General features: G+C 32.8%; 1 protein-coding gene across 1 annotated transcript; it reads left to right on the top strand.

The window, feature by feature from the left end:
• Positions 1 to 13,398: 13,398 nt before the first annotated feature.
• LOC126884308 (glucose dehydrogenase [FAD, quinone]-like) lies at positions 13,399 to 64,186 on the top strand. The gene is made up of 5 exons (XM_050650245.1): positions 13,399 to 13,604; positions 17,642 to 17,860; positions 17,913 to 18,190; positions 33,134 to 33,488; positions 63,288 to 64,186. Exons 1-5 carry the CDS (start codon positions 13,424 to 13,426, stop codon positions 64,142 to 64,144), a joined length of 1,890 nt encoding a protein of 629 aa, XP_050506202.1. The 5' UTR covers positions 13,399 to 13,423; the 3' UTR covers positions 64,145 to 64,186.
• The last annotated feature ends 6,414 nt before the right edge of the window (positions 64,187 to 70,600 follow it).

Below are 70,600 nucleotides of genomic sequence, written 5' to 3'. Positions count from 1 at the left end.
TTGTTTTGTCAAAAAAAAAAAAATCGGGAAGACCACCCCCTAATTAGCAATTTAAATGAAATTAATCGTTACCGCTTCACAAATATATTTTACTTATGTTGTGTTTATACAACATATATGAACATATATGTTTATACAACATAATATATCAACATGTTTATTTGTTTATACATGTATGATCTCTAAGTTTCATCAATTCAAAGTGCTTATTTTTAAAAAAATTTGGTTTTAAAGTAAAATTTTCAAAAATTTTAATTTTGAAAAATATAATTTTTTTCAAAATAACTTAAAAATTTTTAGAGATACCAAAAATCTCAAAAAACAAAAAAAGATAGCATTGCGTTTCTCAATATCATTTATTTTTTGTTTTTCTGTTAGACAAAAATTGATAAAGATTTGGTGTTTCTAAATTTGCATACATTCGTGATCAGTGACTCGTTTAACCCATTTTAACTACAGCCCTTTCAAAAATAAGGACTTTGAACCGATGAAACTTAGAGATCATTATGTTCAATACGTATGCGAGTAAAAAACTTGTGATCCTCTAAACAATACACACACGCGTCAAGAAACTTGTGAAGTCGTAACGATTAAGTTCATTTGAGATACTAATTAGGGGTGATTTTCCCGATTTTTTTACCAAAAAAAAGGGGAATAACTTTATTTTGAACGTAACTTGTTTACTTTTGATGCTAGAATTTTTTTTATAAAACAAAAATTAAGCTTTTTAAATCACTTTAATTAAATTATAATGAGTTTTCCCCGAAATGTGCTTTATTTTTGGTTATTTCACGTTAAATTATTCCATTTGGAATTTGACGAATATGAACCAAATTTTAATTAGCTATAACTCTGCTTCTACTACGTACAGACACGTGATATTTACAACATTTTTTTTTTATTTTCTACAGGCTATATTTTTGCTATAAATGATTTTTCGACAAAATACTTATTATTTCAGTTATTTGCGAAAAACCGTCTAAAAGCGTGGTTATTTTGTTGAAAAAATGAACATATTCACTGGCAAATAATTCGTAAAGTATTGACTTAGTAAAAAAAAATCTATAGAACAAAAGTTACTTAAAATTAGTCAGTTTATACATTTCCGGACTTACTTTGGACGAATATTTTTTCGCCCCCAAGAGGGGGTGAAAACCACCCCGGGGCAAAAGCACATATCGGCACAATATCACTTTTTTTCTTTGACTTGTTAGCTATGTGTATGCCAAATTGCATGTCAATCCAAGCGGTTCTTTAAAATTTAGAGGTTTTGCAATATTTTACCGTTAAAGAACGTACTATAAAGAAACAATAAAGTTTCAAATTTCTTGCCGATTCCGACTACTTTTCATGTTTGTACATCATATGTTTTATACATATTTTTTTGTATTTTAACCCTACGTTAGGCGCGTGGTCTACAATCGTAGACCACTCTCCTTTAAGTGGTCGCCAATTGCATAAAACTGCACATACGCCCCCATCCCGCTTAGTAGCTGTCACTAATACTTCCAACTTACTCTTCAGTTTGCTAAACGCCGCCGATCTGTTTGCATTATTTTTTTACCATTATTCAAAGAGCACTGGTCTACAACCGTAGACCACGCGACTAAGCGCGTTCCAGTTTTTAGTTGTATATACAGGGTGTTTCATTATTAATTGTCCATATAGTAATTGGAGAAACCTTAGCACAAAATACGAAGATTTAACTCAAAACACTTAAATAAAATGTGGCTCCTTACTGAGTTACAGGGTGTTTTATCTAAAAATTTAAAAATTATTTTTGCTCAGCATTTTAAAACTATTCGACGTATCCTTTTTATACTTGGCAGAAAGGGTGACTACTATATACCCTACTAAATTATGATAAACAAGCGTTTCCAGCTACTACCAGAGTCGTACGACAGGGAATAGTGAATTGTTGACCCTTCTCAAATTCTACGCCACTGGAGGAATTACTATTTTAGTACCATTTTTAGATTTTCCAATACTTTCTGCGTAAATAATATACTTCCCATTGGTAACGATAAAGTCATTAGTTTTCGAGATATTTGAAGTTAAATATAAAACGGCACAGTTACTTTGATTAATTTATGATATGACTTATATGATTAAAATTTAAAAATTATTTGTACCCAGTACTTTAAAACTATTTAGCGTATCCTTATCATACTTGGAAGAAAGTGTAGGTACTGTGCACCTTACTAAATTAAGATAAATAAACGTTTCTAGCTACTGCCAGAGGCGTACTACAGGGGATAGTGGCTGGTTGACCCTTCCCAAATTCTACGCCACTGACGAAATTGCTATTTCAGTGTAATTTTTTGATTTTTCAATAGTTTTTATGTATATACTATATTCTTCATTCGTAACGATAAAATCATTAGTTTTCGAGATATTTAAAAATTAAAAATGAAGCGACAGTACATTAATCAAAATAACAGTGTCGTTTCATTTTTAACTTCAAAGATCTCGAAAACTAATGACTTTATAGTTACGAATAAAGAGTATATTATTTTCATAGAAAGTATTGGAGAATCTAAAAATTGAACTAAAATACCAATTCCGCCAGTGGCGTAGAATTTGGAAAGGGTCAACCATTCACTTTCCCCCGTCGTACGCCTCTGGTAATAGACAGAAATGTTTGTTTAACACAATTTAGTAGTCTGTACAATGACTATACTTGCTGCTAAGTATGAAAAAGGTACGTCGAATTGTTTTAAAATGCTGAGCAAAAATATTTTTTAAATTTTTAGATAAAACACCCTGTAACTCAGGAACCACTTTTTTTAAAGTGTTTTAGGTTAAATCTTCGTATTTTGTGCTAAGGTTTCTCCAGTTGCTATATGGACAATTATTAATGAAACACCCTGTATATAGCTAATATGTAGCCTGCTGTGTATATAAAGCTAATAACATAAATGAAAATCCACTAGGAAGAATTTCCTGTAGCTGGCTGTATACCATTAATTACAAGTAAAATTTAATAAAAAATTTTGGTCCTGGAATAATATACCTTTTACCAGGACCAAAATTTTTTATTAAATTATAAATCAAAATATTTCAAGAAGCGACTTCATTGAAAACTTAGCATGCGAACTAATCAAACAGCAAATTGAACATGGATCAACTATGCCTTCCCTGCTAAGAAAACTTAGACGACGAGCTCGCGTACTGCTCGGAGTTCAAGAAGTCGTACCCTCTTCCCCTAATATTCCAACAAATTACGTGGGACGATGTTGTATTTGTGCATAACTTTGCAATATGTCAACAAGAAGGGCATGCCAAAGATATGACAAATTTGCATTCAAGGATCATTTTGGGGATATTTGCACTGAATGTTTGACGGACTAATATTGTGCCACTTTGACTATTTAATAGTTTTGTTACTTTTTTACGTTTTAGTTCTATTCTTTATTATTTATCCCTATTGGTAATTCTATAAGTTCAAAGATAAAAAATATTTGTGTTTTTTACTAAATTGAGCTTCTTTTTGTGACCATTTTCATTTACTTGCGAATAAAGACCCAAAAAGCATGACCTCGTTTTTAATTTTACCGCTGTCAAAATAAGAAAAGCCAAGGAACAAAACATTTTTAATATCAAAGTGCGAACATAAATAAACATGTTATTAACCACTAATTTGTTAATTTTGTCAAAATCCGGTATTATACGACAAAAAACTATTGGTCTACAATCGTAGACCGCGCGCCTAAGCTTGTCAGCACTAACGATGCGCCTAACGTAGGGTTAATAAACATGACGATATATTTTATTATTTAAAAAGTGTAAGACTAAAAAGTAACAAATAAAAAAATATGAAAAAAATATTTTAAGAAATGCTTTCCTTTAGTTACGAGTGACTAAAATTAAACATATAAAGAAATCAACTAAAAAGCAAAAAATAAAAAAATAAAAAAATCTAACACATTCGTTAAAAGAAAGCGTGGTGCGAAAACCGTTTATTCGATGAAGACGAGCCACGCTTTTCTTTGACGAATGTGTTAGATTTTTTCAATTTTTTTTTATTTTTTGCTTTTTAGTTTATTTTTTTATGTTTAATTTTAGTCACTCGTAACTAAAGAAAAGCGTTTCTTAAAAATACTTTTTTCATATTTTTTTATTGTTAGTAACTTTTATTGCTATCTATTACTATTGCTATATCACCCTGATTTTGTATTTACCTGTACAGGTGTGCTGCGCAGTAATGAACGCAACCTGTATCAGCAACCAGATGGCCGGTACGGTGTTTAGGGAACAATATATTAAAGAATCAGCTGTCTTAAAATCCTTTCTCGAAAACCTTGCTAGCTCTTAGACGACCATTATAGAGCTAACGTAACATTTATTTTTCATAACCCATTCCGTAGTCCATTCACTGACGGTAAAATATTGCAAAACTCTAAATTTTAAAGAACCGCTTATATTGACATGAAATATGGCGGCATACATATAGCTAACATGTCAAAGAAAAAAAGTAATATTGTGTCGATGTGCGCTTTTGCCCTGGGAATGAGTTTCGCCCCTTCTCAGGGGTGAAAAAATTTAGGTTCAAAATAAGTTCGGAAATGGATAAACTGACTAATTCTAAGCAACTTTTCTTCTATAGCGTTATTTCACGAAGTCAATACTTTTTGAGTTATTTGAGAGTGAATATTATGTTCATTTTTCAATAAAAAAAAACACGTTTTTAGACGGAAGTATTTTGCCAAAAAAAACATTGTTAGCAAAAATATAGATAATAAAAAATTGAAAAAATGGTGTATGTATCAGTTCTCTAGACCCAGTAGAAGCAGAGTTGTAGCTAATGAAAAATAGGTTCATATTCGTCAAATTTCAAAATCAAATATAATGATTATAGTGAAATAAGTGAACTGAAATAGTAAAATAATCAAAAAATGAAAAATTTTTGGGGGAAAACTTTTTTAAAGTGTTCAAAAAAGGTTTATTTTTGTTTTTGAAAAAGTTTCTAACATCAAAAGTAAACCAGTTACGCTCAAAATAAAGTTGGTGTCTTTTCATTTGGTTAAAAAATCGTGAAAATCAGTCCCTAATTAGCATAATTAAGTAATGAAATTAATCGTTAACGCTTCACAAGTTGCTTTACTCGTGTATATGTTACAGTTCAAGTTGATTCTCAGTTAGAGTTGACTCCAACTAGTTGGAGTCAACTCCAACTGAAACGAGCAGTAAAAGTTGATTTTAAAAATTTAAATCAACTTTTACTAGTTGGAGTTGACTCTTCCTGGATCGATTCAGTAAATGTTGATTATACGAGAATCTCAAGTGCATTTTTGATGAGTGTGTGTTTCTTTGTTTTGACCGTTTCAACTACTTATTAGTATAGTCTGTAACTTCGCCCCCGTTAGGTAAATTATTGTGTTTCGATTTTTTGCACAAACTTACTCAAAGAAATACATCCGTATAACAATCCTTATAACAAATACACAGGGTGTCACGCGGTACCGCGGTCGAAAAATTGTTTAACCAATTTTTGTTAACCAAATTCACAAAAATAATTTTTATCTACTCTATTTCATATTATTTAAAGCAGCGGTTCTCAATCTGTGGTACATGTACCACCGGTGGTACATATCATTATTTGCGGTGGTACACAAAACACACAAAAACTTAAAATAGTAGTACATAGTAAGTCTTGATTATACAATCTAAAAATATAGAAATATAATAAAAGAAACTTTAGATGGTACATGACTCAAAAAGATTGAGAGCCGCTGATGTAAAGGTTTTATTGTGTGAAAATTGTAAATATAGATAGCAGTACATGAAGGGTTTAAAGTGTGTCTGAAGTAACAATCTATTTTGTATGAATATAATTGCGAAACACTACAGAATTCTACTTTTTGACATAAATTTTATTAATAATAAGATAAATTTTGTTCAATATTTTTAATAATTAAAGTAAATAAATTTTAATTTCACTCAAATAAATAATCGATTGCTGCCATTGACCACTTACATTCAATCTCGGTTAATTTGATTAATAATCGCGGCAGGTAAAGTAACATTCTTCTTTCAATACAACAAAGTGTTACTTTACTGCCGAAAATGAGGGCAAATGAGTACAATAATGAATGATTTTAGTGAAGTCATAAACTAAAAAAAATCAAAGATTAAAGCTACCTCTATAAGATCCTGAAGAAACTTTTGTCATTATTTCATTAATAAGATATTATTTTTAATTATCAACAATGAGCGCTAAGCGTGTATTGAGGCGGCCGCCAATGTGAGTGCGAGTGAGATGCACCATTGGACGGCCGGAATGGTGCATCTCTTTAGCACTCACCATTGACGGCCGCCTAATACGCACTTAGCGCTCATTGATAATAATTATAGATAAAGCTTAGTAATAAAATCGTGACAAAAAATTTCTGCTAGATCTTGTAGAGAGGGCTATAAACTTTGATTTGGTCACTTTCTGACTGTCATAATAATGGATTTTAACCGAGTTATTAAGCCTTGAAAATGGCTATTTTCGAATTTGTCAAATTCTAAATCGCGTATAACTCGACAACAATCAATTTTAGCGAAAAATCGCAAAATACCTTTTTTTGCTCAGCATAACCCAAATGATCTAAATAAAAATTACTCAAAGTGAAAAAATTATTTTTGTGAATTTGTCTAAAAAAATTGTTTAAACAATTTATCGATCAAGGTACTGCCTGGCACCCAGTAGATTTGTTATAAGGACGTCTTTTTTAGTAAGTTTCTGCAAAAAATTCTAATCGGAGTAATTTACCTAACGGGGGCGACGATATAGCCTAGACTAATTTGAACATATTCAGTAACATTTAATTTCTAGAATCGGCTGTTTGTGTGAATCAGAATCAACTTTTACTAAATGGCATTGGGAAGAGTATACTTTTCCTAGTTGGAGTCTACTTTTACTAGTAAATGTTGAATATAAATCTTCATTTTATATTTATAATCAACTTTTACTGAAACCAGCCGTTAGAGTTGACTCCAACTAGTTGGAGTCAACTCCAACTGGATAATCAACTTAAACTGTAACATATATATCGCTTATATACCGATTATTTACGGCACTGGTCTGTAAAGATCATCGATTTCATTGTTAGTAGTAAATTAGTGATTAAGCCAAGCCGCACACCAAAGAAACATGAAACGAAAAACATGAAACATGAAACGAAGAACATGTTTCATGAAAAGGAAACACTGCTAAACAAATCTCAAAGTCCGCCTACCAATGAAACGAGTGTGATTCATGCTCATGACACATTTTTATTTTCGGAGAGTTTCATAAATGGCCGGACATATATTTGTTTAGCAGTGGTTTATTTCCATGAAACGTAATTTACGTTTCATGTTTCTTTGATGTGCGGCCTGCCTTAAAGTGAATTATTTGGAAATAATTGTGCTTTTGACTACAGAGGTAATTATAAATACTTAGTTCATCTCTATAAATATTCGTATGCAGATAGGAATTCTATTAATTGAAATTTGCTCTGCCCAAATTTGCTAACCTCAATTACAAATACTGTCTAGCAGTCCTCTTTTTATCGCCTCATTACTTTTAACTGATAAGTTGCCATTGGCGTTCCGACTTTATTGTTTCTAACAGTGGCGGAGCGTCCTTTGGGACCAGAGGGGCCGGGCCCCACCAAAAAATATGTAATATATGTAAATTTTTAGTTATGATCCTATTATATTATAATATTTTATATAAATATGCATTAAATAATTTATTTGCTCATGCATATAGTTTTTTCTCGTGATATAAAAACAATATATTGCACAATCACGCACCGTACTAAGTATGAGTCATATCTATTATAATTGTCACCATGCGCTACACTGGCCGCATAGAACCGTCCGATGGGCCCGTTTACCCTGGCCCTTGCTCCAAACAGTATTATTTCTTTGACTAGTCGTTGCAGTCACGTAGGTACCGGCTGTATTGCATTGCATGTTCTTCGCTGTCGTCAATAATCCTAGGCAGACCGTATAGGATGTTTAGGGGCCCGTTTTGTGTGGCCCTTCTGTGTAGTTTATATGCTGTTTCGGTGTGATAATGTTAATTTAAAATGAACACAGTAGACTATTTATTACAAAGTCCTTTTTATACGTTAGGGATAGAGGAAAAGAATGAAATTAAACGATTAGGTGTAATAAATAAATAAAATATTGAAAGTAATAAATAAACTTAAATATAAACTAAACGTAAAAATAAAAAAGTCATGCGTTCTTCTTGTGCCCTTCAATTCGTCCAATTTTGAACTTAGACTTCCCCCAGTTTCCTCCATTCGTTTCTGTTTAGTGCTTCTGTTTCCAGTGCGTTCCTCCTATCTTTTTAATGTCAACTCCCCATCTCATCTAGGATCATCCTATTGCTCTCTTTCCTGCCCATGGTCTCCATTGTTGTATCGTGGTATTCCACCTATTGTCCGTTTGTCTGGCGTTATGACCTGCGAAGCTCCATTTTAGCCTGGCTATATGTTGTCCTGCGTTTTTGACTGTTGTTTGATTTCTTACCCAGTTGTTTTACTTTTTGTCTGTCAATTCTACTCCTAACATTGCTCTCTCCATGGCTCTTTGTGTCTTCATTATTTTATCCATGTTTGATTTGGTCAAGGTCCATGTTTGGCATGACTATGTAAGAATTGGAAGTATGGACTGGTCAAACACTCTTGCTTTTAAGTATTGTTGTAATTCGAACAACAACTAAGTCATTAATATGGAGAAAAACTTTTATAGCTATCCATAAAGTCAGGTGGCTTAACCACATAAAATAATAAGAGCATATCCCATTACTTAGGGCATCCAAAGTAACGTTCAGTACAAAGCCTCCCCACTTGTTACGTCCTCCCATATTTGTTCGATGGGGAGAAGTGGTGGTATAGCTTGAGGGTCAGATAGGTACCACTGTTCCATTGGAACACACATATCCCTTGAGGCTGGGGTTGTACGAGTATGTGTGTGTGCGTGTTATTGGGTCAGTTCAGTACAGTACCTGTATATATTTTTTTTGAGCAATGTTTTTCATTATTCATTTTTCTTATTGTAATTTCGTCAAATTTTTATGCGGCCCAGGCCCCACCAACTGAAATTGTCACGAGCCGCCACTGGTTTCTAATATCATCATGCCTACACGGATCGCTTGCAATTATTGCAAACGATTATTTGAGGAACATTTAATGGTTACGTGTTGCGTATGCAAGGATAAATTCAAACATTCGTGTGTACCTCTAACGAGGTACGCACTTTAAATAGCGGGAAAAGGGTATGTGAGAACGCATCCCTACCGAGACGAAAGTCACCGAATGCACACGAGGATCTTGCCCGATTACCTACCAAATTAACATTTTATCAGCGTACTACCCGTTTATAAACATTTTAAGGGTTATTGGTTTAGTCTATTTGAGTAAAATTATTCTATGTTTGTAATTGGAAATTGGAACTTCATAATAGATTTAAAATTTTATTGTTTTTAAGTTGTCTATTAATAAAGCAAAACAAACAAACCTTGTATTATTTTAAAAAATACATTGATCACCACAATTAATAACTAGATAAACAAATGACCTAATTTCAGTAAAATTTTCAAATAAATATGACCAAACTATTTACATTATACTGGAATTCTGATGTAGGTACAATAATTTAAAACTAAAAAGTAGGTATAAACAAAAATAAAAAATTTTAACCAAAGGAAAAATAATATTTTTATATTTAAATAGAAGCAATTAAAACCATACAATTTCATCATTCATTTATCTTTTTTTACATTTGTATATTAATTGTATATTGTGTGAGCATTGTTTTATTTTTTTAATGTCAACGGAATTTAAAAATGACTTTACGATTTGCTTTACGTTACTTTAAGGCAGTTACAAAAACTACCTATTTTAACGTTCATCCTCTACGACACGTTAGTCGCTTTACGTATACGGAGATGCGTTACGTTACGTAGCAACAAAAACTCCCTATTGTGTGTGTACTTTGTACGCACGTAAGAAGTTATGCTTCTATTATATGATTTAAACGAAATTAATATACTTTTTATTTATCTTTTATTTAAATATTAAACTAATTTATACTTACTACTTCTCAAACCTTTTTATTAAAACAGTGCCAAAAATTAAAATAATAAAATAAAACACACACAAACACATTAAACATGCCACAAATAATTTCTGAACATTAATTGTCGAAAATTTTTTTAACTAAATACGTATTTTCTGAAAATAAAATGATATAATAAATATACTTACAATCATAAAATGTATAAAAAAATAAAAAAATAAAAGTTTCTATTGGGATTCGAACCAGCTTATCAGCGCGGTTGGTATTGGCGTTGTATTGGGGTTCATTCGCCTTAAACGCTTCGCCACGGAGACAATGTGTCATTATGTGCGAAGATCGACTAACTAAACGGATTAAACTTTTGACATTTTTGAATTAAATTAAATTATTTTGATTTTGAATTGAAATGATTTAGAATTGAAAAAATACAACAAAACATAGAGTAAGAAAACAATATATTAGGTGAATATTGATAGAAATTTTGATGGTAATCAAATTATGTAAATAAAAGTATTACATACTATGTATTTTGGTAGGTTCAAATAGGTGGGTACCTATGATACATTTACAATTATTACGTACCTGTTGCTTTTAAAAACTATTTAATTCACTACAATTAAAAACTTTTTTGTTTCTGTCCTCACAACAATAAAACTAATATATTATACATTTGTTTACCTTCATATTGAACAATTATTTATTATTGACAGATCATTTCAACACCCAATCACAGCCCGTATAACGACTAATACCATACTGTCGGTGTGCGCATGCGCGCAGATTAATATAAATTCACCCTCACTCTCAATCGCGCCTAAAGAAGTATAACTTCAAAAACCAAATAAATCCCATGATCATCACTGGATGTGAGGGTCACATGCCGAGTATTTCGTTTAAATAAAAGAACACTACTATTATAATATTACTTTGAAACTTATTTTTCACATTATTTCGATGTCAAAGCACGCTTATTATGTCCGTGTATGTACTTTTTAAGAAAATAAATTTTGAATGTTCAAGATCTTGTAGCACAGAGTACAAGCGTTACATTCAATATTAAACTTTACATACATGATTATTTTTATGATACGTCACTAAATGATCAGTGAAATAAGTAATAAAAATGAATAGGTACCTTCCATTGGGGCATACATTGTACAATGTGTAGATAAATAGAAATAAATAGTAATATTATCACCGAAACAAATAATTGTCCAAAATGGCATCGTGCATTATGGCAACACCGATTTGCAAACCAATAAATCATACGGACACCTCTGTTGTCTAGCCGACCAAATTCTTTAATTTCTTAGCCTGCAGTCAGTAGCGGAGCATTGTAATAGTAAAGTTTGATTATATTTTTGCTAATAAATAGAAAGTAATTCGGTGTTTTGAGACCATTTGAAATTAGTGATCAAGATGCATCATCTTCTGTGTTAACAATAAATTATTTACAGATAATTGTAAAAAAGATATTATGGTTTACGTAAACATTAAATGAGTCCAATATTCTTAAAAATCACTAGAATTAACAAGTTTTAATTTGAAATAATTGATTTGTTATTAAATAACAATGTTGTTAAAATTAACAATCCATGTTCTGAGGCCACCCCATCTGAAAAAAATTCTGATTCTGTTTCTTTGAGGATTTCCATTCAAAAATGTCCCCTTTAAACAAATTGGAGGGTGCCGGGCGACATTTTTAGGCAGATATTGTTTAAAACAATTTTTTAGACAAATTCAAAAGATTCAAAAAAGGTATCTTGTCATTTTTCTATGAAAATAGTTTTTGAGTTATAAGCCGACAGTTCCCAAATTCATGATGGAAACACTATAAGGTTCTAGGCCTTTAGTGACTAATCCACAACGTTAAACCCTCAATTAAAACAATCGCACTTCATAGTCGCAGCGTCGAAAGTCATCGACCCCTCTCACATGTATACGGTGACGAATTCACAAGATTCAAAAAATGTATCTTGTCATTTTTCTATGAAAATAGTTTGAGTTATAAGCGACTTAAAACTCTGAAAAATAGGAAAATACGCTTTTGCCAAGCGCCTAAATTAAAGTTTAGACATTTAGTTTCAAGATTATGTAGAATAGTCGGGTCCTGTTTCAATGTATACCGTTGTTTTTAATTGTTAATTATGCGCGACGTTGCGCGGCGCGCCCGTGGCTGCTAAAAGTTGAGTGGGGGTGCATAATTTACAATTAAAGAACAACGGTTTATACTGAAACAAACCGATGTCCCACCAAAATCTTAAAGTGAATGTTTAAACTACAGTTTAGTTACTTGTGAATCTCAAAAATAATAATTTACATATGAGTTTACAACCTCGAAAATGCGTATTTTTACATTTTCCGGAATTTAAATCCTTCTAACTCGAAAACTATTAACTTCTCAGAAAAATGACAAGATAACTTTTTTGTTTAGGATCACCCAGATAAAAGCCAAAAAAAATATTTTCAGTAGCAAAATAGGAGATTGTTGAAATAGAGCGCCGCCGCACCGGCATAAAAATCGGATGGACGCGCATTATTAACAATTAAAAAACAAAGTTCTAAATGGAAGTTAGACCCGACTATTCAGAATCTTAAAAATAAATGTATATACTTCAATTTAAGCACTTGGCAACGTTAAAAATAATAACTTAAATATATGAGTTTTTAACCCTCAAAAATAACAATTTTCGCATTTTTACGATTTTGAATCGCCTATATAACTCGAAAACTATCAACTTTTGAGAAAAATTATTGGATAACTTTCTTTTTTAGAATGACCCAAAAAACCTAAAAATATCTTCCGGGGCAAAAGTGATCTTTTGAATTTGTTTAAAAAAAATTATTTAGTTGATATAAAAAATACATATATACAAAAACCGTGTGTATTTCTTTTTAAATTTAAAACAAAAATTAATAAAACCTAACAATAATAGTATTTTTCACGAATATGCATTTGATGAACTGACCCTTTTTCTACATTTACACGCCAATGGTCGGCATTCTCATCAAAGAGACTAAAAAGCCGACAGTTGGCAAATTCATGCTGGAAACACTTCAATTTATTTAATTAAACCTTGGGAGGCAATTCGTATGTGACCATTTTAGCGACAGGTAAGAAATCCTATTTCGGGAGACATTTCATATGCGGCCATCACAATAACCATATTGTAAAAAATATTATAATTATCTAACTGCTAACAGACAGAATTATTTTTTCCTTATCTTCTTCAAAGTGTATAATTGGTTATCACTGTGAACGATTACATACTAATTATCTGATAATTTACATGTAAATTTTAGGGGGTATATAATATATACCTACCTTTACGAATTTCACTATTATATTAGTTACGGTAAAATGTTTCGAAGTGTATTTTTTTTCTGTATATTTATTTCAGTAAGTTCAAAGGATTATTATACTAAAGAGGATGTTGACGATTACGTGAAACTATTAGAAGATGCAGTTGAATCCAGCAAAACCTATCAACCGGCAACTAGTGCACATGAATATAAAGCTTTGAAATCTGGACCTCCACAAGGTGCGCGTTTATATTGTTTATTTAATATTCCAGTCGGGTTAGACGAATAACAGGCTTAGCTTTCCATGCAGAGCTACCTCAAATTTTATTTTTCTTATCTTTCGGGGGTCAATAGCAGTTTAAATTTAAAATGGCGACTTAATTCCGCCGTTGCGTTAACCGCCAATTTGATTTTAAAGGAGAACCGTTTTTGCTCAATATCTCAGCCATTTTCAACTCAGACACAAAGTGTGAGAACTGAAATTGTTGAAAATCTGATTTTCTATCAGATAGATCAAATCAATGGTTTTATAGGTTTTGATATTTATGTCAAAGTAAATTGAAGTAACTGATTCCTTTAGAACATTAATTAAAAAAATATGAAAAAAATATTTTTAAGAAACGCTTTTCTTTAGTTACGCGTGACTAAAATTAAACATATTATAAAAAAAATCAACCAAAAAGCAAAAAATAAAAACATTTAAAAAATCTAACACATTCATCAAAAAAAGCGTGGCGCGTCTTCGTCGAATAAACGGTTTTCGCACCACGCTTTTCTTTAACGAATGTGTTAGATTTTTTCATTTTTTTTTATTTTTTGCTTTTTAGTTGATTTTTTTTATATGTTTAATTTTAGTCACTCGTAACTAAAGAAAAACGTTTCTTAAAAATATTTTTTTCATATTTTTTTATTTTTTACTTTTAGTCTTACACTTTTCAAACATTAAAACATATCGTCATTTTTATTAAAATATGTGTGAAACATATCTTTATGATATGTACAAACATGAAAAGTAGTCGGAATCGGCAAAAAATTTAAAACTTTATTGTTTATTTATGAGGCAAAACGTAAACAATTAACGTAAAAAGTGAAATTATGTATAGTTCATATAATTAGCTACAATCTGTAACAGTTTCAAGTTCCTTTATTTTAAAAAAACAAGAGAATTTAAGCATTTTCCGTTAAAATCGTTTTTTTTTTTATTTAACAATTAATAAACAAAACAATTTTTTATTCACTATTCGTGTATTGTTACCGCGAATGCATATGTCTGCAAATTTTTAGTCATTTGCATTGAAGAAAAGGCAGTCAAATTAAAGTCCAAAGATTTGACCTAAACGATTGAATTATAGAAAAGTGTTTAATTAATTAATATGACACAACGAATTCTAATGTTAATTGTAGCACGAAACGTCTCTACCGGTGGTTTTTCTAAGACTACGATAAAAACACGAATTTTTTTAATCGAGTTTTGGTTGAAGTTTTGTTTCGTAAAATTTGAAATTTTATTGTTTATTTATGAAGCATAACGTAAACAATTAACGTAAAAATTGAAATTATGTATAGTTCATATCATTAGCTACAATCCGTAAACGTTTCAAGTTTCTACATTTTACAAACGGGAGAATTTAATCATTTTCCATTAAAATCGTTTTTCTTTTATTTAAACATAATTTTTTTTTGATTGACTATTCGTATATTGTATCCGCGAATGCATATGTCTGCAAATTTTCATTCATTTGCATTGAAGTAAAGTCAGTCAAATTAACGTCTAAAGATTTGATGCAAACTATTGAAGAAAAGAAAAGCGTTTAAAAATGGGATAAACACGTTCAAACCCCCAAAAATCCCATAAAAATCAGTTTTTTAGATTTTTGGAGGTTGCGAACTTTACAAAAAAAATCTTAAAAAAATTATAATTATGGTGTTTGATAAACTACATAAAATAAAAAAAACTAGACCTACAGCCATCTTCAAGAAAAGTTATACGCTTTAAAACAAAATTTGAGGTTATGACACTCAACTAATCAAAAATGGACGTGTTTTTAAAAGACTAAACCACGCGTGTGAATTTTTGAAATTTTATAATTGATTGCATCTCACCTAAAAAAAAATAAAAACAAAAATTGAAGATTTTGATGGCGGAAGAAGGGGGAAATGGATTAAAATTACGCTAAGTCTTATTTTTTAATCACATAGAACTTAAAAAAATTGAATTCTGGGAGTAAGGAAAGGTATCTTTTAATTTATTTATCCCATCCATAAGTGGAAAGTTTGATGCGCCACTGTCGACGCATGTGCCACTAAAAAGTGACGGCACAGTGTTCATACGTTTTCTTTGAGGTTTTACTATACAGGGTGAGGCAGATAAAAGTCCTATTAGAAATATCTCGAGAACTAAAGAAAACAGAATCATGAAAATTGGAATAAAGGGGTTTTGAAGAGTGATCTCTTTAATGAAAATATTTTCATCAATTTGCTACTTCCGGTTATACCGGAAGTGGCTTATAACTTCGTTTTTTTTTAATGGAACATCCTGTATATTTTTACATTTTTGGATTCTACTGGGTGTCTTCTTTCTTAAAATATGAGGTTTTGTAATGTTATACAGGGTAGTTTAAAAGATAATTACGCTTTTTCTTAATTGCCTAGCAATATTCACACCCTGTAGAATTGTAGTAGTTTGACATAAAAAAATTGACGATACTACAATATGGACTTGAAAGCTGAACATTAAAGCAAGAACACATAAATAAGCTACAGTCATTTGAAATGTGGTGTTACAGAAGAATGCTTAGAATAGCATGGACACAGAGGAAAACGAACACGGAAGTACTGCGAGAAATGGGTAAAGAATGCGAAATAATAAACACAATAAAAATAAGAAAGTTACAATATCTGGGACACGTAATGAGGGGACCGCGATATGAAATGCTAAGACTGATAATACAGGGAAAGATAAGAGGAAGAAGGAGAGTGTCATGGTTAAAGAATTTAAGGGACTGGATTAGATGCAGTTCTATAGAACTCTTTAGAGCAGGGGTGGATAGAGTAAAGATAGTGATGATGATATCCAACCTCCGATTAGGAGACGGCACTTGAAAAAGAAGAAGACATCAAAAACTATATTTATCTTCAAATGACTTTTAATATAGTCTACTATTGTTAAAAATTGTTAGTATAGCTAAATGTTGAATTATACTATACAGGGTTGGTCGAAACTCGGAAAGAGTATTTTCTGAGTTTTCTTAAATGGAACACCCTATATTTTATTATTGTAATGAAATGATATTTTATGCTACTTTTTTATTTCCTAAGCATTCCCTATACCTAACTGATTTAATTTGTGAGTTATTGTTGATTCAAGCCAAACATTAATTTCAACAAAAAATACGTGAAATTTTATTAGGTTGGCCGTGAAAATATTCAATCACAAATAATTTTTCGGAAATAAATACATATTAATCTAGACTGATCTTTAAAATTGCCAATAATGGTTGAGCTACCAAAATACCTACGTAGTTAACATTCTTGGCGCGATTAACAATTAAGCACAAATTAAAGCATTAAGGTATAGGGAATGCTTAAGAAATAAAAAAGTACCATAAAATGTCTTTTCATTCCAATACTAAAATACAGGGTGTTCCATTTAAGAAAATTCAGAAAATCGTCATTCCGAGTTTCGACCAACCCTGTATACTAAGATTTAACATTTAGCTATACTAATAATTTTTAAAAATAGTAGACTATATTAAAAATCATTCCAACATAAATAAAGTTTTTGATATCCAACTACTACAATTCTACAGGGTGTGAAAATTGCTACGAAATTAATAAAAAAACGTAATTAGCTTTTAAACTACCCTGTATATCATTACAAAACCGCATATTTTAAGAAAGAAGACATCGAGTAGAATCTAAAAATGTAAAAATATACAGGGTGTCCCATTTAAAAAAAACGAAGTTTAAGCAACTTCCGGTATAACAGGAAGTGGCAAATTGATAAAAATATTTTCGTTAAATAGATCACACTTCAAAACCCTTTCATTCCAATTTTCATGATTCTGTTGCCTTTAGTTCTCTAAATATTTCTAATAGGCCAGTTATCTGCCTCACCCTATATAAGTTATAGGTTCTTATCGTGCCTAAAATGATTAGCAAATTTTACCTTTACCGGCTCTTAGTCTATAACGAAGCATTCGATTTTTTTATTTAAATCCAATGAAAACCCTTGTTGATTGTAATTTAATGTGTAATTTAATTTTTTTTTTTTTAGATGCTGGCGATTACGACTTTATTGTAGTTGGATCAGGATCAACTGGATCCTTAGTAGCTAGTCGTCTCTCCGAAAATCCAGACTGGAATGTTTTAGTGCTAGAAGCAGGCAACTTTGGCAATAATATAACCGACGTGACAGCAATGAGTTACAAGGCTATGATTATGAGTGACTACAATTGGGGCTATTACAGTGTACCACAGAATAATACTTGTTTAGGTAAATATTTATATTCAGTTGTTAGAACCAATTATAGAGATTGAGTTTTTAGGGTTTGAAGAAAACAGGTGTCCCCATATTAGAGGAAAAGGAGTCGGTGGCACATCTCTTCTAAACGCATTAATTGACATTAGAGGCAACAGATTAGATTTTGACAATTGGTGTGCGATGGGTAACAAAGGTTGGTGTTATAACGAGACATTGCCATTTTTCTTAAAGACTGAACATCTTCATTGGACAGATCCAAATGCCCCGATTGATCCTGCTTATCACAATTCAACAGGGTTGTTGTGGGTGGAGCAACCTATGCCTAGAACGGAACATACTAAGGTTTGTAATATTTTTTAACCTTTTAACTAGAAATGGGCTTATTCTTTTTTTTTATTAAATTTGATGGCTTTGGTAAAGACCAGTTAGCCAGACAATTTTTACATATAAATATAATATTACATAACCAGAATATATGATATATAACTATAACTAACATTTAAAATATATTTAACTAACATAATATAGTTATTTTTCTACAACCACTATTCAAAGTGCACTTTTCTGCACGGTTTTATGTTAGCAAACTTGATATTTTCTCACAGTACCTATAAGATATTTGACATTAGTGTGCAGAAAAGTGACGTTTCTGTGCCGCAAAGTGACGTTTCTGTGCCGCAAAGTTCTTTTCTGCACAGTTGACTACCTCATTCTGAGTAACGTTATATTCTGTTTACATCCGTGGGCTACCGCATTCTGAGTAACGTTATATTCTGTTTACATCCGTGGTTAAACTTTAGACAAATATATAACCTATAAGACAATTATTATATTTAACTATAGCATAGAAACTAAATTATGGATGTTACAACTGTTTTATTTTACAATTTTATTCTTATTAAACATTTTATAATTATCAAATAACCAATAAGGATTTAGCAACCTGTGCAAGAGACGTCGAATGAAGTAGGTTTTGTGTAAATCCGTGACTGCATAAATATAATGTCAATAATGTGTAATAATTGTTTAAATTTAAACAAATTAAGACAGTGCATTAATTTTTTAACTGATTTCTGTGCAATTTATTTAGGTATAAGGAATTTAAATTGATTAGTAGGTATTAATTAAATACAGTTTAAAATTTATCACATAGGTACCTATTATAATTAATCGTCGTTTGGAAATTGTGATTTTTATTTTTAGGAAAAACTGTGCTTGTAGAAAAAGTATAATGTGAAACACGTGCAGAAAGGTAATTTCTCACTCGTTTGAATTGCGGCACTCGCTTGCGCTCGTACCGCAACTTTTCAAACTCTTGAGGAATTAGTACCTTTCTGCACTTGTTGCACAATATACTATTTCCTAACAATTGCAGAAAGTCATACTTTTCCGCACGCGACTGCAGTTTGCCGAACGACGCGAAGCGGGAGTTCGGCAAGCAGTCGAGTGCGGAAAAGAGACTTCATGCAAGCGTTAGGAACAATATTTCTTCTACGAGTCTTTAAAAAAATGACCAAATCTTAATCAATTAATTTAAATAATATGAAAATACATACACAAATTAATTCTTTGACAAGGTTGTCAAAACCAAAGTTTCAGCATAATTGGTTAGCATGACGACGATCTTGGTTTCCATGACGACGATTCAAAACCGCTGTTATTGTCTACTGATTTGACTTTCGAATACTATGTCAAAATTATTTTATTTCATCGAATTCTCGAGTTAATTTAATTAAAACATGAACACAATAAGATATATTTGAAATAAATTAGTGAATAATATCTAAATATTAGTTTATTGCATGTATTATAATTACTTTAAGGCCATAATAACATATCTAAATTAACACGCGTGCGGAAAAGTAAAACGCGTGCGGAAAAGTAACACGCGTGCGGAAAAGTAAAACTTTCTAAACTAAAATGCGTGCGCGAAAGTAGACATTTTTGAACGCTCGTAGAAAAAAAATATATTATACCTATCATAGATATATATATATATATATATATATATATATATATATATATATATATATATATATGAAAAAACAAAAGATGTAGATCTTTGAAACACACTCAGTGATCAAAAGATCCACAGGTACTGGTTTGGACGACCACTCGTACGAAAACAAACAAATGAAATAGAGAATGCGGAAAAATCCCCTTACGAACAATTCACACATCCACTACTTCGGGCTGGGAAAAATTTTTTGAATAGAGTCGAAAATCCAAACACCAGCTCTTAGAAATGTGTTTCGCCCTCTTCAACCTCTATGGGCTCATCGGTGAAGATGAGAGGTTGAATATCTTCAGACACATTCCAATCAAAAAACAACATTCGAGACCTAGACATAGCAGGAACGTAAATCTACGCCCAACCTGACAATGCCATTCTCAAGTTTTAATTCCATAATTACTTTAGAGTAAGTAAGATAATGTTTATGAAAAAAAAAACAAAAGATGTAGATCTTTGAAACACACTCAGTTGTTTGTTTTCGTACGAGTGGTCGTCCAAACCAGTACCTGTGGATCTTTTGATCACTGAGTGTGTTTCAAAGATCTACATCTTTTGGTTTTTCATAAACATTATCTTACTTACTCTAAAGTAATTATGGAATTAAAACTTGAGAATGGCATTGTCAGGTTGGGCGTAGATTTACGTTCCTGCTATGTCTAGGTCTCGAATGTTGTTTTTTGATTGGAATGTGTCTGAAGATATTCAACCTCTCATCTTCACCGATGAGCCCATAGAGGTTGAAGAGGGCGAAACACAATTCTAAGAGCTGGTGTTTGGATCTTCGACTCTATTCAAAAAATTTTTCCCAGCCCGAAGTAGTGGATGTGTGAATTGTTCGTAAGGGGATTTTTCCGCATTCTCTATTTCATTTGTTTATATATATATATATATATATATATATATATATATATATATATATATATATATATATATATATATATATATATATATATATATGCGAACACATACGTACACATATATAAACACACACATACATATATTTTCTAATTGAAAAATCATCCTTCTTCACGATTACAGTGGATAAATTATTAATTTGGTATAAGTTAATTTGTGCAATTTTTTGTTTTGTTCTAAAAAGGAATTATTTGCAGAATTGCTAACGAAGACATTGTTAGCAATTTTCAATTTCATTTTGCACCTCTTATAATACCAAATATACACACCAATTAAATACACCAAATAAAAATAAGCTAAATAGGCTCACACAACAGATGCAAAGAGAAATCTCGAAAATTAAAAACGAATCAATCAATAAGTACCCGAGGGAACTAACTGATGATGAATGCACCGATTACTCCCTCTGGAAGGCCGCCAAAAAGATAAATAAGCCAGTTCAGCATATACCTCTTTTACGAAAACAAAACAGAACATGGGCAAGAAATCCCAAAGAGAAAGTGGATGCGTTCGCTGATTATTTAGACAACATATTTCAACCAAACCCTGGGGAAACTCATGTAGACGATGAACGAATAGCTATTGATTATGTTAACATACAACTGACTACTACAAAAGAAGTTCAAAAATTAAACAAGAACATCAATACAAAAAAAGCGCCTAGGTTTGACCTGATCAATGGTGAGATACTAAAAAAATTACCTAGAAAAGCCATAGTAAAGCTTACTACACTAATAAATGCATCCTTTAGATATGTTCCCATCCTTTGGAAAACTGCAGAGGTTATAATGATACCCAAAGTAGGACAAGATAACCATGAATTAACATCATACAGGCCAATCTCCTTACTATCCATAACCTCAAAGATGTTTGACAAATTACTACTACGAAGAATGAATTATATAATTGAACAAAAAAATATTATTCCAACACACCAATTTGGATTTCGTGATAAACACTCCACAATTCACCAGATCCATCGAATAATAACTGAAATAGAGAAAGCATTAGAAGGGGACAAAATTTGTTCAGCAGTATTCCTGGATATCGCAAAAGCATTTGACAAAATGTGTCACGACGCTCTGTTAATGAAGCTAAAGAAAATATTTCCTATGCAACTCGTTGAAATATTGCAGTCGTACCTACACCAGTGAACATTTAGAGTAAAAATGGAAAACGAGTACTCTGAGTTAAAGCAAATAAATGCAGGGGTTCCGCAAGGTAGCGTTCTTGGACCAATACTATATCTTTTGTGTATATCTGACATTCCGGAGAGGGAAAACATCCAACTGGCCACATTTGCTGATGATACAGCAGTCCTGACAATAGGAGTAACTATAGAGGAATCTACGATTAACTTACAAAATGCAATTAATGGCATAGAAGGCTGGTCCAAAAAATGGCGTATAAAGTTTAATGAACATAAGTCAGTTCATATTAACTTCACTAACAAGAAAATCAATAATCTTCCAATTATCCTAAACAACAACGTTGTTCCTAATAAAAATACAGCGAAATACCTGGGTTTAAATCTCGACGTCAAACTAAAATGGAAGGAGCACGTTAAAAAGAAAACTGAACAGTTGAAGATAAAGTACAAAAATATGTATTGGCTAATAGGTAGGTACGTCCAACTTTCTATCCAGAACAAAGTACTAATTTACCAACAGATATTGAAACCGGTGTGGACCTATGGCCTACATTTATGGGGCTGTACCAAAAAAAGCAATTACCGAAATTTAGAAACGCTCCAGAACCGAATATTAAGCAATATTGTATGTGCTCCTTGGTATGTTCGGAATGACAATTTGCGTAGAGATCTTAAAATCGATCTATTCCAAATGAATTTAAGAAAGTCGCCAGGAGACATGAAGAGAGGCTCCATAAGCATCCCAACCATGAAGCACTTCAGCTTCTTGTCAACGAACCCCAGATGCGAAGGCTCAAGAGGACTAAACCGTTCGAGCTCGTGTAATGTGTGAAGTTGTGCCGGGCTTAGTTAGTGTTGTGCATTATATTGTAGCCACAACAAAGACGTGAGCAATTAGTGAAAAGCAGAGTCAGTGCTGTGCTGTGTAGCCACAACAAAGAAGTGGGCATTTCATGTAAAAAAAAGCTACGATGGACCAGGTGATATCTAGTTTAAAAACATTTTTAGGGAAATTAGGTTAAAGAAAAAATACTGATTAATCTTGTAGATTAGGTGTATTTATATTATTTAAATAAAAAAAAATTGCACCTCTTGGTGTGATTATACACTCTCCGGCACAAAATTCCGCCACCCAAAATTTTTAATTAAGTTTGACAATCTATAACTTTATTATTTGTACTCCGATTTTCAAGATTCTTACATCAGTTTGTAGGTACATGTCATTCTTTATTATTCCGATAACAAAAATATTTTGCTTAGATGGCATTATACGGGGATAAATGAAAGAGTTGTATTTTCTCCTAACTTTAAAAAATTCTGTGGAATAATAATTGGAGGGCTGATTTTGTTTCATACTCCTTTTGCATTATACTGGAGGTATCACTAAGTTTTTGTTTTTTGAATTATCCGAATATCTCTTTTGTTGCAAGAGCTGTAAATAAAATACTGCTTTTGAGATTTATTTAATCAAAACTATGAAACGCACTAAAATTACCAACGCAAAGCAAAATTAACAGCAAAACAAAACAATTCTATAGCGGGTATGTCTATCTTTTGCAACAACGAGTGCTTGCAATCTGTTTGGCATCGAATAATGATGTGTTATCCTAGCCTGACGAATTGCCCGATATTCCTGTACCAGGGCCATAACTGTACCAAATTTTCTGGAGGCCTAGGATGACGGCGAATAGATTTTTTTAATTCATTCCATAAATGCTCAATAGGATTTAGATCTGGGCTACATGAGGGCCATTCCAATCTTATCAATCCAACCTCTATTTTATGAGTCAATCAGTGTTTCAAAGTGTCAATCATGAGTGTCAATCAAAAAATGGTACAGCTCTTACAAAAAAAAAAGAGATATTCGAATAAGTCAAAAAACAAAATGTTAGTGATGCCCCGGGATAATATAACAGGACTATGAAACAAAATCAGCTCTTCCATTTTTTCACAGAATATTTTAAATTTAATAAAAAATACAACGCTTCCATTCACCCCTGTATAATGCCATGTAAGAAAAATTTTTGTTACTGGAATAATACCAAACGATATCAATACATGTACCTACCAATTGGTGCAAGAATCTTGAATCGGAGCACAAGTAATAAAGTTATGAATTGTCAAACTTAATCAAAGATTTTGGGTGGCGGAATTTTGGGCCCGTGAGTGTATAAACAATTCAGTATATTAATATTTTTATTGAAAATATATAGTTTAAATTAATCGGCAAGCAAATTTTGTTATTAATTACTTCACTATAAAATTTATCTGTGCTTTCACTATTTAATGGACAATCAAGTATAATGTGTGTTAAGTCTCCAGTTCACCACATAAGCATGAGGAATTATCAATTAAACCAATTTTACATTTATAGCTTGGTGACATTGCATAATGCATAATACTACTAAAAATTTAAGACTAAGGACAAACTCAATAGTATCGTTTAGGTTCTGTTAATTTATTGCACAAATGTTAACCTGTACCATCATTTGCACCGTGCACTGCTTTTCACTTAACTAACTCAAAGGGTTTCTTCCTCTTGAGTCTTTTAGCTAGATCCGTGTTATCGAGGAGCTGGATGGCCTCAACGTTGTCGTGTTGAAGAAATTGTTGTTCGTCTAAGGTTCGCTGTGGTTTCTATGGGGGTCATTGTTCCTGTAGTACCAAGGAGAGTTGACAATGCTCCTTAGCACTTTGTTTTGGAATTGCTGGATGGTGTCTAAATTACTATTACTAGCGCAGCCCCATAGCTGGATGCCAGATGTCCACATAGGTTTTAGAATATGTCTATACAAAAGTATTTTATTGTAGATTGACAAAGTGGATTGTCCTCCCAATAACTAACACATTTTTTATACTTCATGTGAAACTCTTCTCGTTTCTTTTTAACATGGGCGTTCTCCAGCGTAGCCTAGCGTCTAATGTAATAACCAAAATATTTTGCGGTATCGGCATATGCTATCTGAGTATTATTTACGTTAACAGCAATGTATTGTTTTTGCTTGTTTTTAAAATTAATATGCACAGCCCCCATTTCATTTAATTTAATTCGCCAGCATTTAGTCCACATCTTAAGTCTGTTAACAGAGATTTGTAATTTTCTTGCTGCTTCTTCATGGTTTTCACCTACGGCCAAGACGGCAGTGTCATCAGCAAAGGTAGCCATTGTATTATGATCTACCTCAGGAATGTCACTAGTGTATAATAGGTATAAGATCGTTCCTATCACACTGCCTTGTGGTAGACCTGCATTGATTATTTTAGGTTCGAGTAGGCTTTTTCTTGCTTAACCTTAAAAACTCTCCCTGATATATAAAGCTCCAATAATTCTGTGTATTGTCTTGGAAAAATCCTGCTTAATTTTTATTTAATTCCTTCGTGCCATACCTTATGATGACTTGCGCCACGTCGAGGAAGACAGCGGAGCGAACTTTCTTTCCTTCCAGCGACCTCTCTATTATAACCGTTATTCTATGGATTTGGTCGATAGTTGAATGACTTTGTCGAAACCCAAACTGATATTCGAATGAAAAGCTTCTCGTACAGCTTCGAAATTACGGGTAGTAATGAAATCGGCCTGTACGATGATACTGAATTTGGTTGTTTTCCAGATTTAGGATCATTATGACCTCAGCCACTTTCCATATCTTGGGAATATATCTTAATTTGAACGAGGCATTGATAAGATATGCCAATTTTACTATGGGTTTGCTAGGAAGTTGTTTTAAAATTTCCTCATTAATTAAGTCAAACCCAGGTGCATTCCTGGGATTGATGTGTAATTTAATTTCGTCGGCCCCTTCCTTTTAAGTAGCTAATTTAATTTCACCTTCTTCCTGTATGATATTTTCCCATTCAAGTGTGTTATCGCCTTTATTTGACTGGAATGTTTCCTCGAGATATTCAGCAAATTTATTAGCCTTCTCTAAATTGCTTTTTTCCCAGCTTCCATCTGTATTTCTTAGAGGAGGATTTTGCATTATCGGTCGTTTTAATTTCTTAGTGGCTCTCCAGAGGGAATAATCAGTTGTGCTATCATTTGTAAATCCTTTTAGATAGTTACCAATCAATTAGGTTAGTTTTATCAGATAGAGCTCTAGAGCATAAATTCACTCAAAAATAGAAAGTCACCAGGACCAGACGGAATAACCAACGAGCATCTAAAATACGCAGGAGAAAGTATAAGCCTAGAGATGACAAAACTTATACAAAAACTAATATTGCGCTGCAAGATACCAGACGCATGGAGAAACAGCATAATGATACCAATGTTCAAGAAAGGAGACAAAGAAGACCCCAACAATTATAGAGGTATAAATCTATTGAACATTACACTTAAGCTAACCACAAAAATCCTAAGCTACAAAATCAATAAATTAACAACTTTATAAAATTAACAACAAGGATTCAGAGCCGGAAGATCCTGCTTAGACGCCGTATTTGTACTGAGACAAATCACAAAAAAACCATTTAGTACAATAAACCACACATGTATGTTTTAAGTCGGAGACGTCTTACATTTACTGTATAGAAGAAACATACCAATCAATATAATACAACCAACGAAAATATCTACTTCCATGATCGAATACACGCAAAGATAAATGGAAAACTAAGGCAGTTTATACCAGTACAAAGCGGATTCAGACAAGGTGACTCATTAAGCCCACTGCTCTTTAATATATTAATGGACAAAATAATAGAAGCAATACGTAAAGGTCATGGTTACAGAATGGAGAACAATGAAATCCAAATATTATGTTATGGAGACGACGCCGCATTAATCGCCGAGACAGAAGACGATCTCCAAATATTAACGCACATCTTCAATATAACAGCCAAGAAATACAATATGATAATATCAGCAGAAAAAACCAAATGTATGACAACATCTAAATGCCCACTACGATGTAAAATTGACATTGATGGGAAAATAATAAAGCAAGAACCAAGGTTTAGATATCTGGGAATAGATATAACCAGTTACGGATATGTTGAAGAGAAAGTACGACAACAAAGCTTAAAAGCAAGTAAAGCGGCGGGATCTCTGAATGACACAATCTGGAAGAACAAACACCTAAGACAAGACACAAAAGCAAGAATCTATAAAGCAGGAATTAGACCTATATTGACATACACGGCGAAGACAAGACCTGACACATCTAAAACGAGACGACTACGAGAAACAACACAGATAAAAATACTCTGACGAATATCAGGGAAAAGTCTGTTGGATAGGGAGAGAAGCGAAAACATAAGAAGATCATGCAATGTAGAAGACATAAATGGATGGGTGATAAAACAGAAATAGGAGTGAAACTAACACATAAGTAGGATGATAGAGGATAGGATAGTACGAATAGCACAAGTCACCAAATGAACGAAGAAGAATTGGCAGTCCACGAAAAAGATGGTGCGATAACTTAAACAATTTAGGAGGCTAATATTGAAGAAGAAACAGGCTTTAAAGACTACATACAAGGAGAAAGAAGAAGGAAGACGAGCTCTAGAGCACTGCCAGGTCGTTCTGAGTTTTCTTTTCTCCTCGATTAGTTTTCTAATTTCTTTACGGTAATTATTACCTGTAACTCTATTAATCAGTTCAGGTGAGTTATTCCACGCAGCTTGTTGAATTTGTTTAACAAAACATTCCGTTTCTTCATCAGGTTCATATCTAGTTTTTAGTGAAACTTTCAGATTGACTGTTTCTTCTAAGTGAGGCTGATAACTCCGCCAATCTGTTAGCCTATTAGTCAGTTTAGGAGGTGGGGGCTGACTTTGAATAGCAGTATCACTCACTGTTAGAAGGATGGGTGAGTAATCGGAGTTCATGCCCCATGTTTCTTCAATATGTAAATAATTAACAGAAATATTTCTAGTTATAGATAAATCAATCAAGTCTGGAATTTTGTTGGGATCAGTAGGCCAATACGTCGGTTTACCTATTGAAAGTGTTTCGCATTTTAATTGCTTAACTGCCTGCAAGACTTCCTTCCCCTTGGTTGTGATTAACCATTAACCTAGAATCCCAATGGGTGTGATTGGCATTAAAATCACCACCAATAATTATAGATCTCTTGCCATGTCTATTTAAAAATTCTAGATAATTATCTTTTTTGAGGTTATGTTTTGGTGGAGAGTAGACAGCAGTAACGATAAGCTCAAAAAATTTTGTTTTAACAATTACTGAAGTAGCTTGGAACATTTCTGTTTTGTAGCATATTTCTTGATGATGTCTAATAGTTTATTTTATTATGATAGCACTACCACCTCTAGTTGTATTATCCGGATTTAAGTTATGGTAGGGGAGAGTTGGATAAAACGGGATAGTCGGATAAAACGGGATACCTAGCCTAGAGACCCAACTAGTGCTGCTATCAATCGGACAATGACGAAAACTTGTTCTCAGTCGTCATTTTAACATTCTCAGTTCGTTTTACCTCGATGCCACTATTTGATGAAAAGTTGTTGTGTTTAGAATTGTTTGACTCTATTTTTTTTGTACTTTGTACTTTTAAGTGCATTGTTTTCTACATTATATTGCCTACATATATAAACTTATAATTCCCGTGAATATTACACTTAATTAAGCACTCATTAATGAATATTCTCATGTGTAGTCTATCTAATTTTACTTTCACGTTTAGGTAGGAGCCATTTTTGTTTTGAAAAATGTCTGAGTTGGACAAAACGGGACACTTATAAGTTGGATGAAATGGGATACAGTTTCTTATATCCCGTTTTATCCACCTATTTATTTGTCGGCCTATTATTATTTTTAAATAGCGATAAAGCGTGTTCTCATACTGCAGAAAAGAACAACATATTTTTACGTGACTGTTGTTCTGATATACGTACCTTTTTTTTTTTTTGGGAGGTGGGAATCTTCTCAAGACCGTCTGGGAAGGTGTCCCAGTTGTGTCGGATTCGGTCCATCCTATCTGTATCACGGGCCGCCTACCGACTAAACCCACCCCCTCTTCTCTCCAGCCGGCGAGTCTGGGACCGCTCTTAGCGAGCATATCTGACCCGTCGACCTTACTCATATCTCCCCTCCGGCACTCCTAGCGTGCATTCCATGAATCAGTTGGCCCCCGGGCCGACCCCCCGCCCACGCCCCGCACCAGGCCAGTCAGCGAAGCGACCGTCTGGCGCAACCCGTGCGCAGGTAGGGCGACAAGGAGGCCCCCAACCCCGGATGAAAACAGCCAGAAGATGTCAGTTGGCAGTTACGAGCAACTCCAGTCGTTCATACTTTCATCTATGCACTCTTTCTCGTCCGCTCCTTCATACTTTCTTTCATTCAAGTCCAATCATTCATACTTTCATCTATGTAAGCTTACTCATCCACCCATTCAATTCGGAAATTAAAATGGGACAGTCTGTGTAGGTCGGATGTAAAAGGTCCTTCCACACTGACTGTCTCAGAAAACGATACAAGACACAACACAAAGGAGGAAACGAGAGTGAAAAAGAGAAGAAAAGAGCAGAGATACAATGAGAGAAGAGAAAATAAAGAGAAAAGACATAACGAAAAAGGAAAGAAAAAAGAAAGGACAGTGAAGAAAGAAAACATAGAACACATAGAGTTCTATGTGTTCTGATATACGTACCTAGTCCTAAATAAAAGATCTTATTTCCCATTTTGCAATAAAACATAAAAAGGCCTAGATTTAAAGGAAAGTAGTAAAGCATGCTTTGTATTTTATTTTACAGTAACATAATCGGCGTTAAGTTGTTTTGTATTGAAATAATAAATAATTTAGGACTACAGCCTTTTTGGTTCTGTGGTACTATATCAATAAAAAACAGGACAGCCGCTCTTTTGGTATGATTTTATTATGAAAAGAACGTTATAATCAGAAGTTAACATTACAAAAATAATATAAAACTTAAATTAAAAAGCATTTGATCATCTTCGGAACATAAAGAATTGTTTTCGTTAACGACAACTTTACTTTTTGTTGTTTTTAAAGATTTATAGTAGGAATGGCAAATAGAAGGTATCCATTCTAGCAATTCCATTAGGTGGTTATATTTTGAACTATCAATTGGAATTGAATTTTCATTATTTATTTGGTCCAATGTCTTTGGTAGGAGACCATCGAGAGAACTTCTCATTTTCCTTTTAAAATTGACAGATTTAAAATTTTCCTGAGAAAATGTTGTTTTATAAAACATAATGCCAGGTTGATCTCTTTCGACTTTTAAGTGCACAATTTTAGAGGATAGAAATGGTTCATTATCTGTGTTCCGTTTCCGATTCACAAACGGGCTTGTCGATTTTTTGCCCATTTTTTCAAAGTTAAAAAAGTCACTTGTTTTCATCTTATAAACAATAAGTGGTTTTAACGAACTGCAGGTCCTTATAAACTGGGCCCATTCATGAGGTATGTACAGAAATATTCATAGTAGGCAGTCTTATCTTCTTCCTCTCAATTAGTGCATGTATTGTGTGCTTCGTTGTGTGTATGCCCCTTGAGTAAATATTTATGATGAATTCTAACTACTGAGGTGTTATGGACACATACAAAATAAAAAAAAAATCGGTTTTGGCCAGAGCAGTTGTCTGACCAAAATGTTACCTCTTTTGTTGTAGAAAGTAAATTTTTTAACCACATTATTACAGCGGAAGCTATCTCGTTGCCACCCCTTTTTGCAATAGACTCGTCCCACATGAAGCATGAGTCTTCGGCAGTACTATCATTATAGACATAGGTGTAGGGAGGCATTTTTGCAAATCCATCATTGCTACGACTTCTTTTAAATTCTGCTTGCATCTTATCTTATCCTGCCTTTTTAACTTGTATCTGTTATCTGCGTCATTCAAATGATCTGCTTTTTTCTTTAAAATATCTTCAACATTAGGATCTGCCTCTTTCCGCTTATTTTCAAAACTGTCACAGGTGTCACATGTATCAATGTTAGGGGGCTTGAAATGAAGATTGAACTCAGTAGAACCATCTTCTTTGCTCTTGATTCAGACATTTTTGGTTGTTATTTATTATCACATTAATCTCGATAAAGAAAAAGTTACTTTTATCTATAAACCATGCAAAAACATTAGCTTATAACCTCAATTTTTACACAGCTGAGAGGCGGTTGTCCATAGAGATTGGACTACCGTCTTTTTAATAATCAGTGTGCCATGCAAAAAAGACCGGTGTACCACATAGGGCTTTTTGCAACAAATTCCACAGTGGACATCCGACTTGCAATTTTAGCAATATTGCCTGTACAACCACCTATTAACCACCATTCGAAAGATAACACCTTTAAGTATACTATTGGCTGCATATCTCCATTTAGTGTAAAAATGGACTACTGCCCTTTCAATTCTAACGTACAGATATAACATAGAACATAAAATATAAAAGATAAATGTCTTTGACATAATGAGATGTTAAAATGTAAAGAGAATTGCCTATAACAGGAAGTGATGCCAAACAAGTTTTTAACGGGGAAACAAGTTAAAACAAAATTAAATACAGAAGACTATTATTAATGAAATATTAAAGAAAGTACAGTAAAATAATTATTTAAAAATAAAATAATAAAGATGTGACGTTTATAACATTACACACTCCGTTCACCCATCAGAAAAATTTTGAACACAGCTGAGAAATTTTTCTCAAAGAAAACAAGAACACAAAGTTCTAACCAGGAAAAATATATAAAGAGTTAATTGTTCGAGAACAAATTAAAAATAAATACTCATAATAAACTAATTAAGTTAATGTACATATTTAATTTAAATTTAAATTGTAAAATTCCCTCATCTTCCTTAGTCTCAGAATCCGTTATGGTTTATGGTTGAAACTGCAAATTGTAGAAGCCTCGGAGGTGTTACCAGAGAAGGTTACCATTGTTTTCAGTCTGGTAGGATGTAGAATAACAATTTTTTGTGTTGTTTTATATGCGATTAGATTAAAAACTTAGTTTTTTGCTAGCAGTTGCCGCTATGGCATCCCTGCCATTTCGTTCGTTGCAATCCGTGACTGCACGCCGGGGTTTGTTCTAGTTGGGTCAGAGAGAGCAGCATATGTGCCTCCTGATGAGAGACTAATAAGTTTCGAAACCGGTAGGGGTGCTTGCTGCACCCTCTGATTAAACTGGAATAACGATGCGGCTATAGTTTCGTGTTGCAACGAAATTGAAAATGGTTATTCATTTTTTATTTACATGTTCACTCTGATTGGAGTACGAAGGGTGCCATTCTCTTTGGAACTTTCCCGCTCTGAGCAGATGGGACGTGAATTATAAATTGTAAAATTCGCTCCCTTCCCTCATCTTCCTTAGTCTCAGCATCCGCTATGGCTTGCAAATTGTAGAAGCCTCGGAGGTGTAACCAGAGAAGGTTACCATTGTTTTCAGTCTGGTAGGATGTAGAACAACATTTTTTTTATGTTGTTTTATGTGCTATTAGATTGAAAACTTGGTTTTTGCTAGCAGTTGCCGCTAGGGCATCCCTGCCATTTCGTTCGTTGCAATCCGTGACTGCACGCCGGGGTTTGTCCTAGTTGGGTCAGAGAGAGCAGCATATTATGTGCCTCCTGGTGAGGAACTAATAAGTTTCGAAACCGGTAGAGGTGCTTGCTGCACTCTCTGATTGAACTGAAATAGTGATGCGGCTGTAGTTTCGTGTTGCAACGAAATTAAAAATGGTTATTCATTTTTGATTTACATGTTTACTCTGATTGGAGTACGAAGGGAACCATTCTCGTTGGAACTTTACAGCGCTGAACAGTTGGGACGTAAATTATAAATTGTAAAATTCCCTCATCTTCCTTAGTCTCAGCATCCGTTATGGCTTGCAAATTGTAGAAGCCTCGGAGGTGTTACAGCCTTTCCTGTTTCGAGTAATACTCTTGTTTCTATTAGGTATATGGGTTTAAAGTTTATCACTAGACTGCTAACCTGGCTCTAGACCCAGTCTTCCCTCTACTTTAGGAGTAAATTTTGGTATAGTTAGCAATTGAGAATTTCAGGTTTTGGCATTAGATAAAAATAGTAAAAAGGGTTTGTTTGATCTAGAATTCTTCTTATGCTGTTCAGACTTTTAGATTTTGGACTCTAGACTTTTTCAGTTTTTACTAGTTGTTGTTTTTCCCACTATTTTCGTTAATTCCGAATTAATGAATAATTATATCTAATCAACTGACCATTATATCTAAAATATATAATGCATTTATTTATACTTTTTTAGATATTTTTAGAAGCAAATGAACAAATGGGCTATAAAATCCGTGACGTAAATGGCGCAGAACAAATTGGTGTAATGCCTTTCCAGATAAATACTAGATATGGCAGAAGACAGGACAGTGGTACTGCGTTTATAAAACCATTTTTAAACCGAAAAAATCTCAAAGTACTGACTAAAGCTTTGGCTACAAAAATTATTATTCAAAATAAAACAGCAACTGGAGTTCAATACTTGCAAAATGGTGTATTGTATGAAGCAAGATCTAATAAGGAAGTTATTGTAAGTGCTGGGGCAATTAACAGTCCACAATTATTGATGTTATCAGGAATAGGACCAAAAGCACACTTACAGAAATTCAGTAAGTTTTATAATTGGCTTAGTTTATAGTGTATAGGCATTAAACGTATTATTATGTTGCTGAAATACATTAGCTGACCGTGAAACTACACGTGCGAGTAAAAAAATCGACTCACAATTAAGATAAGTTATATTTTTCACTACGGTGTTTGGCAATTTTCTACCCACATAATATACAGGGTATCGAGAAAGTATGGAAACACGATAATTTCTCAGAAACCGATAGAACGATTTTTATAGATTTTGGTGGGTAAGGATCTTCTATTGCGGCCGATATGATAGTGGTAATTACATTGTTGTCAAGTCTTTCGTTTTTCTGGAAATATAATGAAGTTTCTTATTTCAAATAAAATACCCTGTATATTTTGTGCATTTTGACGTCCTTAAGAAATAATGATTATTTTTCATGTTATATTACCTATACCCAGATGCCAAAATTTCGGAGTTATGGCTACATTTATTAAAAAAAATAAACAAATTATAAAAATCAATTTTTTCGACCCGGCTAGACATTATTTTAGGTTCTTTGGATCATTGGGAACAAAAAAATTTAGGTTCTTTGGGTCATTGGGAACAAAAAAGGTCATTTGTAATTTTTCTCTAAAGTTAATCGTTTCCGAGTTATAAACAATTTAAAACTAAAAAGATCGAAAAATGACGATTTTCTAGGTTCAAAAATACAAGTAAAAAATATTATTTTTTAAATCACGAAGTACCTAAATTTAAACTCAAGCCTTATAATAGTTTATTAGATGCCGATAAGTAATTTGGGCTTATTTCAGTTTAAAATACTGTTTTTTTAGTTGTTAAAGCAGTCCGATCCCGTCCTCTCATAATATGCGCTTCATTAACAATTACAAAAAAAAAGTTTGATTAAAAAATGTCAAAAATTCTTATGGATAACTGATAAAAGAAGGATTGAGCTTGAATTTAAGTACTCTGTGAATTCAAAAATTATTTTTTTACTAGTGTTCTTAAACCTTGAAAATCGTAATTTTTTTTATTTTTTTCTGTTTTAAATTGTTTGTAATTCGGAAACGATTAAGTTTAGAGAAAAATTACAAAAGACCTTTTTCGTTCCCAATGATCCAAAGAACCTAAAATAACGTCTCGCCGGGCCTAAAAAATTGATTTTGATAATTTGTTTAAAATTTGTTTTTATGTAACAATTTCGAAATTATGGCATTTAGGTACCTATAGGAAATATAACATGAAAAATAATAAGTATTTCTTAAGACTTGAAGACGCAAAAAATATACAGGGTGTTCCATTAGAAATAAGAAAGTTCATTAGATTTCCTGAACAACAGAATATTTGACAATAATGAATTACCACTATGATATCGGACGCACCAGAAGACCCTTACCTACCCATTAAAACTTATAAAAATCGTTTTAGCGGTTTCCGATAAATTACCGTGTTTCTATACTTTTTCGCTACCCTGTACGAAAAATTAGAAGTAAAATATTGTGAAGTAATTTTTATTTCAATGTCACCAATATTTTTAAAGTTAGTAAATAAAGAAGATAACAAATATAACTTAACATTATATGCGAGTAAACATGTTATGATAAAAGTCATTACTTATGTAATGAATATAAAAGTAAATTAACATACAAAAGTCAAAATTAATACTGAATATTTCCTTCTCTGCATTAGATTACACTTTACATGCGAGATATTAAGGACCTTATTAAGTTTCTGATTGATTCCTGAGGAATCGTTTGCCACTCTTCATCTAATGCAGATTTTAGCTCAGCCACTGTCGCGGATTTTGTTTAATGATAACAACGGATGAAGGAAAACTGTATAAAGGGCCTAGCCGGGTAAGATGGTAAAAAGTGCCCCCAGCTCGATTTAAATTCCATATAGGCCACTTTTTAGCACATATAGAGGAACTCACTTTCTGAAATTTTTAGCCCCCTAGGTGGTCACGTGACCCCCCTAGAGCCTAATTAGGCATTTTATGTTCTTATTTTTTATCTCAGCCGCATCAAGAGCTAGCCAAAAACTTTATTTAAAAAAGTTGTAAGTTTTAAAAAGATCTATATGAAAATTTTTTTTTTATTTTTTGGCGGGAAATTCGAATTTTTAGAACAATTTTAAACTTTTAAATAACTCTGAAAAAAAAACTAAGACACTCGTTTTTACGAAAATCAATTATAATGTGTATTTTTGCACAATCTTTTACGCTGAATTTTTTCAGATTTTTAAAATTGGTGAAACGTACCTTTAAAAATAAAAAACCGCGTTTTTTCGGTTTTTTTTTTTCGTTTTTTGATACAATTTTATACATATTTTTCAAAAAAGGTAACACTGTCACTAGAATAGGTAAAAACTGAAAAATAATTGGGGTTTGCTTAATAAAAATTTTTTGTAACGCCATCGATTTTCAAGATACAGGGCGTTGAAGAAAACAAAATTTTACACATTTTTTACGATTTTGCTGAAACTACTGGCAACATTGTAATAAAACTTGGCGGGATTTAAGATGTAGTTATTGTGCATGTTTTGACATACAATTAAGGATTTGATATTCATCATTGGCGGGCATAGGGGTAATGGTCTGAACTTTTTAAAGAATAAAGATAGTACGCCACTGACATATTTCAAATTAACAATGGTTTTTGAATTTCTCGTTCAATTTGTGACAAAAAATGTATCTTCTTATTTTTTCATCCGACGCGCCATTTTTATTCAAAAAATAAAAGATCTTAACCCTTACAAAGTATTCGAACTTCTAGTACTTTCTACATCTACATAATAAACTCGTACATCCATTATTATCAAAATTAATTCGAATACTTTGGAAGCGTTAAGATATTTTATTTTTTGCAGCAAAACGGCGCGTCGTATGAAAAAATGGGAAGATAGATTTTTTATTGAAAATTGAACGAGTAATTCAAAAATGATTGTTAATTTGAAATATGTCAGTGGCGTACTATCTTTTTTTCTTTGAAAAGTTCAGACCATTACCCCTATGCGCGCCAATGATGAATATCAAATCCTTAGTTGTATGTCAAAACATGCACAATAACTACCTCTTAAAACCCGCCAAGTTTTATTACAATGTTGCCAGTAGTTTCGGCAAAATCGTAAAAAATATGTAAAATTTTGTTTTCTTCAACGCCCTGTATCTTGAAAATGGATATCGTTACAAAAAATTTTTATTAAGCAAACCCCAATTATTTTTCAGTTTTTTACCTATTCTAGTGACGGTGTTAAATTTTTTGAAAAATATGTATAAAATTGTATCAAAAAACGAAAAAAAAAACCGAAAAAATGCGGTTTTTTATTTTTAAAGGTACGTTTCACCAATTTTAAAAATCTGAAAAAATTAAGGGTGAAAGATTGTTCAAAAATACACATTATAATTAATTTTCGTAAAAACGAGTGTCTTAGTTTTTTTTTCAGAGGTATTTAAAAGTTTAAAATTGTTCTAAAAATTCGAATTTCCCGCCAAAAAAATAAAAAAAAAAATTTTCATCTAGATCTTTTTGAAACTTACAACTTTTTTAAATAAAGTTTTTGGCTAGCTCTTGATGCGGCTGAGAGAAAAAATAAAAACATAAAAAGCCTAATTAGGCTCTAGGGGGGTCACGTGACCACCTAGGGGGCTAAAAATTTCAGAAAGTGAGTTCCTCTATATGTGCTAAAAAGTGGCCTATATGGAATTTAAATTGGGTTGGGGGCACTTTTCACCATCTTACCCGGCTAGGCCCTTTGAAAAGGTAGGAAGATTTGAATATTTAGGGACTTTATTTTCGAGCAGACCAAGTATCCGGGAAGAAATATAATATAAAAGACTAATGTCAGGGATTTGTTGCATATATGCACTTAGTAGAATAATTAGTAGCAAAAATATATCCTAAGCAGCTAAATTAAGAACGTATAAAACTGTGATAAGACCAATAGTTACGTATGCCTGAGAAACCTGGACTATGACAAAAACCTAGCAATCAATGTTACGAGTATGGGAAAGAAAAATACTTAGAAGGATATTTGGTGGAAAAATGATCAACAATCAGTGGAGAGGAAGAACAAACAAAGTGATAGAATTGTATAAGGAGCCTAATATAATTGCAGTTGTAAGAGCACAAAAACTTAGATGGTTAGGACATGTCCAAAGAATGGCCTAAGTTAAAATGCCAAAAATCATGTTAAGCGCTACAATATGTGGTAAAAAGAGAAAAGGAAGACCTAGGACCAGATAAAGCTATCAAGCTAATGATGACCTGAGGTATCTCAATGCAACCAATTGGAAAGAAAAAGCGAAGAACAAGCAAGAATGGAGGAAGATTGTAAACCAAGCCATGAGCCTACTTGGCTCGAAGTGCTAAGGTATATAACTTAAGAACATAACAAATACAGGGTGTTAGTAAATAAGTATGAACAACTTAAAGGGGTAATTCTACATGAAAAAATAATGACAGTTTGTTCTATAAACGTATGTCCGCAAATGCTTCGTTTCCAAGATACAGGGTGTTGATTTTTTTTTTCAAACTGCGAATTTTTTTATTGCTCTAAGACCTTTTAAGCTATGAAAATTAAATTTGGTGGGTTTCGAGAGGTAGTTATTGCGCATTTTTTGACAAACAAATAACAATTTTATATTCATCATTGGCGCGCCTATGGGTAATGGTCTGAATTTGTTCAAAGAAAAACTAGGGCGCCACTGAGATATTTCAAATTAAAAATTATTTTTGTATTCCACGTTTAATTAAAGAAACTTTTTTGTCTTTTTTTTCGTATGGTGCACCGTTTTTATGCAAAAAAATAAAACACCTTTGCGCGTATTTTTCAATTCGTAATACATTTAACTATGTGCAAGGCTACAACAAATGTTCAAAATTACCTCCGTTAAAGGTGATTTTTTATTCACCATTGGCGCGCGTACGGGTAATGGCCCGAATCTAAGAAAAAAATAGTACGCCACTGAGATATGTCAAATTAAAAATCATTTTTGTTTTTCGTTCTTCGTTCAATTACGACAAAAAATCGTTTTTGTCTTTTCTTCATATGAGGCGCCGTTTTTATGCAAAAAAATATAATATCTTAACGTTTACAAAGTACATATATTTGAAATAAGTTTCTATGCCTACGGAATCTACCTCGAATAATTTATAAGCGTTAAGATGTTTTATTTTTTTGTATAAAAACGGCGCCGCATATGAAAAAAGACAATGGTTTTTTGTCGTAAATTGAACGAGGAATTCAAAAATGATTTTTAATTGGACGTTTCCCAGTGGCGTACTATTTTTTTTTCTTTAAAAATTCAGACCATTACCTGTACGGGCGCCAATGGTGAATATAAAATTATTCTGTCACCTTTAAAGGAGGTAATTTTAAACATTTGTTAAAGCTTTGCACATAGTTAAAATATTTTTAGTAATATTTTCTGTTATTGTTCTACTTTGGTATTATTATATTGGAGAGATCTTCATAATGTATTAAGAAATGAAAAATACGCTCGAAGATGTTTTATTTTTTCGCATAAAAACGGTGCACCATAGGAAAAAATACAAGAAAGGTTCTTTTTCATAAATTAAACGTGGAATACAAAAATAATTTTTAATTTGAAATATCTCAGTGGCGTACCATTTTTTTCTTTAAAAAAATTTCAGACCATTACCCGTAGGCGCACCAATGATGAATATAAAATTGTTATTTGTTTGTCAAAAATGCACAATAACTACCTCTTGAAACCCACTAAATGTAATTTTCATATCTCAACCGGTCTTAAAGCAATAAAAAAATTTGCAGTTTGAAATAAAAATTTCAACACCCTGTATCTCGGAAACAAAGCATTTGCAGACAGACGTTTATAGAGCAAACTGCCATTATTGTTTCATGTAGAATTATCCCTTAAAGTTTTTCATACTTATTTACCAACACCCTGTATATCTTAATATTTTATGTGAATAAACATAATGATAATAGTTATTATGTAATGAATATAAAAGTAAATTAACATACAAAAATCAAAATTGATACTGAGTATTTCCTCCTCTGCATTAGATTACACTTTACCTGCGAGATCTTAAGGACCTTATTAAGTATCTGATTGATTCATGAGGAATAGCTTTCAACTCTTCATCTAATACAGATTTTAGCTCCGCCACTGTCGCTGTATTAGGGATGGGAAAAACCTACCGGTTATAACCTAAAACCGGTTTTTTACTTCGCAATAATCGGTTTTACCGGTTGTTTTTTGTATCGGTTATAACCGGTTTTTCCTTTTAAGGTAGTAACCGGTGAAAAACCTGATAAAAATTACCTCCGCAACAAATAATGAATTTGGAGAAAAAATATTGTTTGCTTAAATTCATCAATAATTCTTGATTTGTTTAATGTCTATATTCGTTAATGACTCTTACACTCACTGAAAAATGTGATAAGCTGAACTGGCTACTTTGATGAACTTAAATAATAAGCACGTCTTTTTTGCTGAATTGGGAAATATCCTTTTAAAAACACATATTAGTTATCAATCAGCTGTGCAGTCATGGTTGTATTATAATAAATGCTCTACCTACCCAAATGAGTCTGTGGAAATTGGAATCACTTAACAAAATGAAATAAATAAAACAGTTTTGTGTACCTATCTTGTGTAAAAAGTGATTTTTTTCGGAAATACAACAAAAATTTGCAAAAATATTTAGGACAATAATACATCCAATTCAGAATTTTAATAGTGATTCTTTATTTGTTTTTACTATTTTTGATGTTTCTTTTTTGTTTTTGTTTTTATAATTCATATACGTGTACATACACGTTATAGTCTTATTTACCTCATATTACGTTTATATTTTTATAAATAGGTTCCTAATTCCACTACTTTTGTATTTTTAATTATTTGGTATTATTTGGTCTCGAAATTTGCATTGCGTTAGTTTATTGTAAAGGGTGTAACAAAAAGGTAGGTAATAAATTAAATCACATATTCTGGGACCAAAAATAGATTGATTTAATCTAACTTACCTTAGTACAAACGTGCACTTTTAAAAATATTTAAAAAAGTTACAGCTCTTTGAAGATACCAAATGAAAATTTATTTTTTCCAATATATTAAAAACTGTGAGATTTTATATTGAAAATAGGGATGTGGAGTATCACAAACTAAAGGGTAATGTAAATTTAACGTTTACCTATTGGGTATTGAATATTTTCTTTTTCTTTTTCTCGGTCTACCTCGTTTTATCTTTCCTTCTGGTTGCCCTTTTAATATTTCCTTTGGTATTCGTGGTTCACCCATTATTTGTATATGTCCTAACCAGATAAATTGTTTTGTTGTTGGGTCATCCGTGATTGATTCCCATTATTTCTCTAATGCGTTCGTTGGTAACCATTTCTCTTCTAGATCTTCCTGCGGCTCTTCTCCAAAAATCCATTTCCGTTGCTCTGAGCGTTGCCAGTGTTCCTTCTTTCAGTGGCCATACCTCACAGCTATACAGGGTGTAACAAAAATACAGGTCAGACATTTAATCACGTATTCTGGGACCAAAAATAGTTCGAATGAACCTAACTTACCTTAGTACAAATGTGCACGGAAAAAAAGTTACAGCCCTTTGAAGTTATAAAATGAAAATCGATTTTTTCCAATATATCGAAAACTTAGAGATTTTTTATTGAAAATTGACATGTGGTATTCTTATGTCAGTAGTATTTTAAGAAAAAATTATAATAAAATTTGGACACCCCATAAAAATTTTATGGGGGTTTGGTTCCTTTAAACCCCCCCAAACTTTTGTGTCCGTTCCAATTTAATTATTATTGTAGTGCTATTAGTTAAACACAAGTCTTTGAAACCTTTTTTGTATCCTAGTACTTTTTCAAAAAGTCAGTTTTTATCGAGATATTTGAATATTTGTCAAGTCCACCAGATATTTGTTATGGTAAAGTACGATTATGGAGACTTGGTAATAATATGAAAATTTATTTAAGATTTACATTTTTAGGTATATTTTGAACCATATTAAAAAGAAGCCACAACTCGATAAAAGATGCTTTATCAGAAAAATACAAAGAGGCAAAAAAGTTTTAAAAATACTGTGTTTAACCCATTAACCGCCAAGCACAGAAATACTGCAATAGTATGTAATATATTTAATTAACTAGAGTAAAATAAATTGAAACAATCGTAAAAAAATTGTTTTACACTTTGATAATGGCAGGTGTCACAACAACAAAATGGTTCGTTTTCGAACCTTTGGCGGAATTGAGCTATAAAAATTGAAATACACAATTTTATTTTTTGTGAAAAGTCTCAAAACATTTAGAGTGTAAATGGGCCTGGACTACCAAAGCGGAGCGCGCACTGTTGCACGATCAAGGAGCGCCACTATGTTCACAAACATCTTGCGCTCCGCGCTCCCTGCAGCTGCTCCAATCGATACGGTATGCGCTCCTCTACATATAAACCAACACCAATTGGAACGCCGAGGCAGAGCGCGCACTGTTGCACGGTTCAGGAGAGCCAACCATTCACTATGTTTACAAACATAGTGAAAGGTTGCGCTCCGCGCTCCCTGCAACTGGTCCCATGGATACGGCATGCGATCCTCTACATATAAACCGCCACCTATTGGACCGCCGGGGCGGAGCGGGCACTGTTGTACGGTCCGGGAGCGCCAACCATCCACTATGTTCACAAACCTCTTGCGTTCCGCGCTCCCTACAACTGCTCCCATCGAGACGGCATCCGCTCCTCTACATATAAACAGCCACCTATTGGACCGTTGAGGCGGAGCGCACACTGTTGCACGGTCCGAGAGCGCCAACCATCGACTATTTTTACGAACCTCTTGCGCTCCGCGCTCCCTGCAACTGCTCCAATCGATAGGGTATGCGCCCCTTACATATAAACCGCCACAGATTGGAACGCCGAGGCAGAGTGCGCACAATCGCACAGTCCGGGAGCGGCAAAGGTATCCACTATGTGGAGCAGTTGCAGGAGCTCAAAGCGCAAGCATAGTGGATACGTGCTTTTACACATTTTACACATAAAAATATTCCAACAAGTTACTGCCTGTGCGTCACCTTGAAATTCCTGATCAGACAGGATTATAAGTCGAGTTCCGCCAACGGTTCGTTATCGAACCATTATTTTCAAACGCGAGATTTGATGACTCAGAGAATTTTTTTTATTATTTTTATAACAATTGATGTACAAACAGGTTAAAAAAATAATGTTTTAATTTATTTGACCACAAAAGTATCATGCCAATAAAATTACTACAGAAAAAATAAAGTTGTGTCGAAGGATTGAAAATGTCGGACATTTAGAAAATATTTTTGTGATGAAAACATGAGTTTGGAAATTAAACAAAATTAAATTTAGTTACACTTATATCTTCTGGTTGCTTAAAAAATACAGAGATTTAAAAAAAAATAACGAATTGTCAAAAAAAAATTCTACAAAAAATGGTGCGTTTTCGAACCGTTGGCGCTAAATGGGTTAACAAATGGTACCGCAGTAATAGTTAAATTGGAACGTACACAAACATTTGGGGGGTTTAAAAGAACAAGACCCTCATAAAATATTTATGAAAACATATTAAAAAAGAAGCCGCGACTCGATAAAAACTGCCTTATCGAAAAAATACTAAGAGGCAAAAAAGTTTTAAAAATATTGAATTTAACTAATGACACCACAATAATAATTTATTTGGAACGGACACAAAAGTTTGGGGGGGCTTAAGGGAACAAAACCCCCATAAAATTTTTATGGGGTGCACAAATTTCACTATAATTTTTATTTAAGATGTTCTTGCCATAGGAATGCCACATGTCCATTTTCAACAAAAAATCTCTAATAGTTTTCGATATATTCGAAAAAATCGATTTTCATTTCGTAACTTCAAAGGTAGCGGGTAGGTACCCCTCTGTGATCCCGATAGAGAGCAGACTTACTTCAGGGATTTAGCGCCCCTGCCCACGCGAGCTCCTGGTTTTTTCCTCCATTTCCTATTTAGAGGTAACCAGGCCCCAACCTCCGTATTATCCTATCCAAACCCCAAATTCCTTCCCTAATATCCCCTCCCACCCACCAACCCGTCTGGCCAGCGTGGTGGGTTATGGCCAAAACCTCCACAAATCAAAAATGTCGGTTTCAACAGATATACGGAAGATACCCCAGGTGGGTAGGAAGTTTATTCCACAGTCCCACACCGAAATAACGGTCTGCCTCGAGGATTCTGGGGGAGGCAAGTCGACATTGAAAAAGAAGAACAACAAACAACTCCATATAGCAACTTACAACATCCGTTCCATGGCAAAAGACGAAAAACTCTACGAACTAGAAGAGGAATTAGGGAATATGAATTGGGATATAATGGGACTATCAGAAGTTAAAAGAAGAGGTGAAGGGTATGTGGACTTACATTCAGGCAACAGGCTCTATTATAAAGGCAATGAAGACTATACATACGGTGGAGTAGGTTTCTTAATCAACAAGAAGAGAAAATCACAAATTCAAATAATTGACAGCATCTCAGACAGGGTTACATACATGATTTTAAAACTAAATCCAAAAACCAAATTAAAGATTGTGCAAGTTTATGCTCCAACTGGAAAGGCAACTGATGAAGAAATAAATACTTTTTACGAAGATCTTAAAAAAGCTATAGACACCAACAGAGAATCCAAAATAATAATAATGGGAGATTTTAACGCCAAAATTGGAAGTAAGATTGAAGACTCAGAAAGCAAGATTGGAAATTTTGGATTCGGCACAAGAAACACACGGGGAGAAAAACTTATGGAATTTCTGGAACAAGAAAACATGTATATTATGAATACCTTCTACAAAAAGAAACCTAACAGAAAGTGGACATGGGTTGCACCTAACGGAACCACCAAAAATGAAATAGACTATTTTCTCTCAAACAACAAAAGAATATTCGAAGACGTAACAACAATAAACAACGTAACAACGGGTAGTGACCATCGTATAGTTAGAGCAAAAATAAATATTAACATGAAAGAAGAGAGGAAAAGAATATTTAAAAAAACAACGCGAATAGATGCCTTTAAAGTAAAAACAAATGAAGAGCAATTCCGAGAGGTCTTAGCGGATAAGTTCAAATATGATCCTTCACATAATCAAGATGAAATTGACGAAATTAACAAAAACATCAATAAGAACCTTCTCGAAGCTGGACTATAGGTCGCAAAGAAAACAAGTACTAAAGAAGACAAAATAAGCAACGAAACTAAACAGCTAATGACGGAAAGACGACAACTACTAACGCAAAACAAACGCCATACTCAAGAATACATAGAACTTAATAAAACAATTAGAAAAGAACTAAAACGCGACTTACAAAAATGGAACGAGAACTTAATAGAGCGAGTCATTGAAAACAACAGAGGCTTAAAATGTCTAAGACCCGCATTGGGTGTTCAAAAAATCATTAAAATTAAAGACGCCAATAGTAAGGAAGAGAAGGACAAATATAAAGTAACAAAAATAGTCGAAGACTTCTACAAAAGCTTGTACAGCTCGCAAAGCCAGCCTAATGAATCAACAAAGGAGAACGTCAAAAGAAAAATAAAAAACGTGGGATCAGAAGTACTACCAAATATAAAGGGATTCGAAATAGAAAGAGCTTTAAAAGAACTAAAAAATAATAAAGCTCCAGGACAGGACGGTATAATTGCCGACTCTTGAAAACAAGCAAGACAGTAACAATCCCTGTACTAACAGAGCTATTTAATAAATGTCTCCATAATAGCAAGATCCCTAAAGACTGGAACGAAAGTCTAGTAATACTTTTACACAAAAAAGGGGACAAATGTGACCTACAGAATTATAGACCGATATCGTTGCTCAGTCAAGTATACAAACTATTCATGAGAATTATTAACAACCGGTTGACCTACAAAATGGACAATTACCAACCAGTGGAACAAGCTGGCTTCCGCAAAGGATATAGTACATCAGACCATCTGCTGACAATGAGAACATTGATAGAGAGGGCAAATGAATACCAACTACCCGTATTTCTTGCCTTCGTAGACTATGAAAAGGCGTTTGATAGTATCGAGATGTGGGCCATAGAACAAGCTATTAATAATTGTAGAATAGATTCGAGATATAGACAACTAATACATAATATATTATGAAAATGCAACTATGATAGTACAACTAGACGAAAATACAAATCCCATCCCTATTAAGAGAGGCGTGAGACAAGGAGACGTAATATCGCCAAAGCTTTTCAACCTAGCACTAGAAGACGTCTTCAAAACGACAAATTGGTCAACCTATGGCATTAACGTTAATGGCAAGAAGCTAAATCACCTCAAATTCGCTGACGACATTGTGATTATAGCGAGCTCATTCGAGGAACTGCAAATTATGATAGAGGAACTCGCAGGCAGCTCCCAATACGTCGGTCTAAAAATGAACATGAAGAAAACAAAAATAATGACAAACACAGATGACCCCAGACGCATAACTATAAATGGCAGTGAGATAGAAAAAGTCCAGGAATATATCTACCTAGGCCAAATCCTGAAACATGACAAAGAAAACCAAAGTGCGGAAATTAATAGAAGAGCAAGACTAGCATGGGCAGGATTTGGAAAACTTGGTTGGATACTTAAAAACCGCAAAATACCTCAATATTTGAGGACCAAAGTGTTCAACCAGTGCATCCTTCCTATCATGACATATGGGTGTCAAACCTGGACCCTAACCAAGGCAAATATGAATAAACTAGCTACAACAGAAAGAGCTATGGAAAGAGCAATGTTAGGTATACGACTGTCAGATAAAAAGAGGAGCGACTGGGTAAGATCAAAAACAAAAGTCGACGACATAACAACAAAAGTTGCCAAACTTAAATGGAGCTTTGCAGGCCACACTGTTAGACAAAAAGACCAACGTTGGAATGCCACGATACAACATTGGAGACCTTACCAAAGTAAACGACCGAGAGGAAGACCATAGATGAGATGGGTTGATGATATTAAAAGAGTAGCCGGAACGAATTGGAAATATGTTGCTCAGGATAGAGACCGATGGAAGGAGTTGGGAGAGGCCTATGTCCAAACGTGGACGATAGAAGGCTAAGAAGAAGAACTTCAAAGGCCTGTAACTTCTTTTGTGTGCATATTTGTACTAAGGTAAGTTAGGTTCATTCGAACTATTTTTGGTCCCAGAATATGTGGTTTAATTTATAACCTGTATTTTTGTTACACCCTGTATAGAGTGATACTTTTCACTATAGTCTCATAATATATCCTCTTTTTATTTTCTTTGCTGATAAATTGATCCCATAAAATGCTGTTTAACATTGTGGTGGCTGACGTATTTCTCCCTGACGTATTTCTCTCTCTTATGGCTTTGTCTATTGTTCCATCATGCGAAATAGTGATACCTAGATACTTGTAGTCACAGCAGTGCTTTATCGTGGTTGTATCGTCTAACATGAGATCTTTTTGTTCTTTTCCAATGCATAAGTATTCGGTTTTCTTTTTATTTACTTCTTGATCCCATATATCATACTGTTCAATTAATTTTCGTGCCATATTAGTTTAAATCGTCATAATCTTGATCCAATATTGTTTGATCGTCTGCAAAGTTAAGCGTATATACCATAGTATTTTGGTGAGTGGTATCCCCATTGTTCTACATTTTTGTTTCCATCTTTTGAAGCACTTACGAGGTATATTTTAAATAAAGTGGGGGACAGGTAACATACTTGCTTTAATTCTTTTGATGTTATGAATCCTGTTATTTGTGTCTCTGTTTATATTTTTCTTATTGATTGATTGTATACCTAGCACTTTGACGGCTTTATTAATTTTATATTAATATTCGTGCTTTCCATTGATTGCCATAGCTTCTTCAGTGGAACGCTGTCGTAGGCTTTCCGTAGGTCGACAAACAACATATGAATTTCTTGATTCCGTGCCATCTTTTTTTCTATTATCTGGGTTAAGGAAAAAATGTGGTCAATAGTGGATCGACCAGTACGAAATACTATTTGTTCTTCTGCTTCCGAATCTAAATATTCTCTCTCGATTCGATTCTTTAAAACCTTTTCTCGGTAATTTTCACAATTATTTTCATCACTTTTTATCACCCTTTTTATGTATAGTACCTACTGAGGTATGATATCTTCCATTCCATAGGGATTTCGCTTGTTTTTATACATTCTTGAAATAGTTGTCGAATATATTGGTACAATTTGTTCGTTCCATACTTAAACAATTTTCCGGGTATATCCCCTTGCCCGGGTACTTTGTTCCTCTTCAGTTGTTTACAGACATTTTTAATTTCCTCTGCTAATAATCTTATTGGTAAGCCGACTATTGAAACTCTATTTTGGTTTTGATTTGTACGTTCTTGAAATTCGACTCTATTCTCTACCGAAAGTTTTTTGAAATACTCTTCATAGTCTTCAGGTTTTATACTCCGTATTATGTCTTTTTTCAATTTTTTTATCAAATTCCAGCTTTCTGCGCTTCTGTTTCCTCTTAAATAAGTATTTATTCGTTGGCAGTTTCTTTCCTAAGACCCGTTCTTCTTTTAAGAAATCTTCCTTCGTACTTCTGCTTGTTTTTCTGTATATTTTATTTTGACTTGCAATGATTTGGAGCTTAAATATTGTTAATATAGTTGTCTTTTACATTTTATTTCTTCCTCTGTTGGACTATTGGTTCTTCCCGCCAGTATGGTTTGTTTACCTTTTAACCTTTTAAAGATATACCACCCCAAAATATACATGAGTCACCTCCATAGAGCACTCTTTCGATGCTGCAACACTTGACAAATCATTCTCGGGCCTCCGATAGACACGTTGTCTTTTACAAACATACTCCACTATTATCAAAGAATAAAACTCTGATCACTGGCCAAGATCCCAATTATCATGTTCTCGGGCAAACCATACACTCGTTGGTGTGACAGATGGAGTGTTGGTGTGACAGAAAGAGCTATTGCCTGATGTAGTTTACACTATACCATGTATTATTTGTGACAAACAATACATTGGCTAAGACTGATCTAATTGACAACGGGGACGTGGACGATACGGCTGTCTCACGGGGCACGTTGAAGAATCATCTGATCTGAAAAACATTGGCTAGTTTATCGAACAACGGAACGGGGCAACACCGGAGACGTGCGCCGTCTATTGCTGTCCACGTCCCGTCGTAAGATAAATTGCGCTTTAAAGATCATATTCATCATCACCCAGCTCTTTTCGTCCACTGCTGGACATAGGCCTCCCTCATTTTTGTCCATTGTGCCCTATTTTGAGTATTCTGCATATTACAAGATAATATTACCTCTCATAAAAGTGATTATAGATTATATTCAGACAGGTACTCTTTAACTACACATGTATTAAATAAAGGCCATACTATGGACTTTGACTCTCTAAAAATTTTAGCAAATGAAAAGAACTAACACCAAAAGATTTTTCATAAAATGGCATTTATTTATCAGAATGAACAGACAGTTTATAAATGAACAGATATTCAGCAATTAACAGAGATCTATTATTTCTTTCTTGAAACTGACAGAAACTTAAATGCCAATAAAAATTTTAGTCTAAATTCTACCTCATGACAATATAATATTATCTCCTTTATGTTAGAATATTGACAATATATTAGCATAATTTTCTTTAAAACCTTTTGTACGAATATTTTAACATATCTTAATAATAAATAATTAGATGTTTTTAGCATCGTTATTTTTTATTTAATAACATTCACTGCAACGCTCTTTTTGTAAACAATGATGTCGTTCATTTCTTTTTTTAATAAAATATCATCTACGTGTGCTGTATGCTGCATGGCGTATATGCATACTTTTTATATCAAATAAAAGCTATTTTTTTTTCTAATATGATGATACGAGATTACCTGTGAAAAAATGGTCGCAAAGGGGTGCCAGCTGTTGAAAACGCGAGGTATCAAAGATAAAATCAAAGAGATCTAGCGTGCAACGCCACTTGTTTGACAAGAATGGAGAGCGCAACTTAAGTGAGTTGTTAAAGCCATTGCGCATGTGCGGATAGATATTGTTCCCAAGCAGTGGCTCAAGTAGTAGTAGGAACGACATTGTGTGTGTGTGTGTGTGTGTGTGTGTGTGTGTGTGTGTGTGTGTGTGTGTGTGTGTGTTTGAAGAGTTGGCCTGGAAGCTAGTCCTTTAGCCACAGAATGGTAGTAAAGGTTACTGGTTTTTAAATAGTATATCCAACTTTAAAAAGAAAGTTACATATTAGCTCAAATATTTCTCTAATGTCTAAAGAAAGTAAATGGGTGATGTTTATGGAAGTCTGAATTTTAAATAGAGCTGATCTGTTTCATACTTATGTTTACCGCACTTGAAAAGAATATGGTTGATATCACATTGTGATATATTATCACATAAGCATAACCCAGAAGAGATAATATTTAACTTAGCTAAGTGAGCTGGGAATGCGCCGTGATTGGTTTTCAGACGAGTTATTGTCGCTGTAGTCTTCTTCGACATTGCGTATTTAAAAATATAGGGAATATCTTGCTATAAGATAGGGTGGATAGTATAATACTGATTATTTGAGTTCGCTGCTATTTTTTTCCATTTTTCTTTCCATTTTATTAAAGGTGTGTTATTAAAATGTAGCTGTAAGTCATCCAGTATGAATATAGGTAAATATAATCCAGAATGGGTAGGTAGCATCCTTAGCAAGCTGGTCAACAATTACATTTCCCTTGAGGCCGTTATGACTTTTTACCCAAATAACTGTAATATATTTATTATATATTTTATTTTTGATGGCACACAGAATACTATTTTTTATGTTGAGTCATATTTGAGTTTAATTCTTTAATGACCGATAATGAATCTGATTATTTCATTCATAGGAAATTCTGACCAATAGAAAGCTACAGAAATCTGAATTAAATCGATAATTTTTGATAATCTCCCGTCGTTAAGTATATTACGTCAGATGCCCTTCGTTGCTACGAAAAAATACATTCAGTGACATTAATGACAATTATTGTTTTAAAAATTATAAAAGTGATGACGTTCAATCGTCAAATATTTATAAAAACTGTGTGTTTAATGGTACTTACATAAATAAATTACAATAAAATTTTGGTTTTGAACAGTTTTATTCATGAAATAATCGCAACAAAGTGCACTCGACCTCTGAAATTAATATAGAATTTTTTCTCTCGTGACACTTTGACATAATTTCACTCGCCTTCGGCTCGTGAAATTAAAACTGTCAAAGAGTCACTCGGGAAAAATTCAATAATTTCAGAGCTCTTGTGCAATTACTACTGATAATATAACTGCTTTATTTAATTTGTGTAAACTTAACCAATCTAACGATTTTTCTATTGCTACCGCTCCAGCAGTATATATTGAACAATGTGATGGAAGTTTAATTTTCAAGGATTCGCTTTTATGTGGAATGTAAACTGCACAGCCTGTGGCACCATCCTTTTTTTTGGAACCATCAGTATACATTATAACGTGATCATTATAGTCACTCAATATGGATTTAAGTAAGACAGAGTTTATTTCTGGAGATTCTGTGAACTTTGGTATAATGACTTTTGGTTTATTTAACATTACCTGAAAATCACCTCTATATATCGGTAATCTTTTTTCCCTACCATAGATGTTAGAATAATCGTGAGTTTCTAAGAAAGCATCAGCAAGTGGGGGAGAATTTTTTATGCGCCAATAATTATTTGAACGATTTTCAGTTGATAACTCATACAGTTGTCTAAGTAGATTATTATTATTTAATCTTAACTTCAAAATATGTTTAATTGCCATCATTTCTCGACGATTTTGAAGAGGCATTTCGTTACTTTCAGCAAGTAGAACAGGGCTAGGAGTAGACTTCATAGTGCCCAAGCATATTCTTAGACATTTGAACTGAATGCGGTCTACAGTCAATAAATGTGTTTTACTGGTAGCACCATACAGAATGCAACCATAGGCTACAATAGATCGCATGCAGGCTCTGTAAAACATCAGTGCAACTTTAGGGTCAGCACCCCATCTACGATTAGTGAAACATTTAAGGATATTAATACCTTTTTCACTCCTGCTTTTTATATATTCAACATGTTTTGACCATAGAAGTTTCGGATCAAGAAGAATGCCAAGATATTTGTATTCTTTGACAATAGGTATATCATATCCAGACAGTTTTATTTTGTCATGCGTGCGAATCCTATGTCTAGTGAATATCATTATGGCTGATTTTTCAGGGAAAATGGTAAGCGCATGATTTGTTACCCAATTATTAACCTTATGCATGATGAAGTCCAGAGCCTCCAGGCAATCAGTATACGAGTTACGCTCTGTATAGATACATATGTCATCGGCGTATTGAATGCAATTAATTGAATTATCAAAAATGCCATGAATACTTGCTGAAAATATGTTGAACAATAACGGACTTAAAACTGATCCTTGTGGTAGACTGTATGAGCTATTCTAGGACCATTTAGTTGGTTTAATTGATCTTTAATATATATAACACGATTATTATAAAGATGAAAAATATTAGAAGCTATATTTTGAGGTAATCCCATATCATAAAGTTTTTTATGTAACATGGTTAAATCAACAGAATCATATGCCCCTTTTAGGTCTAAAAATAAACAAGCAAGATAGTTGTCACTGGAAAACGTTATTTGAACGTCTGTGACTAAATGTGATATTGCATCAAGTGTTCCAACACCAGATCTAAATCCATATTGTGTACTTGGGAGAATACTATAATGTTCTATAAGCCATTCTAACCTAGTCATAATCAGCCTTTCGAATGTCTTACATATGCAAGACATTAATGATATCGGTCTATAAGAAGAGGAGAGTGTTTTATCTTTATATAGGTTTAAGAATTAAACAGATTATTTCATTCATAGGAGATTCTGACCAATAGAAAGCTACAGAAATCTGAATTAAATCGATAATTTTTGATAATCTCCCGTCGTTAAGTATATTACGTCAGATGCCCTTCGTTGCTACGAAAAAATACATTCAGTGACATTAATGACAATTAATGTTTTAAAAATTATAAAAGTGATGACTTTCAATCGTCAAATATTTATAAAAACTGTGTTTTTAATGGTACTTACATAAATAAATTACAATAAAATTTTGGTTTTAAACAGTTTTATTCATGAAATAATCGCAACAAATTGCACTCGACCTCTGAAATTATTATAGAATTTTTGCTCTCGTGACACTTTGACATAATTCCACTCGCCTTCGGCTCGTGAAATTAGAACTGTCAAAGTGTCACTCGGGAAAAATTCAATAATTTCAGAGCTCTTGTGCAATTACTACTGAAAACTATTTCTTTCATATGATCTACATATTTTCCACTGAAAAGCCAATCGTTGAAAATTGTTAGTAGACTTTGTTTACCTATAAGAGGAAGTAATTTGATCGCGCCCCGGAGCTAAGGAATTAGAAGACTTGAGTGCAGCCTCAAATTCTTCCATATCAAAATTGTCTCGAAAATATTGTATTTATAAGTTTGACTGTTATTCTGAATAGGAAGATCGACATATGGCGGAGCAAATTTGTCGAGCAACTGTTCTATTAGTTCATTTGATAGAGGATATCTTCTTGAATGATAATTCTTATTCACTAGTTTATTAACAAAATTCCAAATTTTACTGATGGGAGTGTTTTTGTTTAAAGTATTGACAAAGTTAATCCATGAATTTTTTTGTTTGTTTGTAAACAAAAGTTTACTTTTGGCTTGAATATGTTTATATGTAATATAGTTTACAAAATTCGATACTTTTTTGTAATTTTTGTATGCAAGTTTTCGAGAATTTATCATATCTTTACATTCATTATCCCACCAGACTGGAGTTCTAGATTTTGGCTGAAAAGAGTTTTAGATATTCATAGAATATGAGTCAGCATCGTCAATTGTCTTTAAAATGAAGTCAAAACGCTCCTCAGAAGTGATATTATCAAATATATTTTCAGCCAATGTTTTTTCTATATGATATTTAAAGATATTTCAGTTTGCCGAAGACTATTTCCATTTAGAGGAAGGAATTATTGTGCATGGTTGATATTCCAGGTCAATAGTGATTAGTATAGGTAAGTGAGTTGAACCCAGGGTATCAATTAGATTCAATGCAACAAGGGATAGATCCACCATTGATGGAAGTTCATTGGGTCTTGTTACTTTGGTCGGTCTACCGTCGTTTAGCAAAACTAAATTACTGTTATCTAACGCGTCCACTATACACTTACTCTGAGCGGAATCTTTCAAGGAACCCCACCTACTGTGGTGTCCATTGAAATCCCCACCAACAAAAACCTTACCGCTAAATTGACTAAAAAGTTTTTCCAAATCTCTATAAGTAACTATTACTTTAGGAGGTTTATAAATGCAAACAACTACTAATTTTATTTGTTCTATAAAAACTGCACACGTTTCGATACCTTTATTAAAGTTTTTAGTTACTTTAATTTCAGTAAAACAAATATTATTTGATATGAGGATGTCTAAACCACCGAAACCATCAGGTCTATCAGTTCTGACAATGTAATAACCTGTTAAAGCAAAATTTTTATTTTGAGAAAGCCATGTTCCATTAAGTAAAATGACATCAACTACATTGTTTTTAAGATAATTAAGTAAACTAGGTTTATGTTTATTTATAGATTGACAGTTCCACTGAAGTATGTTAAACGTCCTATTATTCCCCATCTCTTTCAGTATTTAGTAGGTTGCCCAACATTTTTTCAATTTCTTCCTTTGTATTTTTTTGTAAATTAGGTAAAAATATTTTAGGGTTAATTTTCTTAATAATATTTTCTATCAAAGCTGGGATTTCATTAATTATTTTACATTCTATTTTTTCTTTGTAAGCCATAAACTCGTTCCGGTAGGGATTGGGGATTATGGGTTGGGATGAGGTATTTTTAGTTTTGTGAGATCTTGGAAAAGTTGGAGGTTTTTCGGCCGCAGTAGTAGAGACAGCTTTACGCTTGTTTCCTGATTTTTTAAAAGTAGGTAGATATGATTGATTTTGATTTGAGCCATCATGGACGTTGGGAGTTAAGGAGGGAAAATTTGCTATAGTATTTAAAATATCGAATCGATTATTTGTAGTTATCTTGGCGTATGACGGATTATTAGCTATGGTTCTGCCTCTTTAAAAGTAGTATTTTCAAAAGCCATGATTGATTTGATTTTGTAATAATGTTTAAATATAGGACACTGTTTAGAGGGACAGTTGTGTTCAGAGGAGTTGCAATGTAAACAGAATAGTGAGTTAGTACATGTTTCATTATTATCGTGTATTTGACTACAGTTTTTGCAACGATTTGTGGTTGATTTGCATTGCCGAGCAGTATGGCCGAACCGAAAGCAAAAAAAGCACTGAACAACTGGGTATATATACTGTCCAACATTAAATCTAACCAAGTCTAATTTAACAGTCTTAGGAATGCTATTTTCTTTAAAAGTTAATATTACCATCTGGCGAGGAACAAGAACTGTTTCGTTATCAGAATCGATTATTTTTCTTTTCAACCTTTTTACTTCGATAACATTTTTATCCGAAATAATATTTTCCAAAATATACTTTTCTTCCAAAAACGTATCACATTCCCTGATCATTCCCTTTTTTTGGACAAAAAATGATGAAATATACGCAACAAGTTTATTGCTCTTAATAAGCTCGTGTTCGACTAGAGAATTTGCGTAAGTATAAGTTTTAAAGATTACCTTCACCTTATTTCTACCTACAGATTTAATGTCTAGTACATTATGTTTGAAAAACTGGTTCTTAAATAAATAGTGACTTATCATATAGTCAACTGTTTATCTATAGACTCACAAATAACTTAGTAAGGGCCTGAATCATTTGGTTTATACCTATGATTTAAATTTATACATGTTGTTTCTTCCGTTTCCATTGAGGATGTATTACTCTGGGGTGGTTCAGCACCACCCCCGAGTCACTTATAATAGTAAATATTTAGATCCTACCTTTTATTTGTAGACGGGTTTATTTCTATATTCAAATAAATTACCCACAAATTTATTATTGACACTAGTCAAGGACACCGGCACAGCTATCGATATCGACACACACCTGTTCACTGTCCAACGAATACTGTGAGGAACTACATTATAGATATTTTAAAATGATAATTAAGAAATTAATATCCTGAAAAAAAACTTAAAATAATAAAATATCTGTTTTAAATTAAATCATTTTATTTGTTGATAAAGTTAAAATTAAAAAAATAATATGTATGAAAAGAAAATTTCGGTTTTTTATGCACAGACCATATTTGAAAAGTATTTTTATAAACTTCAGTTCTTTAATACAATCAAAAGTTACAAAGCCATTAAATATATTAATTAAAAAAAAACACCGGCATATTTTAGTAAAAATTCAGATTCACTGAATTTTAATAAAAATTCTGTGAATTTTATTAAAAATTCACTGAATACAATCCATATTAAATTTTCTTATTAAATTAAAGTCAGATTACTCGGTATCCTCGATGTCACTGAAGCTTCTTCATTACTTCAAGATCTCTATTCGAACTGCATTGCGCATTTTCAACTTGTGTCGGAGTTGGCTTCAAGAACTTACACAGCTGTCACTCGTTATCTTTGTCAAACGAGTGGCCTTGCGCGCTAGCTCTGTTTTAGTTTATCTTTAATACCATGGGTTTTTAAAGGTTGGAAATTGTAATTTGCGTCCATTTTCTCGCACGCAACCTTATATTAGAAAAAAATTAGTTTTAAATTGATATACAAAATAAGTTTATACGTTTTGAGCGTAAAAAGTCATCAAAATATTAGCAGTTTACACCTGGCTGTGAAGCAGTCGCGGCCGAGTGGGCAACGGCACCCATCACTTTTCAAATTGTTTACATGAATTTCTATGATGTGGATATTTTATTTAAAAAATAAATGAACGAAAATTTTTTCCAGAAATTAGTTACCATTAATTTAATTAACACTAAATAGCCAAGTAAATGACCATTTTGAAGTGTAATCTTCAGGGGTAACACCGAATTGCATGAAATTTATGGATTTAGGTTCTACTTACCCTCCACTTCAAAATTGAAATTAGGCCGTTGGTTGCTTTTACTTAGAGGTGACAGTCATCCCCTGTCGGGGATGACGAGTTACGCTCAAAATGAAGTTAGCCCCTTATTTTTTGGTAAAAAATCAAGAAAATCTCCCACTATTTAGCACCATAAAAAAATTAATGGTTACCGCTTTACTATTTACTTTATATGTATGTACATACATAATATGTATTATACATAATATATTGTTCATTCAATCTGTAAGTTAGATTGGTTTGAAGTGATTATTTGAAAAAAAATAGTTTTATAGTTAAAAAATTGTTTTCTAAAAATTTTGGAAAATGCACTTTTTTCAAAAGAACTTAAAAAAGTATAAGTGATACGAAAAATCCCAAAGCGTAAACAAATGTAAGTTTTTCTTTTATAAATATGCTAGTTCTTCACGATTTTTTTTACAAAAAAGAGGCCAGCTTTATTTTGAGCGCAACTCGCTTAGTTTTACTAGAAACTCGCTGTTAGAAACTTTTGTAAAAAAAATGAAGATTTTTAAGTTTTTTTATTTATTTATTTATTTATATATATTTACGAGCAAAGCTCATTGCATTTTAATGACCTTTTCCCGAAAACTCCTTAATTTTTTGGTAATTTCACGTTGAAATATTCGATTTGGAATTTCTTTTTTTATTCTTCTTCTTTTTGTATAGACATGACTCTGTCTGTTCAGTGTGCCTCTAGTAAGTTGTCGTTACATCGTTTTCGTGGTCTTCCCACTGATCGTCTTCCTATTTGGGAACCGTCTCTCGCTGTCCTGACTACCCTATTTGTTGTCATTCGGCTTATGTGGTCATTCCATTCTATTCTTTTGTTTCTTACCTAGTTATTAATGTTATCCACCGTTCATCTTCGTCGTATATCTGTACTCCTAGCTTTGTCCCATAGAGTCTTACCATCGATTTTTCGAATGGTTTTCATCTCCGCTGTTTCGAGCAATCTTTTTGTCCTCCCTGTGTCGGGTCGTGTTTCTGCCGCGTATGTCATTATTGGTCTGATGACTGTTTTGTAAATTCTGCCTTTAATTTCTTTTCCAATATGTTTATTTCTCCATATTGTGTCATTCAAGCAACCTGCGGCTCTGTTTGCTCTATTCACTTGATCTTCCACTTCTGTTTCGAGCCTTCCGCAGAGCTAGATAGCGTGATGCCTAGATATTTAAACTTCATCACTTGTTCTATTATCTGACCTTCCAGCTCCAATTTACATCTTATTGGATCTGCTGTTATATCCATGCAGTTTGTCTTTTTTGAGGAAATTAACATGTTAAATCTTCTAGCGGTTATGTTAAGTTGGTGCAGCATACATTGTAAATCATCTTCACTTTGAGAGTGAAGCATCGTCTGCAACTATTGCATCGTCTGCATAGCAGATTATTTTAAGTTGTTTTTCTCCCATTTGGTATCCTTTTTTAGTTCTTACTTTTTTTATTATTTCGTCCATGATCAGGTTGAACAATAAAGGACTCAAGGAATCCCCCTGTCTTATCCCATTGCCAACTTCAATTGGTCAGTTAGTTCATATTCCACTTTTACTTTTATTGTGTTGTTCTGGTAGATGCTTTCGATCGTTTTAAGTATTCCTAGAGGTACCTCTCTCGAGTATAACAAATGGATAACGTTCTTTAATGTGATCCTGTCAAATGCTTTCTTAACGTCCACGAAACGTAAATAAGCCGGTTTGCTGTATTCCAACGATTTCTCTTGAATTTGCCTCTTTATAAATGTAGCGTCAATGCATGACCTTCCTGACCTAACCTTGTTGTTCTTCTGCTAATGGTATAATTTCATTCAGTTTGTTTGTTATCACTTTGGTTGTAAATTTTAATGTTGTGTTTAATAAGTTAATTCCTCTGTAATTCTCCGGATCCGATTTGTCTCATTTTTGAAGAGAGGTATTAGGATGCTTAATCTCCATTCTTGTGGTATTCTGTTTTGTTCTCTTATTTTTGTATTAGTTTTAATAGTTGTTTAGTTAGATCTTGTCCTGCGTAATTTGGGAGTTCGTTCATTATTCTGTCCTCTCCTAGAGAATTTCTTTTTTTTTAATTTCTTAATGCTTCCTTTACCTCTCCCTCCTCGATGTTTAGTTCTTCGTTTGTCGTAACTTCAGGTGTTGGTGGTTCATTATTATCGTCGCCTTTAGCAAATAGAGATCGGAAGTAGTCTGCCCATGTTTCCTTCTGAATGTGTTTCCCTTTTATTAATTCGTTCATCTCCTTTCTTTGCCCTCTGATCATTCTCCATACTTCTTTTTGTGTTCCGTAGAAGTCGTGTTCCATCTGTTTTGAGAAACTCTGTCAATGCTCCCTTTTTATTTGTCTCACTAAAGTATTCCTTTCGTTTCTGATTCGTTTGTATTGGTTGTATGCCTGTTGTGTTTGTTTTGTCCTCTATTATAAAAAGGTGTTCTTCTTTTCTTCACATTTTACATTTTAGCTTTACTTTCTTTCCAAACCACGGGGTTTTCTTCTTTAATATGTCAGAATTCGTTACTTTTCTCTCTCCAAGTGACTCTGTTGCAGCGTTGATTATGTCTGTTATCTTTGAGTTTTTGCCAGCTTTCATCGGTGTTATCGTTTTCTAATATTCCATTCTCAGCAATCTTCCCTGATATTCTTTTCCTGTATAAGTATTCCGTGGATGCCGTATTTAGTCCTTCGACTTTGATTTTTGTTTGTGTTGTTGCTGCCCTCTTGGGTGTGAAGTATTTCATAATGATTCATATTTTACATAATACTAGGCTATGGTCGCTACCTACATCTGCTGACTTGAGGTATCTTACGTCGATTACTTTTGATGGATGTATATCTTTGTTGGTTACAACATAATATATCATAGATCTTTATCCCCTTGTGTCATTGAATGTATATTTAAGTTGGTCTTTGTGTTCAAAAAATGTGTTGTTTATTTTAAATTCGTTATTCGTGCAGAATTTTATCATCAGCTCTCCATTTTCGTTTTAAAATTTTCATTGTGTTTTTGACTAATTCCGGGTATTATTTGGTTAAATAATCGATTTGGAATTTGATGAATAAAAACGTATTTTTGATGTTCTACAACTTTGTTTTTGCTGGGCCTATAGACTTCATGGATACAAAACATTTTTCCTTTTTTTTTGTACGCTACATTTTTGCTAAGAGAATATTTTTCGATTATACAGGATGTCCAGAAACTCTACCGACAAATGAAGACAGGAGATTCTTCAGATAATTTTAAGACAATTTAGCTCAATTCACCTAGTCCGAAAATGCTTCCTACGGGAGCTAGAGCTCTTTGAAAATGGCGTCTTGTAATTAGTTTTCCTTAAATACCCCCAGGACGCTTCAATGTAGAAAAACGAAAATCGGTGCGTATATTTATCTTCCACAGATAAATCGATTCTATCCATTGCGAATTTTTAGTATCGATCGTAGGCCTCCGTTTTGGGTAGGGCAACGGTTATTTTATCACATAACTTTTTTGTCTTTAACTTTTGAGCATTTTTGACACTGGATTATTAAATTTTGAGGTATTTTAGTACTAAAAGGTACTCTTGCTTTAAGTCAGTAGGATACACGGTTTTCTATAAAAATTGATTTGAAAATTTTTCGTTTTTTGAATTTGGAAAAAAAATTGAAAAACTAAAAAAAAACGGTGTATTTTACCAACTTAAAGCAAGAGTAACTTTAAGTACTAGAATACCTTATAACTTAATAAATTAGAGTAGAAAATGCTTAAAAATTAATGACAAAAATGTTATGCGATAAAATAACCGTTGACCTGCCCAAAACGGACGCATATGACCCGTACTAGAAATTCGAAATTAATGAAATCGATTCATATCTGAAATATAAATAAACGTACCAGTTTTCGGATTTCTAAACAGTTTTTTTTATTTTTTTTTTTTTAATATAAAAAAAGAAAAATTTTCAAATCGATTATTATAGAAAACGGTGTATCCTATCGACCTAAAACAAGAGTACCTTTTAGTTGTAGAATACCTTACAATTTAATAATCCAGAGTCAAAAATGCTTAAAAAATAAAGATAAAAAAGTTATGCGATAAAATAACTGTTGCTCTACCCAAAACGGACGCCTATGACCGGTACTAGAAATTAGCAATGCATGGAATCGATTTATCTCTGGAATATAAATACGTGTACCACTTTTTGTTTTTCTCAGTAGAAACGTTCTGGAGTTATTTAAGGAAAACTACTTACAAGACGCCATCTTCAAAGAGCTCCAGCTCCCTTAGGAAGCATTTTCGGACTAGGTGAATTTGGTTAAAATATCTTAAAATTATCTGAGGAACCTCCGGTCTTCGGTTGTCGGTAGAGTTTCTGGACACCCTGTATACGTTTTTGAGTTATTTGCGAAAAACAGACTGACAACGTGGTTTTGTCGAAAAATAAACATTTTCAATCGCAAATAACTCGAAAAGTATTGAAAAACTCTAAAGAAAGAAAGTTACTGAGAAGTAGTCAGCTTATCCATTTTCGGACGACTTATTTTAAACGCGTGTTTTTCACCCCAGAATCACCCCCAAGTAAAAGCAACTAACGGCACAAGTTCAACAAGTGGAGGGTAAGTCGAATCTATAGCCAAATGTTCATGTAATTCGGAGTTGACCCTGAAAATTACACGCTATCACCGCATTTTCCTTTCATAGTCTAAGTAATGAAGCTTAAAATAGGACAAAACCTAGCAATTTTTACAGAATGGATCGATTTGCTTGAAAATTTGAAGGTAAGTAGTGGATAGTCCAAGGATCAAAATATATATCATGCCGAAAGCGCTTTTACTACGGGGGTGGTTGCCACCCCATCTCGAAGGTGGAAATTTTTTATTATATTTTGAGAGCAAAAGTTGATAAAAACATTCAATCTAAGCAAAAAATGTTCTATAAATTTTTTTGATAAAATTAATAATTTTCGATTTGCTCTCAAAAGTGTTTTATATCGAAAAAAAAACAATGTTTTTAATAAGTTTTCTGCTAACAACTCCAAAAGTTTTTGTTTTATCAAAACAAGCTTACTTAACAAAAATGTACCTTTTAAAATAATAAACAAAACCGTTTTTTTTAATTTTCTTTAAGACCAATTATTGTAATCGAGCTATACTTTATTATATGTTGGCTGTTCTTCGTCAAATGCTAAATATTGTCGATTCAAAGTCAAAAGACGGGAAAACTATGAATTTTTCGAGGACAACTTGTTTAAACTAATTTAAAATATTTAAAAATGTTTATCCCCAGAAATAAAAAAAAGTCTTTAGGTCACAAATTAAGTGACTTATAATGAAAAGAATGTCAGTCCCTATTTTTTTCATCGGAAAAGTGATCGGATGCAACCCCCTAATCACCACCCTAATTAAAATTAGTCATTGGCCTTATTTGGACTTTTTTATTTGTGTATTACTAATAGGTTCTAGAAGTTTGACCGGCCTAGAATGATTAGTTTTTAAAAAAAATGGAGTTAAGAGCGAATAACGAATTTTTGTATTTTGGAAAAAATGGCGTTTTCTTCAGAATCGCAAGATTAGTATCATAGATACGAAAAAATGTTTAAATATGAAATTGTAGCGTATCTAATTCCCAATAACATGACTTGAAAAAATGTTTTCTAGGGCAATAATTCAGTGAGCAATTGACAATTAAAACTTAATAACATGCAAAAATCACCTTTACCAACCCTTTCAAAGTCACCTCTTTTTGCGCCTGAGCATTTTAAAATGATTTAATATAAAGAATCTTATAGATCTTGTAAAAACCCACAAAATTGTTTTTTATCAAACTTTCTAAGATAAAAAATAAAAAAGTTACGGTTAAAAAATCAATATATTTTTTTTGAAAAAAAAAAAGGACGAATCCAATTGGAAGTATAATAATGTAAGTTGGCGATGGTTTAAGTCATTGGTCTTATTTATTATTATTTATTTATGTACTATTAGTAGATTCTAGAAGTTTGACTGGCTTAGAATGATTATTTTTAAAAAAACTGGAGTTAAAATCGAATAGCGAATTTTTGGTAAAACATGCCATTTTCTTCAGAATAGAAAGATTGGCATCAGAGATACGAAAAAATGTTTAATATAAAACTGTACGTTATTTAATTCCCAAGAACTTGTTTTGAAAAATTTTTTCTACGGCAAAAATTGAGTGAATCGTAAATGAGTACATATATCGAAAAACATTGATTTTTTCGATAGAAAACTAACACTTTCGATAGCAAATATATCGAAAACTATTAATTTTATCAAAAAAATGTATAGAACATTTTTTGCTTAGAATGAATGTTATTATCAACTTTTGCAGTCCAAATATAATAAAAATTTCCACCCCCGAGATGGGGTGGCAACCACCCCCATGGTAAAAGCGCCTTTCGGCATCACATAGATTTTGATCCTTGGACTATCTACTACTTGTTCTCAAATTTTCAAGCAAATCGATCCATTCTGTAAAAATTGCGAGGTGAAAAGCTTCGGTTACTTCCTTACTAAGCTTCCTATCATTTACTGGGCTAAAACTATAACTACTATATGCGGCCACTTTTTGACAATAAACCTGTTATCAATTATTCTCCTATTGTTAAATTTATGTAAAAATATGAATTTAATGAACTACGTTACGGACGTAGGGATTTTGACAATGCTAACTTAATACATTTTACTAAAACATTCTACGATTATTAATAATTGATTATTTTAGATATACCAGTAATTCAAGATTTGGAAGTTGGAAGTAGTCTCTCGGATCATTTACAAGTTTATGGCATGGTATATTCGAGTAATCTTACAGAACCAATAAAGACGCTTAGAGAAGCAATGGTCGAGTATTTAAGTAGCGGTACTGGCTATCTTTCTGAAGCATTACCATCTCAAGCTGTCGGATACTATCAAACTCCACTTGAACCCATTGCTGGCTATCCAGATCTGGAGATGAGCTTTGCCGATTGTAATGGATCATCTGACGCAATGGGAAGTTTTATGAGATGGAAACCAGATATAGCTCTTGCCGCAAATGGTATTGAATCAGCCAGTTCATTCAAAATATTTGTAACTCCTTTACATACAAAATCATTAGGTACGGTTAGATTAAAGAGTGCTAATCCTTTGGATTATCCAGAAATAGATCCCAACATACTATCAGACCCTGCAGGATATGATCTAGAAAGTGTTTATGTTGGAATACAATTCGTACTAAATCTTACAAAACAGGGACCTTTTAAGAAAATAAATGCCAAATTGGAACACAACCCGATAAAAGAATGCAGACGGTATGAATTAATGAGTAGAGAATATTGGAAGTGTGCTAGTAAATACATCGTCTGTCATAATAATCATTCTGTCGGTACTTGCAAAATGGGTCCAGATCCAAAACTTGGTCACGTAGTTGATAACGAAATGAGAGTATATGGAATTAAGAGATTACGCGTTGCCGATGCTAGTGTTATACCTCTTTCTACCTCTAGTCATATAAACGCAATTTGTTACTTAATTGCGGAAAAACTGGTTGATTTTATTACGAAACTTCATAAAAAGTTACACCCTTTAAGTAACATATAGTTAATTTTACTGTTACGATCAATTAAAAACTAGTATCCTTAATGTTGTATTTAATTTATTTTGATATATACCTAACACTAAAAACTCTGGCTTAGCATACCTACTTAGAAAGCCCGAAGGGATCATTTTGGCCCCAATTTCTTAAATCAATAAATACTCAATTTAAATAAATTATATCAACCCTAGATGACAGAATCTGATTTTATTTTTTAGTTTCATTGTTTAATACATTCGCTGCCTATCAAAAACATTTGGAACACCTTGACAGTTTGCAGTTTTTGACATTGGCCACACATTGCCTTGTTACAGCCCTGGCACTGATTGGAAGTATGATTTCCTTTACAAAATATTTTCAACTAACATTTTTTTCTTTTTTGGATACTAACAGTGCTGGTTGTTAGTAGAACCGGTGTTGTTGGGTGTAGTACCAGATTTCGGGAGGCAAGGTATGGAGCCCATAATTCTGCACACAGCCGACGAATTAACTTACGCAGACTGAATCTACTTCCAGCTACTTCTTTATAATCCATGCATTTATTTCTCCTACGTCAAGAGTATTATAAAACACGTGCATAGGCCATCGTCTTGAAGCAACTTTTGTAATATAAAGTCGCGTTATTTGGTCCTCTACCTCTAAACTAACCCCATATTTGGTTTGTGTATAAAAATATACTGTTTCAGGGAGTTTTTTTCCATAGACAGCAACATCCACTGATTGATGTAACGAGCTCAACAAAATCACATTTTTTTCACTCTTTCACTTGGTATTCAGTAAGTGTTATTTTTTCGCTGCTCTGGAATAAAAGAGTAATATACAATTATTATTCTCTATTTTCACACATTATGCTTATAGACCAGGGCGAATCTGTGAAAAACGTCTATTTTTGGATGTGCGAGGTGGCATTCGAATTCTTGCAGATAAAGTTAGGTGACAACTTCAACAATAATAATTGACTTATGCTCTTTCTCAAATATGCCCGAAACATTAATAAAAAAATTAAAATATATAAAAATTTCGAAAGATAACGATTTTTTTCCACCTTCATTGTACTCTGGGCTAATTAGCATAATACAAGCAAAAGTTATTTTATTGCTGGAATCGAATCTTATGATTGTAATATATTAATAATATAGGTATGCAAAGTCCGCAGATAGTGTGCTACTGTTTTATAAACAAAATGTCGCCCAAAAATTTTAACTTTACGCCAAAAACACCCAAATAAAAATTCACCGTAATTAATTTCTGCAAAGAGAAGTGTTTTTTCCGATTTATTTCGACGAAAATTTTCCCCGAAAAATGCGGGTTTTTCCAACAAAATCTTTAATTTTCAACTAACATTTTAGATAAGTAATTGTTTATCAATAACTAAATAACTTTGTGATATAAAAGCTCTTTTCGTATAGATTATAATTCCAGAAGCCGATGGAAATTGAATGAACAGTTTAGCAACAATTGAATTGTTAATTAAAAATTTACGGTCACTATCATCATTCATCATCCAGCCTTCTGCATCCAAAGTTGAACATAGGCCTCCCCTAATTTTTTCCAGTTTTGTCGGCCTTGGGCTTTCTGCAACCAATTCCCAGCAATCCTTTTGACGTCGTCTGTCCATCGTGTAGGTGGTCTACCTCTACTTCTGTCTTCTCTTGGTCTCCACACTGTAATTTTTTAGGTCCACCTCCCGTCCTTCATTCTGGCTACATGGCCCGCCCAATTCCACTTCAGCCATGCTACTCGCTCTATGACATCTGTCACGCTTGTCCTTCTTCTGATTTCTTCATTTCTGACCCTGTCTCTGAGAGTCAGTTCAAGTAGTGACCGTTCCATTCTTCTTTGGACCACTCTAAGTTTCGTTGCTGTGGCCTGGGTTAACGATAATGTTTCGGCGCCGTAAGTCATTACTGGAAGCACACATTGGTTAAACGTCTTACTTTTCAAATAATTTGGCAATTTGCTCTTGAATATGTCTGATAGAGCTCCATATGCGGCCCATGCTAAGGTGATCCTTCTCTGTAATTCAGCAGTTTGATTGTCCCTGGTAATTTGGATTGCATGCCCCAAGTATTTATATTTATGGACCAATGCTATTTCGTTGACGTCGACTTTTGGATTTTCGCTTGGTACCAGGTTTGTCATGTATTGCGTCTTTCCAAAATTTATGTTAATACCAACTTTTTACGGTCACTATAACAACCTAATAATTATTATACATAATACTAACTATGGTTTTTGTATAAAAAGACACTGTACCTATTTAATTTAATAAATTTTTAACTTTTAAACATTTTTTATTAATTATTAGGTAGACTATGAATTTGCAATTTATTTAAATTTTTGCAATTGATTATTTCTGTTTTAACTTCGATTTATTTATTTATTTTATTTAACTTATTGACGATTTACGTAGGTAATTTTAGTAAATTGGATTGTTTTGTTTTTTTTTACTATTTATAAGCTTTGTCGATAAAATTGTAAAATTTTTCATGGCAATAAAGCATATTTCTATTCGATTCTATTCTAATGTACTTTACAGAATTGTAATTGGACTATTTAAGCGGCCTCAGGAATATTTTAAAATTATAAACAATTTTTTGATTTATAAGCAAATAGAATATCTCGGAAAATATTAAATTAAATTAAATCATGAAAACGGTATTGGAAAAAAACTGCAGGATGCTTCTTTTAAAAGAAAAAACGTTTAGTTGTGATGAGTGGTTCCTGAGATACAACCGGCCAAAGTTTACCGGCATTTACGGCAACGATAGAAACAATAGGATCATAATTTTCGAACCATCACCTTTTTATTTTTGTCCGATTTTTCCACACCAATTTTCATATCTTTAAAATACTCATAACATATTATATTATTATAATAAAAACTATCGATATTACAAGTGAAATTTGCCAAAAATAGCAAAATTCTAATCAAAAATTAGGTTGGGGAAAATGTAATCTCAAAGTTCAAAATCGGTATACGTTAAAGAAAATGCATTTTCTCGGCTTCCCATGAAGCAATTTTCTTCATTATTTTTTGCTCCTAAGTAACTCGAGTAGATACATCTAACTAACGTAATATTAAATGTCAAACTTGCTTTTGTTTTGTTATAATAGATTAATTTATTTATAAGAAAGGAAAACTTGGTACATATTTTTTCCAGATATTTTTTCCAGTTGTTGACTTTTTTTAGATAAACTGGGAAGCCGAGAAAATGCATTTTTTTAACGTATACCGATTTTGAACTTTGAGATTACATTCTCTCCAATCTAATTTTTGATTGGAATTTTGCTATTTTTGGTAATTTTCACTCATAATATCGATAGTTTATATTATGTTAATATATGTTTTGAGTATTTTAAATATACGAAAATTGGTGTGGAGAAAGAGGACAGAAATAAAAATGTTATGGTTCGAAAATTATGATCCTGTTGTTTATGCCTTTGGCGTAAATGCCAGTCAACTTTGACCGGTTGTATCTCAGGAAACACTCATCACAATTAAACGTTTTTTCTTTTAAAAGAAGCGCCCTGTTGCTTTTTTTCCAATACCCTTTCATGATTTCATTTGGTTTAATATTTCCCGAGATATTCTGTTTGATTTTAAGCCAAAAAATTGTTTATAAATTTAAAATATTTCTCAGGCCGCTTAAATAGCCCAATTTCAATTCTGTAAAGTTTATTAAATAGGTACAGTGCCTTTTTATACAAAAATCATAGTTATTCTTATGTATCATAATTATTGTGGTTATTATAGGACCGTAAATTTTTAATTAACAATTCAATTGTTGCTAAACTGTTCATTCAATTTCTATCGACTTCCGGAATTATAATCTATACGAAAAGTTCTTTTATGTTACCAAGTTATTTAATTATTGATAAACAATTACTTATCTAAAATTTTAGTTGAAAATTAAAGATTTTGTTGGAAAAACCAGCATTTCTCGTGGAAAATTTTCGTCAAAGTAAATCGGAAAAAACAAGTCTCTATGGAGAATGTAATTGCGGTGAATTTTTATTTCAGTATTTTTGGTGTAAAGTTGAAATCTTTGGAGTTATAGAGCAAAAATTGAAAAAACCACGATTTTTGGGCGCCATTTCGTTTATAAAAAAAAAGTAGCACACTATCTACGGACTTTGCATACCTATATTATTAATATATAGAATCATAAGATTCGATTCCAGCAATAAAATTGCTGGTAAATAACTTTTCCCAAAAATGGCCTATTCTCCGATAATCTGCCCAGACTCTTGCTTATAACTTTAAAACGATTCATTTTGGAACAAAGTCGTAGGGAAATAAAACAAAGATAATTGAATTTTGTATAATATACGACTGGTTTAAAATGTCTTAAATTATTACCCTTACTGCAAAATTGTAATAAATAGAAAATAAGGGTGCAAAAAAGACTGTTTTTATTCAATGTTTTTCAACCACTTTGGTTGCACTTAGAACCTTCATATTTCGCTTAGAAAATTCTTACAACATACTTAAACCGTCCAGCAAATTTCATTACAATCGACCTAATAGATTTTGCATAATAATTTTGCAATCTAAATTAAAAAAAAACTCAAATTTTTTTAAAACTTTCTGAACAAAAAGTAGACCATTTAGAAGTTTGCTAATTTTTTTAAATATAAAGAGGTTCTCGTCCTTTCTAATACACTCTACAAAATTAAAATCGAACAACTCAATGAAATCCTTCCAAATAAAATAATCCTTTATCCTCCCACGAAACCTACATTGAGTTACAGTTCCCTATTTTACTTTGCAAAATACATATAGTGTCACTACACTTGCTTATACAGTTGACGCACTGTCCGTCAACGTGTTAATCATTTTCTTGTTATTTGAGCTCAAATCTTTGCATCAATTTACGAAAAACAAAAAATTCGTTTTCAATGACTCATAAGTTACTTAACATTATTTAAAAAATTTAATTAAAACTGACTAGTTTCTTTGTTTTTTATAAGCTTCAATTTTAATTAGGATGCTTAATTTTTTAGTTATTCGCCAGAAACTATTGAAAAATTTGTTTTTTTGGAATTTTCAATTGGGAATAACTCAGAAATTATTAAGTTAAGAAACAAATTTTATTCTACATTTTCTTCATAAAATTTAATATAATTCTCTATCAATTCCCGGTGTCATTTTGAAATTTTAAATTTCCACCCCCGAGAAAGGGTGGCATTCACCCCCGGGGTGGAAGCAGACATTGGCACCAAGTCATGTTTTTTATTTGCATCATTTTTGAGCTACTGTCAAAATTTCAAACAAATCCATGAAGGCTTTTAGAATTGCGAGGTGAATTGCTTGAATGAATGTACTATAGGAAGTTGATATGTTTGCAAAGCGGATTCCTTCATTGTTGCTATTTAGCCAGATCATCTAGTAATTTCGTTGTTTTTTATACCAATGTGTACTTTTATCCAGCACAATATTATATTTTTGTCCAATTTCAAAGATTAACTGTTTATTGCTATGATGTCACTGATGATATTATCAGTTTCATTATTTTTCAGTTTCTTTACAAAGCTTTGGCAGTCTGTAAATATAACATAATTTACTTCTTTTTGATTAATACATATTTTATATGCTTCTTTGATTGTTGAAAATTGTCATTTTATCAGGTAATCTGTTATTTATTTTTACACTTTTTGTGAGTAATCCTTCCCGGAAACATTTTCAAAACATTATTGTTCTCGCCAAAACGATATGTCCACTTTCTAAACCTGAAATTGTTTGTTAGTGTACCAATTCATTTCGTCGAATCATTATCACTAATCATTTTCACTTTCCCGAAACACTGTCTAACAGCAAAATTAGATTGGGATGAGAATCTATGATCTAATGGTCTTCGATATAAATTTAATTTTCTTTTTAAATGATGAACTATAATTTTCTTGAATTAAAAAAAAACAATTCTACAACAAATCTCCGCCTTTGAATTCGATAAAATTCTTTGCATCTGCAACCGATTTTCTAGAGGCAAACAATTTTCCGGTATACCTATTTCATTATCCTAATTTATTTCCTATTTCCTACCTTAACTATTTCCTATGTGTCCTTTCTTTCTTTACTCATGATATTTGTACACATCGTGAATATTATAAATTCCTCTGATCTTTTCCGAATCAACATGTCTCAAAACTACCCCATTTTCGTTATCTACTATGTAAGGACCCTCGAAAACAGGCATTAACTTCGCACAAATATCGCTAGTGAGATTTGACACTCTTAAAGCCCTTACAAGCACTTTTCGCCCCTCTGGAACGTCACTGGACTTCTTCTTCTATTTTGATTTTGTCTTTGAACATATTTCTCATTACTTCGTCGCAGCCTCCTCTGTACCGTTTCCACCACCTGTTGGTATATTCTTGGCTCTGGATCTTCCCATGGTCTTATCAGCATGACACCTTTCATTATGTATTCCGGTGTCTCTTTGGTTACCTACTGTACT

This window comes from Diabrotica virgifera, chromosome 5, assembly GCF_917563875.1.
Source record: "Diabrotica virgifera virgifera chromosome 5, PGI_DIABVI_V3a".
In the NCBI taxonomy this organism is placed as follows: domain Eukaryota; kingdom Metazoa; phylum Arthropoda; class Insecta; order Coleoptera; family Chrysomelidae; genus Diabrotica; species Diabrotica virgifera.
Note: the sequence above shows the minus strand (reverse complement) of the source record. Positions and strands in the feature narration are given on the sequence as shown.

Bases quoted from the DNA above. Each gene is read 5' to 3' on its own strand.
- LOC126884308 (XM_050650245.1), top strand. From the start codon at position 13,424: ATGTTTCGAAGTGTATTTTTTTTCTGTATATTTATTTCAGTAAGTTCA. The intron at 13,605-17,641 runs GTGCGCGTTTAT...TTTTTTTTTTAG, and splicing joins GAAATCTGGACCTCCACAAG to ATGCTGGCGATTACGACTTT. The intron at 33,489-63,287 runs GTAAGTTTTATA...TGATTATTTTAG, and splicing joins AGCACACTTACAGAAATTCA to ATATACCAGTAATTCAAGAT.